The sequence below is a fragment of the Medicago truncatula genome, chromosome 5, assembly GCF_003473485.1.
Source record: "Medicago truncatula cultivar Jemalong A17 chromosome 5, MtrunA17r5.0-ANR, whole genome shotgun sequence".
Lineage (NCBI taxonomy): Eukaryota > Viridiplantae > Streptophyta > Magnoliopsida > Fabales > Fabaceae > Medicago > Medicago truncatula.
In genome coordinates this window covers 42,341,049-42,411,074 of record NC_053046.1, presented here as the reverse complement: position 1 = coordinate 42,411,074, position 70,026 = coordinate 42,341,049, and the positions used below count along the sequence as shown (strand labels likewise).

The window sequence follows — 70,026 nt, the reverse complement described above, 5'->3', positions numbered from 1 at the left end:
AGTTTAACTATCCTCTCTTCAACAATAGAAACAATTTATACATAAAAGGATTGTATGATAAGCACTTAATTAATTAAGATGACTTCCAAACATATACTCAATGGAACATAAGTGATTCAGAGTAATAAGGATATGTTTAGTCTAGTAATATATTTAGTTTAGATGGATCTAAATTAGGTATAAGATCAACGAGAAAAGTAATCTTTATCTATAACATCTAAATCATTTCATAATGTATATTGATTTTCTTCGGCTCAACTTATCAAGTAGGTTCCACCACATTCAATCAAATCAAAGAGCCATGGTCATGGCTTGCTGGGATCACTACTTCAACATAGAGAAATTAACAATACTTAACTTTTGCATGTTTCGGAGTTGCTGAAATCTAGCGACCTTATCTTTCGAAACTCACTGATATGTAATTCTTGAAGAGAAGTCATGGCACCCTACCAGTCCGGCAGCGGCGGGCATCAGCAGTTATGTGACTAACCATAACATCATGCATGCATTTTGACACATGGGTAACAGATATCCAAATTCATAGTGAGGGCAAGATTAAAGACCTGAAGTGTATCAGAATCCAGTACCTAACATTGTTTAATTTTGGAAAGCTTGCCATAAGTAACGAACAACTTTGATCATGATTTGGTTTCATAATAAGACTTTGTCTCAAATAGATTGGTTTCAACTTTCTATTCTATTCTAAGAATTTTTCCATAATGACATGGTGAATTCACACATCTGTTTTTCACAATTTTTCCACACATCAATGCAATTTTTTAAACAAATATGCAATACAAAACACAGTTAGGCACATATACATGTATGTTCAAGTTGCAGTTCTCTCTAATATTGCATTGAATGTATTACGGATAGTTCTTACTCTTATACACTTGTACACGACAGTAATACATGATTGCAATGAAATTTAATTTACCATTTTATACTCAAGCAATAACAAATAATATTTTTTTGCTCTTTCATATGTTGGATTTTTCTGCTCACGCCTCAGAACAACAAGTATCAAGCCCACATGTCATCCTTCAGATCTTATTTCCTTTCAGTGTTATATTGAATTTAAATATGCTATCGATTTTTTTGTTGCTAAATGTCTGATGTGAAGAAGCTTATGACGAAAGTTGATAAAGAAATTATTGATCTTTTAACATTGTCATTTGATATTTCTTATCTATTATTTACTGTTTGATGTTTTAATTAGATTAGATGTCAATGTAATAGAATCAGCTAGCTCTGTCATTGACTATGTGTGTCATTGACTTTGCATAAGTGTGTCATTTAATTAGTTTAATTGACAATTTAATTGAATTAATATTAGATAGTTGTCATAGTTTTAGAGCTTGTATAAAGATAGCATTTTGTAACTATTCTCTCGACTGTGAATAATATACAGAAAGTTCTCTAATACCTCATGTTCTATTTCAATAGTTTTTGGAATGTTAACATGGTATCAGTCGCAAATTTTCTTTGCTTCCGCCATTAATATATACTCTGCTATTTTTCCACCATTGTTATACTTGGCAGTCCTTGCTTTTCTTTACTCTATCAATTTGTCATAGTCATGGCATTTCCAAATTACAGAGATTATCTCACCAATGCTTCAAACCCTTTTTACCTACATCCTAATGAAAATCCTTCTGTGGTTCTTGTAACTCCATTATTGGACAACAAGAATTATCACAATTGGGCACGCTTAATGCACATTGCATTAATTTCCAAGAACAAAGAACAGTTTATTGACGGCACATTTCAGAAGCCGCCAAACAACGATCCAATGTTTGCACAATGGACACGATGCAACAATATGGTTCTCGCATGGTTCCATCGTTCTGTTTCTGAGTCTATTGCAAAATCGATTCTCTCGATTTCTACTGCCGCTGGAGTTTGGTCTGATCTGAAGAGTCGCTTCTCTCAAGGTGACATTTTCAGAATTTCTGACATTCAAGAGGAATTGTATCGATTTCGCCAAGGTAACCTTGATGTATCTGATTATTTCACTGGTTTGCGAGTTTATTGGGATGAATTAGAGGATTATCGCCCAATTCCTTATTGTAAGTGCTCTATTGCATGTTCATGTGGTGGGTATACATCCATGAAAGAATTTCGTGAGCAAGACTATGTCATTCGATTTCTCAAGGGTTTGAACGAGCGTTTTTCCCACGTCAAATCACATATAATGTCCATGGATCCTTTGCCTACTGTTAGCAAAGCTTTTTCATTAGTTTTGCAACAAGAAAGGGAATTACTTGGTAATGTATCCACTGCTTCTGAAACTTATGAGAATGTTATAGCTTTAGCCGTCAATGCTTCTAGAAATTCCTCCAACTTTGGATCTGGTTCCCCTTGGAATCGAGGGAATTCATCTAATTTTGCTAATCCTAGCAATTCAAGTGGAAACAATGCTGCCAATGGTCAAAATAAAGGCAAGAATTTCTATGCTAACAAGGGCCCAAATGGTCACAAACGTGTGTGCTCTCACTGCGATAGAACCAACCACACCGTTGATACATGTTTTATGCTTCATGGGTTTCCTCCTGGCTATAAACCTAAGGGTAAAAGCCAGGTCAATTCTGCTCAAACAGTATCACCTAGTAACCAACAAAACCATGCTTCTGATATACAACAGCAACCTCCTCATTTTAGTGGCTTCACACAAGAACAGTTCCAAGGCATTTTGACTTTAATTCAACAGTCTCAACAACCACATTCAGCTTCTAAATCAGAAGTACATCAGTCTAATTCAGTAATGACACATCCTTTTGCTTTCAATTGTGATTCCAACAAACCAAGTGGTAAGAATCCTTTTGTTTGGTTACTTGACACGGGTGCAACTGATCACATTTCCTTCGATTTCCAATCATTTACTAGTTTCAAACCAATTAAACCTATTCTTGTGTCACTGCCAAATGGCAATAGAATTTTTGCTTCTGTTTCAGGCACTGTGCAACTTACACCAACGCTCATTCTGCATAATGTTCTGTATATTCCTGATTTTAGAGTTAATCTTGTATCCGTTGCAAAATTAATTAGTACCAATAATTGTTACCTTCAATTTACTGATTGTGTGTGTCACATTGTGCAGAACAATTCCAAGAAGACGATTGGTACAGCTAGTCTTGTTGGAGGATTGTATTTGATTGCAGCTGGTCCTTCCTTAGCCAATAAGCTTTCTTGTAATTCTGTTTTTACTGATTGTTTTGATGTATGGCACATGAGATTAGGTCATGTTTCTAGTTCAGGATTGTCTGTCATTTCCAAGCAATTTCCTTTCATTCCTTGTATCAAAAATGCTCCACCATGTGATGCTTGTCATTATGCTAAACAAAAGAGATTGCCTTTTCCTCATAGTTCAATAAAATCTTCAGCTCCTTTTGATTTGTTACATGCTGACTTATGGGGACCTTATTCAACTCCATCTTTTCTAGGACACAAATATTTCCTTACTCTTGTGGATGACTATTCAAGATTTACTTGGGTAATATTTCTTAAAACAAAAGATGAAACTCAAAAACACTTGAAGCACTTCATTTCTTATGTTGAAAATCAATTTCATACCACTTTAAAATGTCTTAGATCTGATAATGGTAGTGAGTTTATTGCTATGACATCTTTTCTCTTATCCAAAGGTATTATTCATCATAAAACTTGTGTTGAAACCCCCCAACAAAATGGGGTGGTTGAAAGGAAGCATCAACACATTTTAAATGTTGCTAGATCCTTGGCTTTTCACTCTCATGTTCCCATTACTATGTGGAATTTTACTGTGCAACATGCTGTTCATATTATTAACCGGATTCCCTCACCTTTGCTAAAATTTAAGTCTCCTTTTGAGTTACTTCATAAAGAACCACCTTCTATAATTCACTTAAAGGTTTTTGGTTGTTTGGCTTATGCATCTACTTTGCAAGCTCATCGCACAAAATTCAATCCTAGAGCTAGAAAGACTATCTTTCTTGGCTTTAAAGAGGGGACCAAGGGATCAATCTTATATGATCTCAATTCTAATGAGTTGTTTGTCTCTAGAAATGTTATTTTTTATGAAAATCATTTTCCCTTCACACTTGCAACGAAACAAGCTAACATCCCAACTACCTCTTCCCATATTGATCTTGGTGATCCCATAACAGATTTGTCACCGCATCCTATTTCTGCACCTGAGTTTCAGCTTACTTCCACACCTCCTTCTCAATATGTTTCTGCACCTGCAGTTCAGCATGCTATTCCCGTTACAGATTCTATTTCTGAACCTACTGTTAGAAAATCTACTAGAATAAGCCAGCGTCCTAGTTACCTTGCTGATTATCATTGCAATCTTCCATCCAAGAGCTGCTCCAATGTGTCTTCAGGTATTTCTTCATATCCCCTTTCTTCTTTCCTTTCATATGATAATTGTTCACCCACTTACACACATTTTTGTTGCACCATTTCTTCTATAAATGAACCCAAAACATTTGCTCAAGCAAACAAATCTGAATGTTGGAGGGAAGCCATGACTACTGAATTAAATGCTCTTGCTAAGAATAATACTTGGAGTGTGGTTACTCTTCCACCCGGTAAAGTTCCCATTGGTTGCAAGTGGGTTTACAAGGTAAAGTATCATGCTAATGGATCAATTGAGAGGTATAAGGCTCGGTTAGTTGCTCAAGGCTACACTCAAACGGAAGGTGTAGACTATTTTGATACATTTTCCCCTGTTGCAAAGCTAACAACAATTCGAGTTCTTCTTTCCTTAGCTGCTATTAAGGGTTGGCATCTTGAGCAATTAGATGTCAACAATGCATTTTTGCATGGTGACCTTCATGAGGAGGTATACATGGCCTTACCTCCGGGTTATCCCACCATTAATTCTTCTCAAGTTTGCAAGTTAAACAAGTCCCTTTATGGCCTAAAACAAGCTAGTAGACAGTGGTACTCCAAGCTCTCTACATCCTTGATTTCTTTTGGTTATACTCAATCATTGGCAGATTATTCTCTATTTGTGAAAGTTTCTGGTGCTTCATTTACTGCTTTACTTGTCTATGTTGATGACATAGTCTTGGCAGGCAATTGCATTTCTGAAATAAAATCTGTTAAGACATTCTTGGATAACAAATTCTGCATAAAAGACCTTGGTCAGTTGAGATATTTTTTGGGTTTTGAAATAGCTAGATCAAAATCTGGAATTTTACTGAACCAAAGGAAATATACTTTGGAACTTTTAGAAGATGCAGGAACACTTGGTTCCAAGCCGGCTGCAACCCCATTTGATCCTTCTACAAAACTTGGAGCCACCACGGGGACCCCTTTCACTGACGCTTCTTCGTATAGGAGGTTAATTGGAAGACTCTTGTATTTAACTAATACTAGGCCGGACATCTCTTATTCAGTTCAAAATTTAAGCCAATTTGTCTCAAGACCTATGGTTCCTCACTATCAAGCAGCTCAACGGATTCTCAAATATCTCAAATCTTCTCCTGCAAAAGGCTTGTTCTTCTCTTCATCTAGTGAACTCAAGTTGCATGGTTTTGCGGATTCGGACTGGGCATGCTGCCCTGATACCAGAAGGTCAGTAACTGGTTATTGTGTGCTTTTAGGTTCTTCTCTTATTTCTTGGAAGTCCAAGAAACAAAGTACAGTGTCCCGATCTTCAACAGAGGCCGAATATCGAGCTCTAGCTCACTTAACATGTGAACTACAATGGTTGAATTACTTGTTTCATGACCTGCAAGTTAACTTTTCAAAACCGGCTTCTGTTTATTGTGATAATCGATCAGCTATATACTTAGCTCACAACCCAACTTTCCATGAAAGAAGTAAGCATATAGAGTTGGATTGCCATATTGTCAGAGAAAAGATCAATTCAAAGTTAATTCATTTGCTTCCTGTGCCATCAGCCTCTCAATTGGCAGACATATTCACCAAACCCCTACACTCTTCATCTTTCCAATCTATATTGTCCAAGTTGAAACTTTGTGATATTCACACTTCACCAAGTCCAACTTGAGGGGGGATCTTATCTATTATTTACTGTTTGATGTTTTAATTAGATTAGATGTCAATGTAATAGAATCAGCTAGCTCTGTCATTGACTATGTGTGTCATTGACTTTGCATAAGTGTGTCATTTAATTAGTTTAATTGACAATTTAATTGAATTAATATTAGATAGTTGTCATAGTTTTAGAGCTTGTATAAAGATAGCATTTTGTAACTATTCTCTCGACTGTGAATAATATACAGAAAGTTCTCTAATACCTCATGTTCTATTTCAATAGTTTTTGGAATGTTAACAATATTTGTTTACGTATTAAGTGTAAATCATAGATAGGATTGATTGGAATTTGAGTTGTATTTTGTTGATAGGTTATTTTTATAGTGAATATATATGTTAGTTACTCCAGGTTTGTCATCGTTCATATATAGGTATTGTGCACGGACTTTGCATTTTTATGCAAGTGTACATTTGATGTCATTTGTAATTAAGTTTATGATCAACACATTATTGCTCTTTAGTTCTATTAATGGATGACTAGTGTTTTTGATAAATATATATTTTTTGTTTGGTCAGTATCTTATTATGATGTTTTTGATAAATACAGACTTTTATTAGCGTTTTCCAAAAAACGTTAAGAAACATTTGTTTAAAAGAGCACAAAATTAAGGTTATATTAGCGCTTTTCAGGAAACGCCGTTGAAACACTGCTATTAAACACTAAAATTGATGCTATTAATGGTGGTATTTTGTGGTAGTGAATGAAAAAAATGTGGATCATTTAGTGTTGCAAGCAAGTCACGTAAACAAACGGAAGAGAAAACTGAATAGTCAAAGCAAAACTCAATTTATGTGAAATCTTAGGTTTTTTTTTTTTTTTTTTAGAATCTTGGGCAGGTAAAACCAATTCGCAAAACGTAATCAATGAGTTCATGACTATATCTCCATAGCTTCACACCACAACGGTTAGGTAAAAATAGTTTTAGAGATATTTTCTTTTACAATATTCTAACTATTAGAATGTAATGTATGAGGATGTTATAGACTTGAAATGAAATTTTACAAAAGCTTAGAAGATAAATTTAATGGATTTTTCAAAAGTTGTCATTAAGTTTTAAAAGGGACAAGGGTTTATTTGTTATGGATTAAAAAATGTTTTTTTATAAAATTTTACTTGAAAATATAGAAGAAACTATGTCGAACTTATTTATTATACATTAAGTGTAATAAATTTTTATATTTAGTAACTTAATATTCATCGTTAAAGATTTAACACGATGTCCCATAAGTCCTAGCTCAACAGGTAAAAATGCTGAAATTGTTAAATCGGACGTCATGATCGGGGTTTGAACCCCGATACCTCCACTTTATGTATATGAGTTTATGATAGTTTTGTCATCTCGTCAATCTACCAAAAAAAAGATTTAACATGATAAAAATCACACGTTTTTTTTCAAAAATATATCTCAAAAATTATTTTTATGAGAAGTTATTTTGTGCTTCTCATTTTAAGTTTTTTTTTTTTTAATTTTATCATCCAAAAAAAAAACCTCGGTACGTAAAAGGATAAAATACTTGAAATGGCAATCTAAGATATGCTTTTTCAAGCAATTTCTCATTTGAATCTTTCTTTAAAAAATTATCTGTTAAAAAGATAATAAAAAGTATATGAAACACTCAAAAATCATTTTTTTTTTTAAATAATGGGCCCTAAATTTGTGGTTTTTATTTTTATTTTGAGTAAAAATCATTTGAATAGTGATTTTTAAGTAGAGAGGTGATTTTAGGTCTTTTTTTTTTTTTACCTATAATCACCCTTTGCATCTTTTTTTCTCATTTCTTTCAATCTGAATAAGTGATTTCCACATACACCAAGTTTTTCTAGTGTTTTTCGTGATTTCATCGTCTGAGTGTGGTGTTGTGTTGCGATGTTGTTTGATTTCGCGTCTTATTTCCGTGTTTCTTTGATTTATATTGAAAGATCAGCTTTAATCAATCAAAGATTTGAACGTCAACGTTGCAGTTCTAGAAACATGAGTATAAGTTATTTTAATTTTAGGTTAATTTGGATATTTGGTCTTTAATTAATTTATGTATATCATTTTGGTCTCCTAAATCCAAAATCGTTTATATTTCGTTAGTTTTTTTGAAAAGAAAACTGTCAAGTTGTGTATAGGTGGAAAAGTGGCATTTTATATGATTTTCAGAAAATGTAGTGGGAGAGAAGACGAAAGGGAGAAAACGAGGACGAAGGTGCGTGAATACAAGCTAGATTCTTTGATCAATCCCAAATTTGAATTTTTCTACACCTTCTACTACCTTGAACGCTTCTGAATGAATCATATGCGACAAAACTTTTCTAAATCCATATGGAATATAAACGAATCTAAAAAATTAAACTAGAATTACTCAAACTAACTAGAGTCTAGAGAAAGTTAATTTGATTACAATCTAATTTATTGAATCAAAGTTTATAGAAAAATATTTTTATTGATTATATGCACGAGTATTCAATTTCCAATTCAGTACTAAAACAAAAAAGATTTGTCCGGGCAATTCAACAAACACCTTGCATGCAATTTGTACCAAGTTTTGATTCAATCTTTACGGCATATCAATTTTCTGCAAGTTAAGTTTGAAAAACTTTTTTATTTTTAGGAAACAAGTTTGAAATAATTGTAACTAAGATTATACAAATTAATAGCAAAAAATAAAATCACGTGAAGATTTAATCTTTCTTGTTCATATCACTCAAAAGATTGATTTTGTTGATTGATAAAACCCATATAAATTTTTTGTTGCAAAAACAGAAAAATTTATGCACAATTATAACAACACAAAGTAAAAGAGATAGACAGAAGAAACACACAAATTAGTTTAGGTAGTTCCCAAATCGTCCTCGCTATGGGTGCGTCTGCCCCCATTCTAATTGGGATTGAGATATATTGATTGTCATACAAAATCATTTATACAAAAGGAAAAGGTTACAACAAAATCAAACTCAATTGAAGTTCTTCAACCCTTGATGATGATGAGGAACTTTGTTCTTTTCAAACCCTTCTTCTTCAAATAACAAGATAAAGTCCCACAAGATGTCCAATTGATCCTCTGTTCACTACTCCTTTGCGAGAAACTATACCTCAAAAGTTTTTGCCTCTGCTAAATCCGAATCGCTACACATTGTGCTAAACCCCGAAATTTATCCCAAATTTAGAGGGAAAACCCTAGTGGTTTTACTAAAAAAAATCCCCAAGAATCTCCTATCCAAAACAAGGAATTACAACACCTATGGTTTTGAACGTTATCTCCCTAATCTATGCTATAATGCTAACACCCAATTGAACACCTCATTGTCTTTGAATATTAGGTGTTTTGTGAAAGAAGGAAGAAGATAAAGATAATGAACTTGTATATTTATTTATTAATTTTATATTCCATAACGAAAAGAGATGCATGAATGCTATTTGTATTTGTGAAAAATGAGATAGGAAAGAAAAACTTCATATCTAAAATTTTGCTATGTTTTTAGCAATTTTTGTTGAAAAATATCAGCATGTACGGATCTATAGAGCCTATGTATCGATACATGGAAGTGTTTTTTTTGAAAAAATTCAGAATTTGCTTGTTATGTATCGACACATAAAAGCTATGTATCAATTCATAAAAGCTGAGTTTTCAATATGTGACTATGCCACCTATAGAGCCTATGTGACTTTTGAACTCAACATGAGGATGTAAAACAAATTGGATATAAATTAATGAGGGTAAAATTGAAATATTGGTATTTAATAGAATGATTTAATTATATTATTATTTATCAATTTTATATTAATATTCTAATTTTTTTCAAACTATGAAACCATTTGCAGTTTTAAAAAATCTAATATTTAACTTGCAATATATACTATGGCTAATCAATACATCAAACATTAGTTACTTGTTTGTCATCCATCAAACAAATGTTCACTTGATGCTCAAAGGAGATATAAATTTCAAAACGCATTCAATCTATCTCGTAAAATTGATTATTTTAGATAGGATGTCATATATTTTAATATTAATTTTTTTCCATCAAAACAACATTTACAAGTATATTGTTAATATAATTTTATAAACAACACACACATTTGAAAAATGAATCAACTCTCTAGCAGAATTTGACATTTTAACCTCAAGAGATGAGTTCAAATCCTCTCGAAGACAATTGTAACATGACTATGGGTACCACTTTAATTAATATGAAAAAACAATCAAATATTTTGATACATATATACATACATATTACAAATTTAAAAGAAAATAAGACTTGTATATCGTCAAGATAAACTTACCTTTGCATTTGTACGAAGTATAACCATTATGGACATGGTTTGACTGCCAAAGACCATAAACAATAGAACGAGGTGGTGGGATTTTTGTGCACATTGTAAGGCCAGGAACAAATGATCAAATATATTAACACTCGTTATTGTGGCTAATGTTTTGTTTTGTACTTCACTAATGCTTCCTATTAATTAATAGCCACATGATTCCAATGCTAACACATTGTTAGGTAGAAGGTAGTTTATGCACACTTTTTCCTTTCAAAGTATTTCACAAGGATGTGAAGGAAAAATTCTATCTTAGAGGTTGTGTGCGCTTGAGCCCCCATCCGTTTGGATTTCTTTTTTCCAATACTATATGTATATATTATATACACATAAAGTTTGAAATTTGATTTGATTTTTTATTTATTTCGTATTATATATACATGCCATCCAGAATTGAATGCAACGTCGCATGAGAGATGAATAGTTAAATAATTATTTAATCACTTAAATAAATAAATATAATTTTATTGAATTTTAAAATTAAAAAATCATTATATGTTTCCAAAATATATTAAAAATTACATATAACAATTATAATGTATGTTGTAAAAAAAACAATTTATAATGTATGCTTATGTTTAAAATATAATTTTTTTTATTTTTTTAAGAATACAATGTTTTTTTTTTTTTTTGAACAAATCAAAATGGGATATATTACTCAAAAGAAAGGTGAATCACCCTGCACAAGGTGTGCAAAAGTGAAAGAACACCTAAAGTCTGTTACAAACAAAAGCACCTAAAAGTGATGCCAAAAAAGTTGAAAGCTACATGAGATTACAAAATACCCATACAAAACCGTGGATATCGCCACCAATCATGAAAACCAAACGAGAAACTAGCCACGTTGGACGAAAGCCAAAGAAAAGACAACAACTTCACTCTTTCAAAAATGGTAATAGGATTGGTAACCAACATATTGAAAACACAGTTATTTCTCTCCTTCCAGATTGCCCAAACACAAGTCAACCAAATAACCTTCAAAAAATCATGAGAAGGACGCGTCATCCCTGCCATCTGACTAAACTGAAGAAAGTGTCGTTTAACCGAGCCCTGAAAAACGCAAGGTATACCAAGCCACTGACACACAAGATACCAGACCTGCCCAAATGAAGTACACTGAATAAAAAGATGATCCGCCGTCTCAGGGTAGCCACATCCACCAACACACAAATTATCAACAGCTTGTAACACACAAGTTTTGACTATGGAAAGTTAAAAGGAAAAAAAACCATCTTTTTAATTGATTTAATTTGGATATACTATCAATTTTAATCGAAATTACTTCGTATATTTTACAAAGGTTTTACACATTTATCAAATAATATGTCATCACATCTATTGATGAGATATGATAAATCATATTGTATATTTTTAATTCAATTAATGTAATAACACATTATTTTATGTATATGTACAACTTTGTTACACTATCTCGTAAGTGTGGCTCAGTTGGTGGCTACCAAAAATAATTTATGTAAGGGTCGAGGTTCGAACCCATTTCTCACTGCTTCATGTGTGTGAATCTAACCACTAAACTACTTGATGAAAAAAAATAATTTTGTTGCACTAATCGTGATGTGAATTAAACTCATTGTAAAATAGATGTATTTACTCTTTCTCATTAATCTCAATTTTAAAAATCACGGTATCGACGTGATAGAATTTAATCATTGATTTCTTTTAAAAAAATAAAATAATCATGAGAAATGATATTTATACAACCATATTTTAACAACTTTCTCTCTCAGAGTCACATTATATTCTTACTCTCTCTCTTCCTTTTCTCTCTCTATTGTTTTTGACCAATAAGAAGAGAGAAAAAGGAGGTTGTCATAAAAGTTGTTAGCAAATGGTTGTTCAAATTACTCTTTAATCATTGATGGACGGTCGGTGCAAATTAATTTGACACCAAGATCCAATAAATATATTCCGAGTAAATAGTCAATTACCCCCCTGAAATTGTAAGTTTCGTCAATTATCCCCTTGAAATTAACAAAACGTCAATTAACCCCTTAAATTGCACAACGTTAATCAATTTACCCCCTCCGTCAAATTCTTCTGTCAGTGAACATGAAGTTTTGCAAATACCCCCCCTGAAGTTTTGCACTTATGTGCAAAATGCCCCCCAAACTTAAAAATTTATATGTTTTTTTTCTTATCTTGATTCAAAAGATATTAAAGACAAACAATTAACAGTTAACTTTAATATTTAAGCTTAAAATAAGAATATATCCTCTAAAAATAACGCATAATTAATAACTTCATATTACTTTAGCAAAATACATGTTTAGTTTAATTTTTAAGATAGAATAATTTTATTCAAACTTATCTTAAGAAACTGTTAGAATTAATTATTTATGATGAATGAGTGTCTCTAACTTACTTTGTTGTGAATTGGCGTGTCTTTATTTAAATAAGTCATAATTTATGGAGAATTGAACAACCAAATGGCATAACATAATCAAAATAAAATAACATACCCCTGTAAAAATGAAAGAGCCATTAAAGTATTAAAGTTAACTGTTAATTGCTTGTCTTTAATATCTTTGAGTTAAGGATAAGAAAATAATATATAAATTTTCAAGTTCGGGGGTATTTTGCACATAAGTGTAAAACTTCAGGGGGTATTTGCAAAACGTCATGTTTACTAACAGAAAAATTTGACGGAGGGGGTAAATTGATTAACGTTGTGCAATTTCAGGGGAGTAATTGACATTTCATTAATTTTAGGAGGTAGTTGATGAAACTTACTATTTCATGAGGTAATTTACTATTTACTCAATATATTCCACATAAGCTTACTTTAGGAAAAGGGGACTGTTTAGTCATTTCATTTATTACCCTTATTCTTTTGCAACGGTCATCTCCATTTGAATCCAAGCTTCCTCTCTTATCATCCATTCACAACTTCACTTTCTTCATTCTTAATTCTTAACTCAAAAACAACACCATTCTCTGTAATATTCTCTCTCTAAAATTTCAATTTGAAACTCTCTCTCTCTCTCTCTCTCTAAAATTCTACATTTCTCTCTCTCATCAAAACAATGTCTTCTACTTCATCTATCAGAAATCTTCTTCCTAGATCATTCTCTTCCAAGAGAAAATCAACTTCAAACCCTAAATTCCCAAATCCAGATACAGAAAATACTCCTCCCACAGATCCCAACATCATTCAGATCAACCCTCAAAAGTCATTGTCAATCACAACCAAACAATCACAGTCCAAACCCCCAATTTCAATTACCCCTCTTGACTCAGACCCATCAGTGAAAGTAAGTATCATTTTTCAAATTTTTCATTTTTCTGCTTAATTTTCGTACATTGAAGCTTTAATGTGTAAACCCAGAAATGACTATGTCTAAAAATCACTTTCTTTTTGGTACTCTTTCTAATTTTGCTCAAAATATGGGTATACAAATAAAATCATAAATCACTGTTTTTTGTTTCAATTTATGCTTATGATTTAGATTTGAATTTGAAACAGGTTGTGGTACGAATTAGACCTACTGTCAACATTGGAATAGGAGATGAAACTGTTAAGAAGGTTTCTTCTGATACATTGTGTGTTGGGGGTAGGCAATTTCAATTTGATTCAATTTTTGATACCAACACAAGTCAGGTAAACTACTTTACTTCACTGTTAGCTATTTATGGTGTTTTTTTTACTATCCATTGTTTAATATCATAGGATTGATGTACTTGTTTCCTAATCAGAAGCAACTTGTAACTTACCTTCTTTGATTCAATGAATTTATGATTGGTTTTTTCTTTCCATAATTTTCTATCATAGGATTAAAGTAATTGTTTCCTAATCAGAAACATTTTGTGGTTTTTACTTCGTTGATTCAATGTTGTTGCTTGATAGATACTCATAATTAAGTTGTAAGAGAAGGATGGTAAGTGTAATTTATGTTAAGTTTCTGTTGTTTGTTTTGTTCAGGAAGATATTTTTCAGTCAGTTGGTGTTCCTTTGGTTAGAAATGCTTTAGCTGGTTACAACACTTCAATTCTATCATATGGCCAGGTACTACTATTTGATGTTTGCTGTATTGTTTCAACCTTTTAGTAGGGAAAAAATGTTTGGTATATTTGATGGACTAATGAGATGGAGGTTTATTCTTTTTTGACTCTTTGCTAGTCTGGAAGTGGAAAGACATATACAATGTGGGGTCCCCCAAGTGCCATGTTTGAGGAGCCCTCACCTCAAAGTCACAAAGGAATTGTACCTCGGATCTTCCAAATGTTGTTTTCTGAGCTTGAAAAAGTATGTTTTATTTCCTACTTAAATTTCTAATGCTTGGAAGTTTGTCTTCTGTTTTTTTTAGTTTTGACTGTTTTTCGGATCAATATATTAGGAGCAGGGTATGTCTGAAGGGAAACAGTTCAATTATCAGTGTCGGTGTTGTTTTCTTGAGGTAATTCTTTATGTAATTTCTAAAAATGTGGCAAGCTTTGGGTGTTGTTCCCTTGTTCATATATATGATAATGCTCTTTTTTTTTTTTTTTTTGTTTGAAACAGATATACAACGGACAAATTGGGGATTTACTTGATCCAACCCAGCGGAACCTTGAGGTAAGCACATATGGCTACCTTTATGGTACGGTTTTGTCATTAAACCATTATTCACTTCCACTTTTGCTTTCATTGCTGCATGCTTATTATGGCTTGGTCCAAATTATCACAGATGAAGGTTGACTCAAAAAATGCATTGTCCTTAGAGAATCTGAGTGAGGAATATGTCACTAGCTATGATGAAGTCACACAAATTCTGATTAAGGTAGGGACAAGGGAAGCATGAAAACAAATATTGTTGAAAATTGAATATGCAAAATTTTCAGCTTAATTGATTTGATCTTTATATGCTGCAGGGTCTCTCTAGCAGAAAAGTTGGAGCAACAACCTTAAATTCTAAGAGCTCTAGATCGCATATTATTTTCACTTTTGTGATTGAGTCTTGGTGTAAGGTATTGGCAGTATAATTCTGTTTAACATGATTCTCTATGGATACAGTCATTTCTATTATTCAAGATTGAAGACAACTTTAATTGTTAATTTTCACTATTAGTTGTTTGCTATGTCTGATTTTTATTGATTCATGTTGCAGGGAACCTCAACAAATGGTTTCAGTAGTTCAAAAAGTAGCCGAATTAGCCTTATTGATGTTGCTGGGCAAGACAGGAACAAAGTTGATGGCGCAGGCAGACATTGTCTAAGGGAAACAAGAAATATAAAGAAATCCTTATCACAGCTTGGGTAAGGATACCATTAGTTGATGTTTGAAATTAATATCTTGGTCTTATTTTACTTCTTTCATTCTTTTTAACTGTTTAATTTCATTGACGTAGGCACTTAGTAGATGCTTTGACTAAAGAACCTCGCTTGGGAAAAGCAGAAGTTCCAAACAGAAGCTCTTGTTTAACCCGTTTACTACATGAATCACTCGGTGGAAATGCCAAACTCTCAGTAATCTGTTCCATCTACCCAGATAACAGGTATGTATCTAAATTGAACAATATTGATTATTTGTTTTTAAGCCTAATGACATAAATAATGTATATTTCATTTCTAGATGTAAAGATTGCACTTGTTGATTGTATTGTAGGAATAATAGTGAAACACTGCGCACACTCAGATTTGGACAGCGAGTAAGATTAATTCAAAATGAGCCTGTTATCAATGAAATAAAGGAGGATGATGTTAATGATTTGAGTGATCAAATCCGACAGCTGAAGGTATTGTTCATCTCCCTAACTTCAATTGAAATAATTTATAAAGGATACTTGCAAATCTGAAAATTGTAACTTGTGTTTTGTCTGGTACAGGAAGAACTTATTAGAGCAAAGGCTGATGTTCGAAGCTCAGATGGGAGTAGAAATGGATACTTCCATGTACAGAATGTACGCGAAAGCCTCAATAATTTGAGGGTCAGCTTAAACCGCTCTCTACTCATACCTAACATTGATGATAATGATACTGATGAAGAGGTGAATGTGAATGAGGAGGACGTAAAGGAATTACGCCAGCAAATTGATGAGTTTTATAGTTCATGCGAAGGAAATCCTATTGATATATCTGTCAGTGAAGATTGTGTCCAGTATTATTCTGTTGAGGAAGGTGATGAAAGTGAAAAAGAGGAAGTATGTTTGGGAGAAGAATTTATCAAGCTTTGTCATGAGGACAGTGATGATAACACCTTGTATGCATCAGTCAACAACACCTCAAGGGCCATTAGATCTTCATTTAGAGATAGCATTTCAGTCAGCTCATCTATTCGATCTCCAATGCTTCTTGAGGAACCACAACTTTCTGAGTCTCCAAAAATCAGGAATTTACAGAGGAAGAGTGTGGCCTTTTCATCTAGTTGTCTTGGAAGTTCAAACAAACTGGCGGAGGATAATTCAAGTTCCAATAAGGATTTGTTGGGGAAGTCATTTACAAAGGATGAACTTATGAGATCCTCACTAAGATCAAGCAATGTTTTTCCAGGTCCGACTGAGTCCTTGGCAGCAAGCCTTAAGAGGGGATTACAGATAATTGATTCTCATCAGCGGAACTCATTATTGAACAAATCCTCAACTTCATTCTCTTTTGGGCGCTTAAGCTGTGGTGATTCTTCTGATCAAACAATCCAACAGAAGAAATATTCCATTGATGAAAGAACTGCTACATTGCTTTGTGGTTATTGCCGCAAAATAATATGTGATCAGGATTCCAATGAGGTTCCAGGTAGCATTGACACAGCCGAATCAGGAAATCCGGATGGACTGACAGATAAGGCTCCAAAGGTATGTCTTGACTTAATTTCTGTAACATTCTTCAATAGTTTTGTGTTAAACTCATGTAACTATTCTTTTCTTCTTCAAGGGTTTGGAGAGTATTATGGAAAAAGAAATCACGAGAGAAAAGGAGCTTGAGAATGTTTGCAAGGAGCAAGCAGTTAGAATCGATGAACTAAATCAATTGGTATGAGGATTGTTGACTCATAAATTATGTCTGTAGTTTTTATTTCAGCCTGCTGACACTTTATTTGAATTTGTTCAGGTGGAGAAACTTAAAGGAGAAAAAGAACTAAACTCCATTGTTGTGTATGGTAAAGAAAGCAGCAAGCAGGCTGAAGATGCAGAAGAATACAAGGTCCTTGCTTGTTTGTAATCTACAATATAAAGTTATAGCCGTTTAAACTTTAAATCTTTGAAACTGACCCTTATCATTTACTTTTATTTTTTGCAGCTTCCGAGGGGCACTTCCTCAGACTGTGATTTAGAAGAAAAATATGAAATCAAAGAAGTCCGGGAAGAACTAACTCAAAGAAGCATCTCTTTCGATGCTACCGAGAAGGAAGAACTACTCAAGGAAATTCAGAATCTGAGAAGCAAGCTGCAATTATACAGTGATGCACCAGTTAAAATGTCCACTGACAAACTGAGATCTTCGTTAATGTCAAGATCCATTCAATTGAGAAAAAGTGGTGTATTTTCTCCTAATAATAATGGTGGGGAAGAGCTAGAGAAAGAAAGAGAGAGATGGACAGAAATGGAAAGCGAGTGGATTTGTCTTACTGATGAACTAAGAGTTGATCTTGAGGCCAACCGGCAGAGGGCAGAGAGGGTTGAGCAGGAATTGAGGTTAGAGAAGATGTGCACCGAGGAGTTAGATGATGCACTGAAAAGATCAGTTCTTGGACATGCTAGAATGGTAGAACACTATGTTGACCTCCAAGAAAAGTATAACGATTTGGTTGCAAAACACAATGCTATAATGCATGGCATAGCCGAGGTGAAGAAGGCGGCAGCAAAGGCTGGAAAAAGGGGTCATGCTCGCTTTGCCAAATCGCTCGCTGCTGAGCTTTCTGCATTAAGGGTGGAGAGGGAAAGAGAAGCAAAATTCTTGAAAAAGGAGAACACAAGTCTCAAGATTCAACTTAGGGACACTGCAGAAGCTGTTCATGCAGCTGGAGAACTACTTGTCAGACTCAGAGAAGCTGAACATGCAGCTTCTGTTGCAGAGGTAAAATCACATCTTATTTTTGAGTTACAAAAGTGCAGGATAACTTCTTAATTTCTTTAGTAACAAAATCTCTGGTTGCAACTTCAGTGGAGGAAACTTTCATGATTTTATATTTCTTGTGCAGGATAATTTTACAAAAGTGCAACAAGATAACGAAAAGCTAAAAAAGCAAATGGATAAACTCAAAAGAAAGCACAAGATGGAGCTGATTACCATGAAGCAGTACCTTGCAGAGAGCAAATTACCAGAGTCTGCATTGAAACAGCTATATAGAGAGGATTCTGATGTGGCACAGAACAATACAACTCGTCACAATCAGGATGATGATCAGGCATGGAGAGCTGAATTTGGAGCAATCTATCAAGAGCATTATTAATAATTTGACAGTTGTTGATTCGATTAGTAGCCGATGAGTTTGAATTTGATCCTACTTGGATCAAAATGTATTCATTCATAAATAGATCACTTTATATTCTTTGTATTCGTTACTTTATATTATTTGTATTCGTTTAAATCATTGTATTCTTTAGGCAGTGTGAACAATTGGTTTGTGCAACTTGGATTCTTTAGGTATAGTAATAGCATTGATGGAATGATTGTTTTTACTGCTTTAACTTTTCTGGTTGTGCAGAAGTTACATTGATGGAGTATATATTATCTAGAAGTACGAAAGAAACTAAAACTTACAAGCTTTTTGTTTTTTTTTTCTCCCGGTCGAACAAAAAGGCACCGAGGTAGAGAGATTAATTCAGGTGAAAAAACATGTTAAGATGAACCTGTCAAAAAAATATATCAGAGCTAGACCTCTCAAAACGGGCCGGTCCGTTTAGCCCGATTAATTATAGGGCTTGGGCCTTAAATATTGAGCATTTTAATAGGGCTTTTTAGCCCGGCCCTAAAGAGCCGGGTACCTGTTAGGGCTAGCCCGAACGGGCCGCGGGTAGCCTGTTAGTCCGCATAACAAAAAAATCATATAAATTATATATATTTTTCAAATAATTCTTTACTTAGTTGATTATCAAAGTAAAAAATAAAAGTGAAAATTCAATGAATTAACACATATGAATGTAATATAAAATTATATTTACTCGTTTCGTTGTTTATAATTTTAAAGATCAAATATATAAATATCTATAACATTTTTTTAGGGAAGTAAATATTTATCTATAAACATAACATATCTAATTTATTTAAAATTGTTTTTCTCGCCGTTTTAGTTTACGACTAGTGTATGAAAATGTTTACAATTTATTTTTGTGCTAGACATTATTTAAACATATTAAAAATTTATTTATAAAAAAAATCTATAGGAGTATTTTATAGTACTTTTTATATAAAAAAAAATGTAATTTTTAATACGGACCGGCCCGTTAGCCCGCGGCCCGTGTAGGGCCGGGCTCGGGTAGTATATTTTAAGTCCGTTTTCCAACCGGGTTTTTTGGCCCAGCCCGATAAAACCCGAAGCCCGTTTTGACAGCTCTACATGAAGCATCCTTGTACGTTAAATTGACTGATAAGCCTATTTTATTCCTAAACTGGTAATTAATCCCTAACATTAATGATATTTTGGCAATTAGTCCCTAATATTAATGATATTTTGCTAGCATCTTTGGTGGTAATTAGTCCCTATATATATATTGTTTTTTTAAGGAGGACTTCATGCATGTTCTTTGTATGCTTGAAATTGGTGGTATTATTTCAAAGCACTAACCAGAGATTTATACTATGGCAAAAAAAAATGTAAAGGTAAGATAATTGTTGTAGTTGGAATGCATATTCCAACTGCAACAATTGTTTTATTTTGGATAGGGTAATTCAAACTTGTTAATCGGCAGGACTCCAACATTCGATAAGTGTGTCCTCCCACTCCTCCTCAACCTCAAGTGATTGTACACCGGCACCTTCGAACCATTTTTTTTTTCGGAACCATCACAAACAATTATGTGCCATGTCATAGCCGATTTTTCTTTGTTCTTCTCATCACCCTGAACGTTACCCTAATTCTGATTCTGAGACATATCAACATTAAAAAAAATGGCGATCAAAATCTAACTAAACAACAATGTCATAAAATCGTAAAATCAAAAACTAAACCTAAACCTAAACTATCATCAAAACATACACCTAAACCTAAACAATTCTATCAATTCTACAACGATTCATCAAAACCTAAACCTAACAATTCAATAAAAGTTCTCTAAGAATTCTAATCATTCTAACCTAAACTATCCTAACATATCATAAAATCATAAAATCTATATAATCAAAATTTAACAAAAAAAAAACAAACAAACAATTCGACCACAAAACAACAATGCAATAGGATTTAAAAAACTTACTTATTTTTGTGATTGAAATTGGCTTAAAATGGCTTGAAATTGCTCAAAATCGTACGTAGGAGCTCAAAAAACGTAACAATAAAGTTTTGAAATCTTCTATGTCTGTTATGTTCTTATAATAAATTTTCGACAGTTAACTACCGAGGTTTTCCTCGGCAGTTAACTGCAGCCGGTTATTGAATTCCTCGACAATTAATTGTCGAGAGGACAAAATCGTATTTTACTCGTGTGCCTCAGCCTTATGTAATGTGTCGACGGCAATTCTCAAGTTGGACCAAGACTAAAGTGAGTAACAGTTATGGATAAAACTGTAAAAAAGTAGTTACTGTGAGGGAACAAAAACGACGTCGTAGAGAAACTTTGAAAATTGAAAGAGATAACGCATAGGTAACTACTCCACAACACATCAAAAACGAAAACCAAAACAGCAACAGTAGTAGAGCAATGGCGACGGCGGATTCCGACGGTGTGACACCACCTCATGACGAAGATTCTTCCGACTCTTCCGTTCCCAATTCTCCCAACTCCGCCATCGTTCCCGCCGCTCCATCCGTCTGTCTTGTCCGTTTCGCCATTGATTCCGCCGGTGGCGCTTTAATGGGCTCCGTTTTTGGATACGGTCTTTCTCTTCAATTCACTATCAGCTTTCACTAATTATAGTCTTAATTATTACTAATTCAGTTTTTGTTTTTAATTTTCATGTTTTAATTAAGGGTTTAGTGTTTATGTTCATTTTTCAGTGCTTGAAGTTGTGTTGTTTCACCGATTACTTCTTAATTATGCCTCTTTTAGTTTGAATTTTCAATTTTCCGTTTTAATCAAGGGTTTAGTGTTTACATCTTATAGTGTGTGTAGGTGTGATACATTCATTTTCAATGCTTGGAATATTGGTTTTGATTTGTTCTTATTATCTATTGAACACCGACACACCGGACACGAAACTGACATGTTCACGCCTACAAAATTTTGATAAAATGACATTATACAATGAAATCACACATGCTGTGTGTCCGTGTCGGACACCGTCACACACTTTTGATCAGAAGTGTCCGTGCTGCAAAGCTTATTGTTGTTAAAGAAGTGAAACTGCTTCTTATATGGTTTGGTTTTCGATAGTTGATTGGTTCATTTTGCACTGATATATATAATAATTGTTTTGTTTGGAATTGGGGTGAAAATCTATGTTGAGTTTTATTTTTATATCAATTTTGTTTTTAGAATTAAAAAAGACATCCAAACACAATTTCACTTCATTCAAACTCAATTTTACTTGAATCAGTTTAACAAAATAATGAAGCTCCTTTCAGACAATGTTTGTCATATGTCCAACCAAAAACATATACATAGTTTGTTTTAAAAGTAAAAAAAAGTGGCAAGATGGTATCTGTTTTGTTAAATGTGATTGAGAACAAGGCACTGAATTTGTCTAGTAAGTTAGTGATCTTAGCTTAAATTTAACAAGAAAAAGCATTTAGGATTAATTCTTCTTATTTTATAACTATGACATATGATAGAACGTTATGGCATCATTTGATCCATGTAGCCTACCCCACTTAGTGGGATAAGGCCTTGCTGTTGTTGTTGTTCCTCTTATTTTCGGACTAAGATGTTATGTTCAGTGTGTATCTGAGAAGTTTGACTTTTGATACCTCAATTAGCTGGTGTTTTCTGATTATTATGCCTAAGGATGCGTGTAATGGGTGTGTTTTAGGTACTGGATTGTTTAAGAAGAAAGGTTTTAAAGGATCCTTTGCAGATGCAGGGTCTTCTGCAAAGGTACATTGAAAATCTAGATAACTTTTTCCGTGATTGCTTGTTGTCTACTTTGTTAATCTTTGTATAGAATCAATATATCCTATGTTGTTACATGCTTCAATTTTGCGCTTAAATAATAGTTTTTCTTTGCTTTGTTAGACATTTGCAGTTTTCTCTGGAGTTCAAAGTTTGGTCGTTTGCATCTTGAAGAGACTTCGAGGAAAGGATGATGGTATGCAATATTGAACTATAAAAGCATTTTTGCTTTAAAAACGGTCGTTTGTCCCCTGATTATGTCTATACTTTCATATATGCAGTCATTAACGCTGGAGTAGCTGGATGTTGCACGGGACTTGCTCTAAGTTTTCCGGGTATTCTTTTAACTTTTAAATAAATTGATTATTTTTCCCTTTCTTTGAAACTTGTTCCACCTTATTGACGTATAAAGAAAGAGGGGTAAAGGGAATATGACTTCTCATGAACATATACATTTACGTATTTCATTCTTGATATCATACACACGCACATGCCTTAAATAGCTGTAATACAGTCCCTTATTGGTGGGCGAGGCTATTTTTTAGTTGTATTCCACTGTGGAACCCACCATCCAGTGGTGGTGGAATCTCTAGTTGAAGCCTAGGATCGCCTGATTCTAGGATTCAAGAAGTCCTTAACTTGCTGAAGTGCCTTTGGATCGCAATGGTGGGATCACAAAAATCCCAATTTTTCAAAATTGAAGTAGTCTGGGTCTGGTTTATAAAAAATTCAGGTTTTAAATTTAAAAAAGAGAAATAAAATAAATAAAAATGACACCTCTTCCCTGTGCGACAGTGATGCTACCTCTCCTCCACCAGCGGCTGCGACACCGCTTTGTTTTTCCACTAGCAATACCACCTCCTCCCACTTTCCCTTGTTTCTCTGTTTCTTGCTTGTGGTTCCTCTGTTTTTGTTACTTCATCCTCTGTTTCAGTTCAGTGACTTCAACCTCTGTTCTATAAATGACTTCAACTTGTGAATTATCCTCTGTTTCTTATAATTTAGAGGTTATTGTCTCTATCTACGATAATTTTTAGGGTATTGCCAATGTATGCCCTTGTTAAGGAATCCAAAAGTAGAAATTGTGCAGTGAAAAAATTAACTTTTTAACTTTAAAAAAAATGAAATGCATGAATCTTAAGACAATATTTCTATATTGAGTACCTTAACATGCACCCTTAGGGCACGCATTAGCATTTGTCTAATTTGTGTGCTTATGTGTGTGTTTATAGTATACCATTTCGTACTAGTGGGATCTTACGATCCTCAAGTTACGATCTTTTAACCCCCTCCCAATCTTGCATAGACTCTTAATTTTTAGAACTTTGTCATCACCGTCAAGCAAAGGGAAAAAAGGAAATGCAAACTTTGTTGAGTCAATTGCCTTCAAAGTTCTAATCATTGATGTTGTTAAAATTCATTTCATTGTTTACCTAAATATATTGTGAGTTTCATTTTTGTACTTGTTTGGTCATCATGACTTATCCTCTAGTATTCTTCAGGTGCACCACAAGATCTTCTGCGGAGTTGCCTCACTTTTGGGGCATTCTCTTTTATTATGGAAGGGCTAAACAAACAGCAGCCAGCACTTGCACTTCCCATGTCCTGGAAAACAGGGGTGCAGCACAATGCACGACCTCCCCTTGTACTCCCCCTTCAACTCCCTCTTCCAAATGAATTGAAAGAAGCTTTCTCTTTTTTCTCGGAGTCTTTGAAAAAGCGCAACAAGGGAGCTTATCCTACATCTTGATAAGACATCTGAGTATCATGATTTTCTTGCACCATGTAGATAAGATATGCACCCTCCTTCGCTTTTATTTAGGTTCCTTGCAGTTTTTATCAGCATTTTTTTTTTTGAAGAACTTGATGGTGACGAAACATTGTTATCCTAGGAGATGTGTTCTTTTCTCGGCGAATAGTTTGAACTTGAAAGGATATGTAATGATTGATTGAGCTTGATTAATTTGCTTATCATCCGAAATACACTTATTTGAAGTAGGAGCAGTCGGAATGCCAAACACTGAATAATTTAAGAATAAATATTTAATTTTACTAATTGAATCGGATATTCATATAGATTTTACTAATTCACTTTCTTTTTTCTTTAATAACGAATTGCACAGCTGTATGTAAAGTTTTTCTGTTCAAAATGACCTTTTCTTTCACAAGTGAACCTCTGCTGGCAAGTGTCCCTTTTCCTTGGCAAGTGAATCATGAAGTTGAACTTAAATCCTCGTTTCAATTGTTGGTCCTTACTATTGTTGAATTTGTGCTTCTTTTTTTTTTTTTTTTTAATAAGTGACTTGCATGGCTGTACGTGTGTGTGACTTCATCTGACGCTAGGTCATACATTTATATTGACGACAACCCTTTATAAAACTGTAGGCTAGTTTTGTAGAACTTTTGAAAACAAGCTACGTCAATTTTCATCAATTTTTTTCACTTATTTTCACTAAGTTTCTCAATATAGCTTATAAAAACAACTTATAACGTATAAAAAAAATAATTTAACATTCTTTTATCTTATGCTATAAAAATAATCTATGCAAACTTATACATACGTGGTTAATATGGTAAGTATTATTCTGTTGTTGAACATTTTAATTCAAACCTAGGTGATAGCAGTGAACTAGGTTGTATTATTTAGGCTTATAGACAGTTGTTCGATTGTAATTTTCAGAACTCTTATGTCGAGTTCAATAGGAGGCAAGCCAATGGGGTCGCTCATGAATTAGCTAGGGTAGCCCCATCTCATGCTAGCTCCCACGTTTATGATGATGTACCGTCATGTATTCGAGACTTGATAGCTAATGAAAAGCAATGAATTTTTTCCTTAAAAAAAAAAAGTTGTTTATTCAAACAAGTCTTAAGTACGAGTTCATCCGATAAACTAGGTTATATTGACTAAAACGGCTCAGGCTACGGTACATGACCTCAATGGGTCTCCTACCGTAGGTGACTTGACTTTTTTTTTTTTTTTTTTTTTTTACAAAATTGATGTCAACCATTGGATGTGTTTGAAAACTTTTGAAGACCATAGTATTATCATACTCTTTAAACATTAGATTATTTTCACACTATGTTCCATCATCTTTCTCTTTCCCTCTCCATATCTCTTACTCGCCCAACAACAACAACGCGATGCACTGCCGCCGGAAAATCACAACGACAATGCGCCGGAAAATCACAACAACCACGACGAATTTTTGGAAATCTTAATCCAATCCATTCAACCCAAAGTTGCAGAAAACAACATTCATTAAACTCAAATTTCATTTAATCTAATTCACCTGAAAACAAAATTGCAGAAAATATTGATTTCTCAATTATTCAATTCATTCAACCCAAAGTTCACATATTCATCACTAAACTCAGATGAAAGTGATTAAATCTGTCGCCAGACTAAATGTTACACAACAAAACAATCAAAATCGGAATGGAAAATCTCACAGAACTCAGATACGGAGAGGGATGGTGTTTAAGTTCAGATGTGAACACAAACTTGTCAATGGAAAATTACGAATGAAAATAGAATAAAAAGAACAAAAAAAGATGTGTTGGTGTTGGAAAAAAAACGACGATTTATGCTGGAGGTATATCAATCAACAGAAAGTGCAGCAACAGCAATGGAGTTGCTACAGTACACGTCTCTCTCTTAGATCTACCAAATGAAAAAAAAAATATATAGTGTAGAAAGATTATGGTAAGATCAATGTTCTTCGTCAATCTAACCGCAACACATGTCATTTTTGTTATAAAAAAAAAAAAACAGTCTTTTTTAATGTCTCCTTCCGTGGGAGACCTATTCAAGTCTCCTACCATAAACGGCGCCGAGATTATGTCTCTAAGTCTAACCATGATGATGTTATGGACGACGATGATAATGATGGAGACATGACTGTTTTTTTTTTTTTTTAGAATAAAAGAGAAGAGTAATTTAGAAGTAAAGAGAAGAGTAATTTAGAATAAAAGAAAGTAATTCGGTGTGGGAGGTATATAGTAAGCATTTTGATCCAAAGTTAATTTACTTTTATCCAATGGTTCATATTTATTTTGCCAAAAAAAAAAATAGCCATGTCTCCTACGGTAGGTGACCTATTCAGACCTCCTACCGGAAACGGAGCCGACTAAAACCCTTTAAAATTGTTTTCAATTCCAAACTTGAACAAAATCATCTTAATATATGGTCATTTATATTTTTTTTGGACAAAGCAAGAGTGACAAAAACATCAAAAAGAACTCAGACATGCCGACTAGATCAGCATCCCACCCAAGAAAGCTCTTCATATTCTGCCACTCTCCACAATATATAGATCATTTATATGTTAAGGGATATTTTATTTATGTGCATTTTTTTTAGGAATTTATATGTATCTATATATAACAATTTATAAAGGGGATGCATATAAATGTCATATTGAGAATTTGTTTTTTGACAAAAATGTTGACAATATTTTCTTTTAGGAAATAGTGACAACTTATTCTCATGATTTTCCCTCATTCTTATTCCCGTGTTTTTTTATCGAGAGGAATTTCTTTTTGTTAGATCTCACCTAAAAGCTTTCTTTCCTTCCCCACCATTGTTGGAGATGCCAAAGATCCAATCAATTATGTAATCAATTTTAGACTTAATAAATATTCATTATCTTATTTATTGTTTAGTGAAATGGTTAATTTGATAACGTCCTTGATTAAAACTATAGACTTGTTATCATGATAGAGATTATGATAATGAGAAACAAGTCTTTTATTATTTTTAATCTAAATTGTTTTTGATCGTATGATTATTGTGAGTAGGACATCAATAATTCGGATAGATCAATATATGTGATAATCTTTATTGGATAAAGATTAATAAGTCTCATTTATTAAATTACATATATAGATGATGCATATAGTGATGTGATCATTGAACTGACTCGACTGAGAATTTCTAATAGAAAAATTCTCAAGAAAGAATATAATGATTTTCTTTGACCTGAGATTGTCATGGTAATTAACATGTTATTTATTGTATTTTGATTCTGAACACCTAATACCTTAGGGTGCTAGTTGAAAGGATATTGGATACGATTAAATACTTATATAATTAATGACTAATCAAGATGAGATCCGTCAACTCTTGGTAATGAGTTTGAACTCTATGATAAAATTAAAAACCCTGATCAGGGAAATTGAATGAAAGAAGAAATGAGTTTCTTAAGTAATATATGTTAACTTATTAGAGTTTGACAATTGTACCATGCTCTAGAGTTAAGAAGAGTTGTAACGACGGAAGAAAAATATTATATTATTCTAATTGATTTTTGAAGGTAAAATAATACTTCATACTATCTGGACGTTAAGGAGTGTTAGTAGATGCCTACCTTGATTAATATATTAATTTGATTAATCTATTACCAGTTTAGTATTGAGCCTATAGGGTCACACACAAACAAGTGTTCTATTTCTTGCTAAAGAATTATTTTATTATTTGATCATTAAATTGAAGAATTTAATTAATCAAAATATAAATTTTCTAAGTGAAATATTATTGTATTTTTGCTAGTACAAAGAATACAAATAATATATATAAATAAATTAGGCATATTATTTATTTTTGAAATAAATAAATAATTAAACAAATAAGTAAATGTTAGTGTACGTCATATACTATCAAATGATTATGTATATTTATATATGGAAATTGATAAGGGTCAATGGTTGGTCATATATGTATATATATGGAATCAACCGTACGACTTTATACACACACACACACACACATATATATATATATATATAATTATCATGAGAAGAAACAGGTTTTCAAGTAAATTAACATTAAGATATGTTAATTGCTTTTTATCATGATTGATCATATGAAATTAAAAGGTCATTAAGATTAGTCAATACCTCCTATTTGATGAGAGTGTGTGTGACTTATAAATAAACCTTAAGTGATTTGATCACGACACACAACACAACAATACAAAACATAAATATGCTCTAGTTTTTCTTGTTCCACTACTCAAAGGTTGAGAGTAAGAATTGATCTCGGTGTAGATACACTTAGAGTCTTCACATCTTTAAAGAATTTTTCATGCTTTAAGAATTGATACAAATGCACACTTTTAATATCAAATTTATAATTTTATAATTTAAGTGCAAAATAGATCCAAACTTTATTCCGTTACATGTGTTTATGAACACTATTTTTACTTATGTATCATGGAAAATACCCTTGGCTGTCTTTCCATGTTAGGCTAAAGGTAGAATAACATAATAAAGCTGTTATCAACTTAAATTATTTTTCAAACTTCTTTAAAAAAAAAACTTGGATTATTTTTCAAACTTGTTTCAAAAGACATTTATTAAAAAGGTTGAATTGAATTTATCGAAAAGAAAAGTTGATTTTTTTTAAAGGAAAATAAAATTTGAATTGAACTTAGATAAAATTCATAATAAATAATAATATCATAATACTAAGCAACACAGATGGTTTGAACCAATTTAAACATAGCAGCATGAACACAGGTTGGACCAAAATCAAATTCTAAATCCCTACTCAACTTTCTTAGATTGAGTTCAGCAAACTAAAATTTGAAGAGGATTAAAATTCAATCTGGTATTTTTTTTTTTTAATGAAATCACTTGAATTATTAGTGTGGAGTTTCAAGAATACTTTTAATAATTTTTTTTTATCATAGAATCATTTTGATGAATTGTGAAGGTGAGAGAGTAAGTGTGGAGTTTAAAAAATAGGGTTAAATATGTTTTTGATCCCTATAAAATTGGGATATTTCAAGTTTATTCGTTATTTAATTTTAATAGTTCTTTTAGTCCCTAAAAAAAAAATTATGCACTCAATATTAGTCTCCCTCAATTCAAATTTGTTTAATTTATGCTTAAACTTTTGATTTTTTGAACAACTTTTTTACAGCCGTGTTAAGAATGTTGCTAAAAGTTCCTCTGCAAAAAATTATCGCAAAATTTGAATTCTACGTCCAGATTTAGTTAATTTTATCTTTAACTTTTACCGTTTTAAAAAATTCATATTCAATTCGTTTTATGTTAAAAAATTCTAAATTTTTGTAAATGAACCTTTGATAGTGTTCTAAACTTGTCTAACAAAAATAGTTCAAAAGTTTAAGAGCTTAAGGATAGTTAAAAAAAAATTGTTGTAACAGGGATTAAAATTAGAAGTAATTTTTTTTTGTAGGGACTAAAAAACCTATTAAAATTAAGTAAGAATTATATTCAGAAGTTCCCAATTTTATAGTATAGAAACCAAAAACATATTTAACCCTGAAAAATATCACTTTTTATTTACTAGAAACCCTTTGCATAAGAGTCCCTCAGCCCGACCCAATTTACTGAAATTAAGTAAAATAAAGAGCAATGATATTTGTACATCCATTTAATTACAACTTTGTTTTTCTCTCTTTTGATTGGTCAAAAACAATGGAGAGAGAAAAAGGAAGAGTGAGGATAACAACATCATGTGAGTATGAGAGAGAAAGTTGTCAAAAAATTGTAGCAAAATAGTTGTACAAATATCATTTCTCTAAAATAAAATAAAAACCCGTACCCGATTCAGAAACCGGTATGTAAAAATACCCGCGTACCCAAAGTTAAATCTAAAACCGCAGCTTCTGAAATAGAATCACTGCGCTCATTTCGTGATTTTCTTCTCTGTTCAAGTCACAGCAATTTCAACATTCCAGTTTTCCCCATCTCGTAAGTTTCAACATTCCCTTCCCATTTTTTGAAATCTGAATTTGAAATCAATAAATCAAACATGTTTATACTGTTTATTCAATTTTTCAAGTGTGTATACCAACTGTTTGTTCAAATGCCTGAAAAAATATATTTATACATGTGAGGCACCGACACTGGAAACAAGACTAACATTGACACAGTTAATTATTTGAAAAAATTACAATTGATTATAATCACTTGTGTCGGTGTCAGACACTAACATATGTCGAACATTGGACACGACTTCGATCAAATGTGTGATGTTACAGAGTTCATTTACATTAAAGTTTTACTTTGCTAATTTTCATATTTTGTTTCAAGTATTTTTGTTTTATAGTGAAATCTATGATTCTGATATGTTTGAAGTTTAGGGTTTCTATAAGACATTGATATTTGTTATTTTCCTCTATGCGTTACACATTCTTTCTCTCTCCAAAATATTGAAGAAGCAAAATCCCATAATAAAAAACACAATAAAGAAAGGAGCATATGGTGATTTGATTTTCGGTTCCATTTAACTCATGTAATTAGGGTTGTATTCCATTTTAATAAAAATCATTCACTTTTGTATTGGTGATTTTTGGGTGCTCCAAATGTTTGCAAAATATAAGTTGGAGATGGTGGTTACAGATATACTAAGACCTGAAAGGTGGGGGTGGACCGTAACAAATGGAGGGTAAGACGTGATAAGGGGGAGAGAGAAGAATAATGAAGTTGTTGGGTCCGATCTGGTGTGGATACCACATGATACCATCTTATAAGTTCCTTCATCTAATGGCTTTTAATCACGGTCAACTCATTCTTTGGGCGAGGGACATAGTTGAGCCCTCACCCTAGAAGCCACCATTTGAGATAGTTGAAATGTGTAGCAATATAAGCTGAAAAAAGATAGGTGAAAGTAGAGAATCAGGAGAGAAAGGTTTTTGATTTGTTTGATGAGTGGAGAGGATTTTCTATTTGGTAAAAAGTAGCTAAATTCATGATACTCTAGGGATTTACTTTGTTAATATCCCATTTTTATTCTGTTATGTTTCAATCTTGTTTGTTTTATAGTCAAATCTGTGATCCTGTTATATTTAGAGTTCAGGGTTTCTGTTTGTGTAGTTTAGCGTTTTGATATGTTTGGTGAGTAGAGAAGATTTTCTATATGCCAAAGTTGCTGAGTTTTGTGATTTGAAGAATGGAGTTGAAGTATAATTTTCCTACATTAATAAGCACTCTTGGTGTTTCATAAGTGGAGCATAGACTTATGTTGATTCTAGGGGAAATTGCACGTACCTACCTACCTTTAAATTGCACATACTCTTTGTGTTGTCAAATATTGGTTATGGCGCCGCCATGGTGGATTGCGGTGGCAGATTTTCTTATAACTGCCATGGCCAATTTGTGAAGGGTGGCGGTGCCAGGACGTCTTATGGCATATTTTTGGCTTTCCACCATTGATAACTCTGGAAATTACACCCCTCTATTTTGCAAAAGACATTTATCTCCCTTCAATCACACACCCTCTACAAGGGATGCATTCGTGATTTAAGCATATCGTAGGAGACTTGAGTGTATCACACATGATAATATGTTGCCTACAGGATTCACAATGGATCCATTCTTTTCCTGCATCTTATCACTGGTAGTTTTACAGTATCAGATTATCCTTCAGTGGTATTAGAAGTATAAAAGATAGTTAGACTTTGTTAGTAGGTGCTTTGTGTGTTAATCCTCCATAAGCTCTATACACATAAAACATCCTGTACTCATTTTCTGTATCTTTTAATCAATATGTTGCCTTTGGAGTATACTCTCTACCCTTGGATTCCTTACAAACGATCCTAAACTAACAATGGCAACTGACAACTGTTATCAGAAAATACTGTTTTTGTGCGTTCTTTCATTTTTTTGTACTGGAACTTAATGTGGGTGCTTAATTACTGTCACTGTGAATGCTTCATATATATGCTCTTTTGTGTCTGACATAAGATAGGAAGGGTTGCAAGGCAAAACTGCTGAATCTTGTTTTGCATAAAACTAGTAGTTTTTTTGTGGCTACATTCTTGTTCCTACTACTTAATACACCGGTCCACTTTTTGCATATGTCTCCTCAATCTCTTCTCTACTATGAATTGATGCTACACCAGAGTTTTATTCTGTTAATATTCCTCTTTTGTTTTGTTTCAAGTATTTTTGTTTTGATAGTGAAATCTATGTTCCTGTTAGGTTTAGAGTTTAGGTATTATGTTTTGTGAGTTTAGGGTAATTGAAACAGTTAAGAGTGTGTAACAATATAAGCTGAAAAATGATAGAACGAGGTGGAGAATTGATTAGTGCGGTGGGGGTGGGGGGGAATGGTTTTAGATATGTTTATGCGTACAAAAGATTTTCTATATGGTAAGGAAGTAGCTGAGTTTTTGGATTTGAAGAAAGGAGTTGAACTTGAAGTAGAACTCCCCTCCAATAGGAGCTCTTCCTCTTTTTTAAGCAGAGCTTAGGCTTATGTTGATTCTAGGGGATATTGCACACACCTACCTTAAGATATGCTTAAATGAAGTTTTGTCAAAAATTGGTCGTGGCGCCGCCATGGTGGATTTCGGTGGCAGAATTTTTGACAACTGCCATTACCAATTTGTGAAGGACGGCGGGACCAGGATGTCTTGTGGCGAATATGACAAGGCCATATGGTGGATTTTTGGCTTTTCGTCATGGTCCGCCATTGATAACTCTGGAAATGACACCCGTCTTTTTTTTGCCCAATTTATTACCCGGGAACCCAAGGTTAGATCTAACTGCAACTTGTGAAATAGAGTCGCTGCACTCATTTCATGATTTATTACTCGGGGCAGATTTTCTTCTCTGTCCTAGTCACGGCAATTTCAACGATCTAGTTTTCAGCATCTCGTAAGTTTCTGCTATTGAAATTAATAAATCAAAGCTGTGTAAACTGTTTGTTCAAATTTTCAAGTGTGTCTATCAAACTGCTTGAAAGAATGTACTTATATATGTGAGTTTTTGTCATGTGAAAACTTCATTTATTGTTTGTTTATATTCTAATGATCATGACTTTCGATATGTGAAAATTTCATGTTGTTTGTTTACATTGATGATTATGGGTCAAAATATTCTGCTCCATGCTCTATTATATGTGCTTAACATGATAACTTTTATATATATATATATATGTATTAGAATAATTTTCAGAATTGATAGGAATGTGAAAATAACTAGCTGGAAAATCAGTGTATGTTATTCACTGTTGATAGCTAGAATTAAAATTTATAATTTATACTGTGTTTGGTCGGGTGTTACTATACAAAATCTCGTGTCCCAAGGCTCATAAAACGTGAAAATAACGAAGCTCAAATTTGTAGAATTGGCCAAACGCAAGGTTGCTGGGTATCCCACCGTGTAAACAAAAACACATGCTTAATGGTAGAGTAGAGGACTCTGCCTGATCCTTATCTTAGAGAATAGATTGAAAACAAAGGTAACAATTTTTGTTAATCATTTTGAGTAAAATATGGATCGCTCTTGTGCGTTTATGATTTGTTTGCAATAATGAAACTACAATATTAGGAAATAGAGTGCCCCAGCATAAAAAATAGTGAATAAGATAAACCATAAACCTGGAAGTATAATATATATGCATGCGTATGTTTCATTATTTATGGCAAAAAGTTAAAATTTAATGGTAAAGTAGAGGACCCTGTCTTATCCTTATAAAGAGAATAGATCAAAAACAAAGATAACATATTTTCTTAATTATTTTGAGTGAAATACAAAACATTGTTCATGCTAGTTTATGGTTCATTAGCAATAATGAAGGTATGAAACTAAAATTATGGGAAATGGAAGATTTTCGGGGAAAAGTTTATTGGGTTGTTCTGAATTCTGATTGGTTTCTTTTGGTTACCTTGTTTGTTGAATTTTCTATAAAAATGACGGGTTGTTTTTTTCTTCTTGCATCAGAGCATGGGAAAGATTGAGATATCACATGTTGTGCATTGTGATTTAGAAAAACAAATTTTACATTGAAGTTTGTTTCTTTGTTTATATTTTTTATTTAAATGTTTTTGTTTTGGTATAGGAATTCAATGGATACTGTAAGAAGCCTGAAAATCAAGACGAGTACCTGCAAACGACTTGTGAAGGAGCTGCATTCTTATGAAAAGGAAGTTGAGAGAGAAGCTGCCAAAACAGCTGATATGAAGAACAAAGGAGCTGACCCTTATGATCTCAAGCAGCAGGCATGCCTAAACATTGTGCTTCATGCATTGATTTAACTTCTTAATGTTTTCGAATTGATTACTGTTTTAGAAAAGCTTATAAGTTATAATAAAAAAATCTTAATTTTTGTACAGACGGATTTTCATTATTTTAAATAAGACATTTTGTGGTGTTTGCCATTAGTTTGTCATTTTCTTTCCTGTGTAAAAAAGATAATTATGTATTATGCTGACCTGATTGGACAGGAAAATGTGCTGGGTGAGTCAAGGATGATGATTCCTGACTGCCGCAAGCGTTTGGAGGCCGCTTTGGAAGACTTGAAAGGAATATTGGTACATATATTTCTTGTTTCTATGGTCACTGTATATTTTAGTTTTCTACTTTTCTGTCTTGTCATGGACATTGGTAACCATGCTGACATGTTCAGTATTTGGTGCCTTGCCTTTATAATTAAATAACTCAGCTTACTTCATTAACTCTTCCAATGGAGGACGATACTTGCCAATGATTATATGAATTATATGAAATAGATATTGCAACAGGAGTAATGTTAAGTCACTGATCCATAACATGTTGGTTTGAGACAAAATTAGTGTTTAAGTATTTATTTCCTGGGACCAAGTGGCTGGCTTCTCTCATATTATGCTACATTTTTCTCAATTTGATTTCTACAACTTTCTATTTTCAACTGTGGCATTTTGAGAGTCTAATAGTCGCTGTAATAGAAACCTTTGCTTTGAGTTAAGATTTGGGTTATCGGGCGATACTCACCTGCTGTCATGGTGTTTGGAACCCAATTCAAGCGAAATAGAAAGTTGTATTGTTGATTGAAAACATACTATTGCAATGAGTAAACCACCCTAATCTCATAGCAAAAGCTCCTAAGAGAAGCTATTTCTCTGCCAATAACAAACAAGCTACTAATATCCTACCCTTTACTCTTCCTCTTACTACATGAGTTGTATGGTCTAACAAACTTGCCAACTCTTCACTTGTAACTAATTCTCTCCCCTAAGCATTTCTTTTTCCTTACACATATAATCCTGATCCTGGGCTCCTTACACATATAATTCTGATCCTGGGCTTCCAATGATTTAAGCCCATAAGCTTTTTCACCCATGTTCCATGCTCTATCACACGTGGCATTGCTTTGTATCAAGACTTAGGCTTGAATGTATGATTGCAGAAGTTCATTTCCAGCAATTCTGACATGATCCTCTAATGAAATTGCTGGAAATGAACTTCTGCAATCAACCATGCTCCAAATAGAAGAGCTCAAACACTGCCATATAGTCATATTAACAATAGCCATCTGCTTCCATTTCTTCAGCTCTTTATAGGTTGTCTAGCCCTCCCCCTCCTATGACAAAACACTATATTTGCCAATGTGGATTAGTAGAAGCTCGATGCTGATAGTATAACCATAGAAATTACAACTTCTCTTACTACATTAAATGCTTCTCTAAGCAACAGTCTCAGCTACACCCTGGCTAAACTAATCATTTTGCTCTCTCTAGTCTCACCTAGCCCCCCAATAACACTGTTTAGCCACTAAGGTGGCCATGTTAACAAAGCCCTATGACACATGCTTTATCTTACTACCTAAACAAAGTTGTTTATTCTTTTGTAGCATGTTAAACTTTTTGTAGTATTTGGTATAATTGTTTTTTGGGACATTTTGTTCGCATGTTTATGAACCAATTCTTTTTATGTGAGTATATATTTGTCTGCTTTCAGGCCGAGTTGTTGAATGAGACTGATAAAAAGGAAAGCCCTGAAATTGATGAAGCTCGAAACACCATTGTGGAAGTTGAAAAGGTATTTGAAACAATTGAAGCTTAGGAAGGCAGTTACACCAGTGTATGCGGTGGACGATATTGTGCCTGTATTATATAGTTTCTCCTTGATCTTCAAAATTTGATCGATGCTGAAAAAGTTTATGAAACTTGTGACATTTAACCTTATATATACTTAAGTATGACATCGATTTACTTTTCTAAGCTGGATAGCATCATATTATTTGAGAAAGTTTTTTTATGCGTATTGAGTAGACATCAATCATTCCACTTGAGAGATGGTGGCGAAGAATTCCCTCTTTCTTTTTAAATGAAAACTAATCAAAAGCTTAATCAACATTGATATTAATTACTATATAACATAGACGTGTAAAAAAAAAAAACTATAGTTTCCTTTTCATTGTTTTGATTTTGATATTATGTCTATAGATACGGTTCTGCAAAAATACTCCTCACTCATTTCGTACCCAAAACAACAACACAGATGCAGGAATATAATACAATTTTTTTCTTGTATATACTTTTATAATGTTTTATTTTTTATTAATAAGGTAGAATAAAGATATACTTGATGAATTAGTAGTTAATATTATTTTGAAATTTTATAATGACATAATTAAAAATAGTTTTTAACGGAAGTGTTCAAATGGAGAAATGATCAACTTTATATGTTAGTGTTCAAATGGAGAAACGATCAACTACTAAACACACCCTAAGTGATTTGTTGACTTCGTTGCATCTAAAAGTAGATTATGGGAAGTTGTTATCTCATAATGAGAATTTTGGAAATTACTTTCATGTGTTTTATCATTCTCATTTGACCTCGTGTATTTTCAAGTCCATTGCAACAAGTCAATTTTGCTAAAAGTAGATTATGGGAAGTTGTTATTTTATTGGCGTTGATTAAATTTAACTTTAATATAATTTTAAAAATCATTCGTTTTGCTAACTTTTTATGCTTGTCCCTCTCTTAAACTTTTTACAGAAAAACTGAAATGTACATATATTATAGTATTAGTCTAAGCATTATTTATCCCAAAAGCATATAGAGAAAAGGGTTAATACTAATGGTGTTTTACCCTTATGTAATATAATTTATTTTCGGTTTTACTCTTTGTAAAATATTTTTTTTGAATTTCGTCCTTGTAATTTGTAGATTTTTTGTTTTGAACCTTCATGATTACAGGGGGTAAACCAAAATCGAAGATATGACAGGGGGTAAACCAAAATTTGCTCAAATTACAGGGGGGGTTAAACCTAAATTTGCTCAAATTACATGAGCAAAATTTTCCATGAAGGTCCAAAATCAAAAAATCTCAAATTACAAGGATGAAATTCAAGCTCTCAAAAAAAAAAAAAAGGGATGAAATTCAAATAAAATATTTTACAGGGGGAAAATCGAAAATGACCTATATTACATGGGGTAAAACACTATTATCCCTAAAGAAAATGACCAATGTATTAAATTTAGTAAAAAAAAAAAACGCATTCAATTCAAATTATTGACATAAGATATTGGACTTCAATTAAAATACTCCCTCCGTCCCAGATTAACTGAGCCAAAAGCTCATTTCACACGTATTAAGAAAAATGTATAAATGAAGGAGAAAGAAAAATAGTTTTAAGTGCACTTGTTAAGTATTGGTGCATTCTAACAATTGTCGTAAGATCTCTCCAACAAGCCGGCCCTAATTTTCTTTCTCTAGGTTTTCTCTTACAGTTTCTCCATTGAGGGATGATTTTGGGTCAATTTTTGACATGAAATCACCATTCTTCATCTTTTCTCTCTATTTCAATCTAAATAATTTTCACATAGATCTAGGTTTTTTTTTGTTTTTTCTTTGTGATTTCATCATCTAAGTGTGGTGGTTTGTTGTTCGTCGTCTTGTGCGGCGTTGTTTGATTTCCCGTCTTCGTGTGGTGTTCGTTTGATTCATATTGAAAGATCGATTATTCAATCAAAGATTTGGGCGTCAACGTTGCAGATCCGGAGGCCATGGATATTCCAGTCACTTTAATTTTATCATATATTTTTGCCGGCATTATGCCGTTATATGCTATTAACTTGGATGCTGTGAGTTTGTTCGCAGATTCATCCTTTACGTTTTTAGCGGTGTTAATGATGTAATCTCTCGATTTGAATGAATGCATATCATTTTGTTTTTGTAAAAAAAAAAAAAAGTATTGGGGCATTCTCCATTATCATAGATTTAAAGTGGAATAAATTAAATTGAGAATGATGAAAGTAATATTAATTAGAGTTATAAATGAAAAAATGTAATTAATATTGTATTGAAAAGTAAAATCACTCAGTTATTTTGGAACACTTTTTTTTTTTTTTTTTTTTTTCAAATGACTCAGTTATTATGGGAGGGAGGGAGTATTGTATTAGTATTTCATATGTCCTGAAAGTCAATGTATATATATGCATTATTGTATAAAAATTATATTATTAATCTTTAATATTTTACCTCAATTAAAAAATGCATTGAACTTGACCAAAAAAAAAATGCATTGAACTTGATTAAAAAAAATGCATTCAATTCATTTTATTGACTAAAACCCAAAAAATATTATTGATTTATGATATTTTACCTAAATTACATTGTTGTATTATTTAAATTTTCCTGAAGCATTGATGTATAAATAGGAAAAATACCATTCCTCAACCAAAAAAAAAAGATAGACAATATACTGAACTATTATGATCCATCGTCAAATTATTACTTTTAACAAGAGAATGGTGAAAATAACTCATGCATTGTTCTTTGTTCTGTGTTTGATGACTAGCAGTATTGGCCACATGGTTGATGGTAGGCATAGTTCGTTGAATGAAGATTTCGAGAGACAACTTAACCTTATTAACAGGTCTCATGTCAAGAGTATCCAGGTATAAATTTACACATACAGTTGTTTTATTCGTGTTTTAATTAATTTCATCACCCTTTTTAATAATTTTTGTGGTTTCTATAGACAAAGTCAGGGTATATAGTTGATTGTGTTGATATTCACAAACAACCAGCTTTTGATCATCTTTTACTAAAAAATCATAAGTTACAGGTCATTTTTTTTAATGTAGTTGATTTTCAATTTTTACTTTTATTACGTATAAAATCTCTTTTGATGTTAAAAATTTTTCTTTCTTTTGTTGTAGAGAAAACCAACTTTTGAAAGAAAAATTAATGAAACAAGTGCAGCGACTTCACCAACTAAACATGCATACGGGTTTGAGAAGGTTAGATGTCCAAAAGGAACTGTCCCTATTCGGAGGATAATCAAAGATGATCTCATTCGAGGAAAATCTTTATTCAATGAACATAGCCTAAATGAAAATGACGGCGCTATCAGTCATGTAATGTTTCTCACATGATTAACTAAATTTTCAATTTATTTAGTATATTCCTATTAAAAATATATAACTTTGTTTAGTAATACGTGAAACTAATGAATTTACAGTATGCTAATGTGTTTCTTAATAGTAAGGGTGGTCCTTACTATGGAGTCGGAGGAACTACTAGTGTTTATAATCCAGAAGTTGTTAAGGGTCAATCAAGTGCAGGTCATGTGTTTGTTCAAAATGGAGAAGGAGATGGTACTAATAAAATCGTTGTTGGATGGCATGTGAGTTTTAATTTATCCTACTGTTCCATTCTTATTTTATCCTAAAACCAGAACCATGCTTATGTATATAATTTAAAAAAAATAAAAAATTAACGGTATGAAAAATAATAGTTAATTCATCACATACATAATGGCAGGTATCTCCACTATTATACAATGACGGGGGAACTTATATCTACTCAGTATGGACGGTAAGTAAATGTTAGTTTTTGTTTTAGTCTTCACTTACTTAAAATATAGAAAATACTTCATATGTTCATAAAATTTGTTCTCATTAAATGAACTCATGTTTATATATATTTTTTAAATATAGTTAAATTGAAAATGATAGTTTTGTTTCTTTAAAATATAACATGATGTAAAAAACAAAAATATACAGCCAGATAATTTCAAGACCGGATGCTACAACATGTTGTGCCCCGGCTTCATTCAGACAGACCAATCATATTACCCCGGTATGGATGTAGGTGAAACATCTACCTATGGTGGAGTGATGATCGAGCTGCCAATTTCTCTTCATCAGGTCATCTCTTTATACGAACTTTACATTTAAAGTATTTATATCATTTAATGTGTAAAGAAATAATTTTCATGCTATACTTATATCAAGGTATACAACTCATAGAAATGATATAAGGAATATTAGACTATATACAACTTACTCTTTACATAACATTGGTATTCATCCTTGAAAGAAAAAAAATACATAACATTAGTATTCATCTATCTTTAGTTTACGCCTAAAAATATTATATGTTGTTAGTAGAGAATGACATATAGCCAAATTATGTATAAGTTGATGTCTAGTTAGTCGAATGAGTGACCATTCAAAATAAGAATCATCGAAGATGAGTTACCCTCTTTATCTATGAAGTATGGATACTCATTGGTTTATGCCTTTTATTCACGTTGAAAAAAGACGAATTCTAACCACTAGACTACTTGAAGAAAAAAAAAACTAATTAACTCAATTGATTGACAAAGTTGTTTTGTTGGCGTATTCACTTGAAGAAAGAGTGGAATTACGATTTCTAATTATTAGTAGAATCATCTTGTTAACCATATTTTTTTATTCATTGTTTATTAAACATTAGTTATAAAATTTATATTGACAAAAAAGTAATATGGTGTCTGTCCAGGATGAAAAGGGAAATTGGTGGTTACATGTGGTAGACAAGGATATTGGATATTTTCCAGCGGCTTTATTTTCTAAAGTGGGATGGGGTGGGTTCACAGTAACACCTACAAATGCTCTCAGTCCTCCAATGGGATCAGGACACTTTCCTAATTAATGATGATTTCATTTATGGATGCTATTTTATTCATGTTACATTTCAGAATGAATCTAGAAAAGATTATGGACCTGTTGAAGACTACGTAGAAGAATACAACGATGCTGGCACTGTTTGCTATGGTGTTGAATATTATGGTGATCAAAGTGGAAATGTTGGGTATTCTCTTCAATTTGGAGGACCTGGTGGTTATTGTGAGAATTATTAATTTTAGTGAACATCATTTGTTTATTACATAATAATAATAATAAATAAAGATGATTTCTATCCTTACCCTGTTAACGAGAATAACTTCTCCTTCTAATGATCTATCCACAAATATGATTTCCTCTTTTTATGATTTTGATAATGCTTTTCTAACTAATATAATGAAACAAACGTTGTTTAAGTATTCATGAAATATTATGTAACCAAAAAACAAGTATTCATGAATTTAATAATGGATGAATTGGATGGATGTAATATTTTTTTCAACAAAAAATAATAGTGAATTTTAATGGATTAATGAATTTTTTTTTATCCAACCATTATGATCAAAATCCATATTAATACCATGCATCAATTCTTGTTCAAAAAAATACCATCCATCAATTTTACCTCCCCTAATTGGAACTCATAGTCATGCCCCTGATGTAATCTAAGCCTCACTTTGTTGGCCCAGTTAATTGCTAAAACTGGGAGACTACTACACATAATTTTATTATGGAGAATGTTAAACGGTGCCTTTATAGCATTGGTTAAACAACCAAAATAAATAATAACTTTTTATTAAAAGTAGTGTAATTATTAATTAATCAAAAATTAAAGCTTATATTTTCAATGCTGTTGAACTTGCTACCATTGTCCTGTCCACAATTTAATTTTACAATATTAGATGTATTGTGGAATGTCAAGCATAACAACGTACTGCCAAATATATACAGATCTGATAGTTTGTTTTATTTAATAACAATGCATAAGATTATTGTATTCATAAATGCTTGAATGTCATAGGAAAAGTTTCAACTAATCATTTAATCAAAAGTTTTCTTTTTAAAAGTATTGAAATTCAAATAATAACCCACAAATATTTTTGCCTAATAGTTTCAAACAAGGGAAGGAAGATGCTATATACACCCTCCGGTCACTAATATAAGCAAAAAACTACATTTTAGGTTCATTTATTTAATGATGCACATAGTCTTTATTATAGACCATATTCATCATTAAATGAATGAACCTAAAATGTAGTTTTTTGCTTATATTAATGACCGGAGGGTGTAGATCTTATTAATCATGTTGAGTAAGATATAATAAGTGGAAAGAGAAGGCTTAAAATCATACGTGGATACATATATTTTTTTGTTCTGCATGGTTTGATTATTTGGGTGACTAAATAAATGATCAAATGCCAGCCAAGCAATCATACAATAAAAAATTCAAATAGTTCTCAAAACAATAGTAAGGACAAAAACCAAAAGCAAAAAGGAAATGAGCCAAAAGAAAGAATGGTTACAAATGAAGTAATATATAGTCGATATTTGGTTAATAAATTTGCATTATATTTTCTGGACAGTTCAGTAAATGTTAGGTACAATTAATAAGTGATTTTCCATCCCCGTGAGCTTAGCTCAGTTGGTAGGGATATTGCATATTATATGCAGGAGCCGGGGTTCGAATCCCGGACACTCCACTTCTCCACATTTAAATTGTGTGAGCTCTAGCCACTAAACTACTTGACCAAAAAAAAAAGTGATTTTCCAACCATGCCAAACACTTCAAAAAAGATTATCACAAAGGAATGATGACAAGAAACAAAACAAAAAATAGCATGTTGGAAAAGGATCCGAAACATCACAATGAACCAGATCAAAAGATGACTCAATTATTACCATGAGGTATGAAAGGAAGTCTACGAAATTTTGACATAGGGCAAATTTGACATGAACTAGAATTGAAATTCGTCGCCAACTAAAATCAATTTTTTTTTGCTTAAAATTTTCAATACATCATCACTCAAATGGCGACAACATTATAAATAAGAGGGAGTTGTTTAAAAGTTATCATAAAATGGTTGTACAAATAACATTTATCATTCAATCATGATGTAAACAACCGGCCTTAAAAATATACTCAATCTTTCTTCTTCTTTTTTCCCCTTCTATTTGCTACTCCCTTGGCATGTCCTAATTTTTTATGGTTATTTTTTTTCATCAAATTTTTAATGGTATGTTATGTAAAAAAAAAGAAAATGATTTATTTAATATTTTCAAATCTTATAAAAATGATTAGGACAAGGTTATAAAAATTTAGAATGTTTGTTAGAATAATTAATTGTTTGATTAATGGAAGATGCATCTTCCATTATGGTTGCATTTGACTCTCAATGTGATTTATTTATATAATTGAAAGTAAACCTAGGCTAGGGTCCTCATTATTGTTAAGCACATCAAGAGTAAGTTTGGAGGGTGTTGGTCTTGTATAGAACATGATCTTTGAGATTTGACTGTTATTTTATAGCGAATGAGTTGAAGCTTAGTTACAACATATTAAATGTGTAGTGTTTGTTAAAAGTATCAATTTAGCTAGCTTATACTATATATGAAATTAAGTAAAAGATATGTTTAATTAATAATATTTTTTTTTTTTTTTCAATCTAGATAACAAAGGTAAAATTGAGAGAAGAAATGACAATTTACAAACTTTAGTCCTCGTTTGGTTTTTGCAATGGAAGACACTAGGCGCACGTCCTGCTACTTGCCTCGCATTCGACATGTTTAGGTCCGCGATAGTTGATGTGTTTATGTTAAACTCATATTTACCTGAAACAAGTATTTATATATATTTTAATTGTCAAGTAGTCTAACAAATAAAATTTCACTTTTAAAATAAATAACCGAGGAATTCGATGTTCAAACATGGTCCCAGCATGCATGCTTGCATGCTTACTCACATGGACAGTAGCTTTTTGATATGGGCAAAATCAATTTTCTTCGCATAACATTTGTTGACCGCTTTGCCCTTCATTATTACTCTAAAAGGTTATTGGATTTCCTTTCACGTCATTTACAGCTGTTGTTACCCTCTGCTTCTCATTTGTTCCTACCACAATAACTTCTCTTTTCATCTAATCAGTTTTGCCTCAATTACTCTTCTTTTCTATTTCAGTATTCAATATGTTATTGATCAACAAAAAAAAATCATCACAAAAGGTTAGAATGATATTTTGATCCATCAATGCATCAGATGATATTTTAAACAAATCATCACCGCTTATTTAAATCTGCTCCATGATGATGCCTTAGACATCAAGAGGGGAAATTTGATATACACTATTGATTCCATTATTTATATATTGGTTATGAGATACTTGTTGTCTGGGTCTTAGACTCTTGACATTTAATCAAAATGCATGCCTTTGGATCGAACACAATTTTTATAAGTCATATGAGAAGTTTTTACTATTAAACCTAATATATATGTGTTTGTGCTATGGAGCCTGAAGGGGGAAAGATGCAACTTCTAGTGCCCTGGGAAGGACAACTTCGTTTTAGATATTGAATTATAATCCAACTTTTTTGTTTTTTATGAACTTAGGACATGATTCAATTTGTTTTGATTTTAGAGACGATTTATTTAACAAGTTGATGTAAATTCTAAAAAATATATATTCCTCTAATGAATTTTTTGTTTTGGGGGTTTAGGCAAATTTTTAATAATACTCCTCTTCTATGTAAGTTGAGGGTTTCTAGTTACATAGATATTTGAAAAATGTAATACCTTAGCGTGCGCGCGCACCTATTATTAGAAGTCTTAGTGAATTGAATTCTAAAGATTTAGTGCATGGTTTACCAAAGTTGAATGTCAAGAAATCCACATGTGAAATATGTGTGAAGAGCAAGCAAAGTAGGATGTCATTTGTATCTGAGGCTACTAAAATAGCAAGTGAAGCATTACATGTTGTTCATTGTGATATTTGTGGCCCTTTTGAGGTACCTTCTCTTGGTGGTAGCAAGTAGTTCATTATCTTTATTGATGAATTCACGAGAATGATTTGGTTGTATACTATTAAGCTTAAGAGTGAAGCTTTAGAAATATTCAAAAGATTCAAAATCTCAGTAGAACATAATAATTTTAACTTTGAAATGCTAAAATTTAAAAAACAACAACTCAATAATTTTTTTAACTTTGAAATGTAAAACCAATTTCCAAACACTGATTCAATCCTCGTCGCAGGTTTCTTACTATTATGAAGAGCTCAAGACCGAATATCCTTCCCCATAGAGACTTTGGAGACCACCACGACTACAGTGACCTCCATCGAGTGCCGCTATGGACGCAGATTCTTCTTATTGTTTTAGGTGTGATTTTCAGAGTGGTGGCCATCCAACTCTTTGTTTATTATGTGATATACCCACCCTTCATTTAGTGGTGGCACCTGAGCCCACCACCGAGATGCAGCCCGTGCCACCACCAGCTTGATGATTAGGTAATGGAATTGTTTTCATTATTCGTAGCTTATTTCTTTTCCTCCTTAATCAAGAAATATTGTTTCTCATTCTAACTTTTTTTTAATCTACAGGATGGTCGACTGCTCATGATGTATTTTATTTATTTTTATATATGTATCTTTTATATTTGAATTCTCTCATGATGGATTATATTTTATTTTTTGATAAATGTTTGTATGAATATATAGATTTATTGTTATTATATTTGGACAGTTTAGATTATCTTTTGGCTACCTTTTAACAACTATTTGGCCTCTTTTATTTTCAACTTTTCTATTATGTAAAAGGAGAAGTTCGGCTAAACATAATTTTTAAGAAGCTTTTAATACAAAAAGTTGTTTATTTTTCTTGTGTAAAATATACAAATTAAGCACTTTTGACAAAGTAGTTGAGATCAACTTTTAGAAAAACTCGACTCCTTTTTTCAGATTTTAGTCCTTCGATTCTTAGCTCCAACATTTAAATTGATTCAATCAATTTTTTTATTAAGAATTTTACTTCATGTCTATCGGTGATCATTGTTTTATATTTTATTTTATACTTTATAAAAGTGTCAATTCTCATCAAAATTGTCTCAATGCAGTTTAATGAAAAAAGTACGAGGCAATTTTTCATTTTTTTTTTTGTCAAGAAAATGTTTCATATTTTTGTTTTGTTTTGAAGATACAAATGTTTCATATTGATGAGTAATTTTTTTTAATATAATATAGACCTTTTTTAACTAAGCCATAGTATAAAACTTCAAAGCATTGATCATATAATTATAACAAGTATCGTAGAAACTCCAGTAAAATAAAATTCATTTTTTTTTATAAAATATTAAAATAAACTTAGAAAAAATAAATACACTATGTCAAAGAAAGTACATTGTCATTGTTGTTACATCCTAGTAGTTTGGTTGTGATCATATTTTATGAAAAGAATCTCATGGTAGAATCTAAGTCTCCATATTTTCCATGTATATCTATTTGAGTATATGTTGGTCACTACATGGGTACCAAAATAAAAAATGATCAAAATATTTCTAAAAAAAATGATTAAAATATATTCTGTTATATAATGTATTGGAATTTTTATTGTACAGTTAAAAACTTTGAAATGTACCAAACAACTTATACTTTATTTTTAAAGTTTTTTTTTTTTTTTTTCTACTTTGATTCAAAAGAAACATTTAGGCCTAAAATAAGCTGGGTCAAAATTAATGAGAAATGATATTTGAACATCTATTTTGGGATAACTTTTGTGACAACTTTCTCTCTCATACTCACATTATTTTTTACTTTATCTCTCTATTGCTTTGATCTTCGTGCAAATACCCACTTTTTCTTTGTAAATTATGGTTGTCACATAAGTTGTCAACCAAATGGTTGTTCAAATAACACTCCTCTTAATTAATTATTGCTGTCACTTTTTAATTAATTATTCAGAGTTTTACATTTGTTACTTTTTAAAAGTTTCAAATTAAGGAATTATTGTTTACAAAAGTCAAATGCTTCAACTTTTAATTGTTGGAGAATGCTAACCAGTGTCCCAAGAATATTGGTTAAACATCCAAATTAAGTAAGTTTTCATGAAAAAATTGTGTAATACTAATAATTTGGTCAAAAATAATATTTTATGTTTCCAAGACACATTTTCTATTTGTGGAATCCTAGTTTTCCTTCTCAAGTAGTGTGTTGTTGTACTCCCTCCATCCTTTGATTTTGAGTCTAAGATTAGGCTCTTGCAATTCCAACACTCAAGCTGTATAAGTCAGTACAAATAACCAAAAATGGTATTCATGTTTAAAAGTTTACAAACTTTAAAGCTGCATTTCTTTCTAACCAAGAAGTGATTTCCGATGAAACTTTCTCTCACAGTTTTGTATGTTTAAAATGTGTTCGCAGGTATGGTTCAAAATTTGGATTCTTTTGTATGTTTAAAATGTGTAAGATATTAGAATACAAAAAAAAATTAGGATCATAGCAGCTATGGTTCAAAATTTGGATTCCAGTAAACATTTTTCTATTTTATTCTTGCGTACCTTTTCACAAGTTTATTTTTTTACAAATTCCCATGTTTTTCTTATTAAGGTGTTTGTAATAAAGAATTTGTATTAATTAATTTTATAACTCGGAGATTATCAAGTTCTCCCTCCGGTCCTTTTTAATAGAAACAAAAGTGAGAATTTTTTTGGTCCTTTTTATAAGAAGATTGACCAAGTTTCAAGTATATTTTAAGCTAAATTTCATTTGTGCCCTTATTTATTATGAGAGAGAAAGTTAAAAGTAAATAAGTTAGTGAAATAAAGAGGAATTAATTGAGGGGTATTCATGAATTTTTTTTAAAATATAGAAGTATATTAAATGAAGATGACTATTTTCAATGTATTTCCTTGATCTTGATGTTTTATGTCTTTTGTTTCTTGCATAAAGGACCGGAGGAAGTAGTAGTATCACACAAGACATATGCATGGAGATAATCACAAGTTTGCATTGATGTTAGGGAAATGGTAACTTATGCCCTTAGGGTATAAGATAAAGATTATAGGGAAATGTTAACAAGTGCTCTAAGAGCACTTGATAAGAAGCTTAAAGTGGAAGTTTTATCTTGGAAGTTGTGCATTTAACACATTGAAATATTAAAAAGTAACTTTGTCAACATAAAATTTAACAATTATTTCTCTTTTTGAATCCTTAACAAGTGTCCTTAGAAGGACACTTGCTAACAAGAGTCCTTAGGACACTTGTTAACAAGACCCAAGATTTTAAAATAGAATTAAATAATAAATATTGTATTGAAAAAATAAGTTTTTAAGATTTTAAGTTTATGAATGTACAATTTTCAAGGTTAAATTTTTATATTTAGTTTCTTATCTTATGCCCCTAGGGCACGGGCACAAATTAGCAAGACTCTTAGTGTTATTTCATAATCTCAAATTATCATCAAGTAAAAAATATGTACTCCATGATTTTATTTATTGAAGTTGAAACAATAGTACAATGTTTCCAGTGTGTATGAGCGGTCATACACGCGATAACTCGACGCCCCTTTGTTTTCATTTTCAAGGGTTGAGTTTGTTAATGTGATTTCCTGACAACTGACAAGAAATTAGTATGGTCTTCAATATATATTGACACTTCTCCACTAGATCCAACGTCACTTGTTTTATATGAAGTAATAGTTGTTGTGATTTTTTTTTTTTGCTTATTGTTAAAATTTATTATTAATTTTATAAAAAAATATTTTATTTTGTTTTATATGTTACCACCTCATAAAAAATTTGCTAGGTTTGCCGTTGGTGATATTACCCTTATACTTATCCTCATATAAAGGTCAATGCTACGGTACGTTTGCTTAAGGTTTAGTTATATTCAATTGTCTATGATTTAAATCAAATGTTAACTTCTCTTTTGTAAAAGTTATACTTAAAGAAAATTTTAAACTTCTCTTTTGTAAAAGTTATTTGATTCCTTAAAAGAGATATGTTATATGGTGCGACATATTTGACACATGAACACTTGAATAAAATACAATTTTCCCGTAAGTATTGGATTGTTGATATGATGAGTGTTATTTGAACAATCATTTTGTAGGATAATTTGTGGGACAATCAAAATATAAAAAGAAATGTGAGTCTTAGCACAAAAACCAAAGCAATAGAGAGAGAAAATGAGAATATGATGTGAGTATGAGAGAGAAAGTTGTTACAAAAGTTGTCACAAAATGGATGTTTAAATATCATTTCTATGTTGACATTTATCGTAGAACCACATGCTAAAGCAAAACAATTAAGTATTGGAGGAGTAGTTAATAAAACAAATATGAAACAAGACAAAACACCGGAGAAGTGGCAAGAAATCTTACGTACTAGTAATTTATAACTTAAAATTTTATTTTATTTTTGAGGAAATAACTTGCAATTTCTTGTAAAAGAATAAATCAGGAATTGAATGCATAATTGAGTCCTATAAATTAAAGGAGAAGAAAATAGGTTTTTTTTTTTTTTTTTTTGAAGAAAGAGAAGCAAATAGGTTGTTTCTTCGCCAACGTGTACACAATGGTTTATTATGGTTTAAGTAGTATATATACGGCCATAGCCATGGTATTCTTCTCATTCTTTTGATCAAGAAATATCAACCTTTAGAAACCCTAATAATGCAAAAATATCAACCACGTCAAGAAGTCTTCTCTTGATCAAGAAAACCACAAGAATTGTCTTCTTTTTCTCAGGTCTACAGAAAAGGTGCTACCTTCTTGTTAATTTCAGCTTTTATTTCTCAGTTTATTTCTTTGTTTCACGTTTTTTAATCTGTTTTTACCTTTTGTTTCATTATAGGTTTCAACGTAACAATGGTTCTCAACTATCCACCAGAAGACTACATTTATGCTTTAGACAGGATGCAGAAGATAAGCACGCTTATGGCCATGGGTCCAACGACTTACCTATTCACCCTTCTTCTAAACACACATGCTTTCTCTCCCATTGTCATCTTCTCAATATTATCCTCCATTTGTTTGTTTTTCGCCGCCATACTTGCCTTCACCCTTAAGAAGAATGTCCTGCTTTTCCAAAACCAGGTCGACTCCACCACCCGCTTCGGCATGCTCATTTGTGCTCTTGCACTTGTCTATGGCATCTTCTTCTTCTTCTTTGCGAATTATCATTTCATTCCCTTCTTCTTGCTTCACCATCTCAAGACGTATCAGCTCATTCTCATTGATATTTTCTTTCTTATTATCGTTCTGTTTCTGACTCATAGTGTTGCCACGTTTCTCCATTCCTATCTTTGGATTGTGTATGGCAGCCCAGATACCTAGTTTTCTTGATTTAGGCTATATTAGGTTCTTTAAATTCATACTGTCGCTAGATTTCAAGTGTAATCAGATTAATTTCTATTTGAGTTCTGTATCTGAGATGATTTTAATTTCTGTTTCAGCTAATTATATTTAATTTTGTTGTTTCTTTTCATTAACGTCTAGGGAGTGACCTATATATACTTGAAGCATATAATCTGGTGAGGCCTACATACCATACCCTTTGATGAATCTAGGTTAGAAATAAGTTGATGCTTTGGGGCTTAGGCTCCAAAAGCCCATTCTATTTAATAAATTAATGGAGTAATTAGTAATAATAAGATCAACGTGGTTTGGCCTCCAAAAAAATGAACTTGGTTTATGAAGCTGGTATGTATAAGCGGTATGGATAAGTAAAATTAGTCTATACCTAATAAGTAATATGATTATTGTTATCATTTGTAAATTAAATATTCAGTATTGATTTGAGAGGAAATTTGTTGTCCTACATATCCAATCAAGAAAATGAATGTTGCAATGAAAACTCAAGATAGTGCATGGTGATCCACATTATAACCACACTTTCGAAATATCTGCATAACCTAAAATTAGATACAATTGCACCTTGCTGAATAGTCAAAGTAGCAATATAGTGGTGGTCCCAGCAATAAGGTCTGATTTCAAGAACTAAGGGTGTATTGAGGGGCCCACTCCAAAATGAGCAAAAACTACCGAAGAATAGTAGTCAAAATTACCCATCTCTTTTTACAATATTGGCCTAAGAACCTTGGAATAAAAGTTTCATTTTTGTGACCTGATAACAGATTCAAAAGTAAGCCTCCTAACATAATTTTTAGATAGCTGAACTTTAATCTTAATCTAAGCATATGATTGGTTTAGTTTCTAAATAGCTGAACTTGCATTGCCATGGGTCAAACCTGGTGTGAGTGTGACCATGTTGCAAAGTCGTTTGGATAATTTTAAGTGAATGAATATTGCTCTGTTTACTTGAAGCATAATCATAGTTTTTATGATGATCAAAATCAAAATTTTCTATGAAGAACATTAATACAGTCAGAAATTTTCCTTCCTTGGAACGAAACCTTAGGAGCAAATAGCAGCCAACCTAAAGGGACGAAAATCTTGCAAAGCATCATATCCTGGCTTTTCAGGGATTAACACCAACATGTTGGAATTGATGTTATTCAGCAGCTTAACATACGTAGAAATAATATCCCAAAAAGTTACCACTAAAACCATCGGACCTGGAGCACTATCAAAAAGTTATGCACAAAGCATAGTATTATCCTCCGTAGAGACTAAAGAAGATATAGTAAATGAATAATATGACATTTCAAACACAATATTTATTCCATGCCTCTAGACCATCCCAAAATTGTTGGGTCAGGAGGGGGACCGTCTACACCGAGGCTAGAACAACCACACAAGCAAGAAAAACACCACACTCTTACCCAAAACCTTAAGGCAATGGGTTTATGGGTCCTCTTACTTATAAGATGTTCAACCTTTACTATTTTATCCGATGTGGGACATATAACTCACAATTACAAACCAACGAAAATGTCATCTTCTTCCAAGATGTAAACAAAAGCATTCCAAGATTTAGGTACAAGTTGTTGCAATTGTGCTCCATGTTTAAGAGTAAAGTCCAAATACATTAATCGGTGACTTTATTCCAGGAGCTTCCCCAGCCATAACTCTAACCATGAAACCATCTTTCGTAGCTTCTACTATGTCCTTGCTTAAAATTTCTTGGTATCTTGGATCAATCCTAACATAAAACATCATTACAATTTCGCTTCATAATTAAGAAAATAATTTACCAATTTAACTTAAACTTCTAGGTAGATAATTGTTACTAATTTCCTAAAGAGTAACAAGTATTTTATGCATACTGCAACAAAAAAAGTGGACAACAAGTACTTCCAACAAGTCACTTTTCAAAAGGTTTAATCCATTTATAATGTATCAGACTCTAAATAGGATAAAATTTTCATCATCACCACAGGCACATTCTTTATGCTGCCCATTTCAGACCCTGTTGAACTTTTGGTGCTCTATTTAAAAAGCACTTGTAGGATATGGTAAATCATGAAATAAAGTTACATGTGATTGTGAAAGCGTGGGAGGAATATATATGAACTCAAAATATTCTAAAATTTATTTGTCTTTTTCTTTGTAAAGAGTATAATTTCCTTTTTGTCTCGATGATATTATATGGTGAGCATTATCCCAAAAGACCCTACAAACAAATAATAATATGATCTTTAGTGACGTAGAAAGCATGTCATCATCTAATCATGCGGCCAATTTTCATTAACATTCTGTTTGACTTTTGTGTAATTTTCTCCAAAAAAGAGTTAAACCTTAGTTACTTTTATTTGAATATTTTCATACTAAGAAAAAAGATTTAAAACATGATTACATTAGAAATGATGACCTTTGAATCATATACACACCACACCGGATGTCACAATTACACCTAAACATCGATAGTAATTTAAAAACTCAATTAAATGAATGTAATCACACATGTCAATGTTATATCGGTGTTATAACATTAAATACGCATTTGTATTTGATCATATCATATGATTAAAAAAGTGAGAAATTCTAACTTGCACACAAGAGAAATGCTAGTAACACATATTTTAACACACATTTTTCAACACACTCTCTTTGATCCGTTAAAATTCACATGTGATCCACCAAATTTATATGGGACTCGCATGATTTGGTGGAATCCATGTGAATTTCAACCAATCAAATAGAGTGTGTGTTACTAGCATTCATGACACAATCTTAAATTAATTTTATTTGAGCATACACTCACAAATGAAAAAAATTAAAGAAGAATATACTTAAAGGATGTGATTAAATTTCTTTTTTAATTTTTTACCATTGTGTGTGCGCGTCCAAATAAATTTGATTTGAGTTTGTGACAAATATAAATTTACCATTTTGTTAGAATATCCTGTAAAAAAGGGAGAGTGTGGTTTTGATTTTGATGTGTACTATGTCTCTAACAAAGAGTGGCTCAAAATGGGGATATTTATTTTTAACAATAAGTTAGCTATCCACCTGTTATAAAATAGTAAAATACTAATCATAGATTGCGTTTTACATAAAAAAAAATTACAAGGAGTGGGAATATTTATTTCTCCCTTGCCCTTTTTATCTGCAAATCCACCATACAAATGTGACAATAAATGATATCAAAGATCTAAACCAACTTCACTAGACCTCCAATGTTTTGCTTTCTCAAAACCATTGGTATAATTTTCAAAATCATCAATAGTTTGGTCAATCTCTTCTTGAGTATTCATCACAAAGGGTCCAAATTGTACCACTGGTTCACCTAATGGTTCACCTCCAACCAAAATGAATCTAAGTACCTTAGAAGAATTATTCCATGCCTCTAGACCATCCCCAAACCCTAGAAGGAGAATATGGTGAGAGGTTGTAGGATGAGAATTTTTGTTTCCGAAAATACCCTCTCCTTCCAATATGTACACAAAAGCATTCCAAGATTTAGGTACAAGTTGTTGCAAGTGTGCTCCAGGTTTAAGAGTAAAGTCCAAATACATTGTTGGTGTCCTTGTGTAAATTGGTGACTTTATTCCAAGAGCTTCCCCTGCAATAACTCTAACCTTGATACCATCTTTTGTAGCTTCTACTATGTCCTTGCTTAAAATTTCTTGATACTTTGGTTCAATCCTAACATAACACAACATTATAATTTAGCTTAAACTTCATGGTAGATAATTGTTATTAATTTCCTCAAGAGGGTGACAAATATTTCCAATATGGACCCTTTTTGAATATCATCACCACAGGCACGTTCTTTATGCTGGCCATTTTAGACCCTTTTTGAATATTTTAGTGCTCTATTCAAAAGCACTTCTAGGATATGTACATGATGTAGAATCATGAAATAAAGTCACGTGTGAAATTGGGAGAAGAATATATCAGTTATAATGTTTTAAAATGTATTTGACTTTTCCTTTGTAAAGAGTGGAATTTCCTTTGTCTCATTGACATTAGATGGATAGCAATATCCAAAAAGATCCAAATAAAAAAAAAAAAAGATGATGTTTATTCTTTAGTGACGCAAAAAACACGTCATCATCTAATCATGGGACCAGTACCCAGTGAAGTTCTGATTTGAGTTTGTGTATTTTTCACCAAAAAAGAATTTCTCTTTGTTTAACATTATTTGAATATTTTTATACTAAGAAATAAGATTTAAAATATTATGATATTTAGAAAAGTTCAACTATAAGTTGTGCATCACTTACACATGAACACGAGATATGACGCTCACACTAACGTGTCGAATTCGATAATAATTGTTCAAATGAATTAATTTAATGTAATCAGTAATCGCACATATTAGTGTTGTATTGACGTCGAACATGCATTCAATCAGAACTGTCATTGATATCGAGATTTTAAGTTATCTATTGTTGACTTACATTTTATGCTGGGAAGCAAGGTTGATCCATAGCTGTAGACCCTTTTGGATTCCTTGAGAAGCAGGCATTTCTGAGTGCACTATCCCTCTACCAGCAGTCATCCACTGCAAGTCACCAGCTTCAATTGTTCCCTTGTGTCCTTCAAAATCTTCATGTGTTACTGCACCCTTAATTTCACAAACAAATACATTAAGATGAAGTTAGCACAAGCATGCGTAACCAATATTGCATGCAAAAAACTTAAGTTCACTCAAGCTAGTAGTTGGCCTTCTAGAAAAATAAACAAGACATGATATATGTGACATACCACTAGCACACAGATTAATACCATATTGAGTTGAATATTTAGCTCAACTAACAAACTTTGAGCTAACATAGAATAAAAAAATTAAATCAAAAACTAAATGTTTAGTTTACTATAGTTTTCTTTTTTGTAATAATACTATTAATTTATTCCCCCTATAATGGCCATTATATTATATTCTATACCTTTGACTTTGTAATAACAAAAAAGAAATGACCCAAAAGTTACCTGTAACATATATGTAACAGTCTCAAAACCTATGATCAAAAAAGTGAAAAAAACATAACAATGAATTAGAAACTCATAATTAAGAGGAGATTATGGTGAACAAGTATAAATAACACAAAAACATCCAACAAGGCAAACCTCTATGTGGATGATCAGGAAATCCAGAAGGAGCAGCAACTGCAATATTTCACATTTTTAGAAAACAAAACAAGATTATGACTCTAATTTTCTACTAAAAAAAATAATCATGACTCTCATTTTGAACATACAAAACAGAGCAAAAAACAGAGTTTCTCACCTGAGAATTCATCCAAGACAAGGAAAGGATCAAAGTACTTGAGCTCAAATCTAAACAAACCCAGATGATGAAGAAAACCAATCAATTCAAAAGGATCAAATCCAAAACATTTAATGCAGTTTATATGTAAATTTAACACCTTTGCCTCAATGTTCATGATTGAAAGAAAAAAAAAACTATACAAGATTTTTAAAATTTATTTATTTTCATTTACGTGACACACTCCTATAGTATATATAAAAAGTATGAACGTATTAAGTCACGTTTTGTAAAATAAAAACAAAAATAACACATTTTGTAAAACATAATAAGGACAAAATAAAAAGTTATAACTTATAAATATATTTAATAATAATAATAAGACATATTTTGTTGGACTGAACTTTGAATTAATTACCTTCCTATGCTTCTTCTAACAACAGCACCAACACCTTCTCGTTGAGGTTTGGCTAAGAACTTTCTTGTTACAAGACGAGGTTCTTTGAGATTTTCTGGCATTTTATTATGAAAGTGATGGTAACTAAATATTTGTATATTGATGAAAATGTAAGGGATAAAGTGCGTGTATATATATAGGAAGGAAGGTGGGGTATATGGTTGGGAGATAGGAATGTCAAACCCAAAGAAAAACGTAAGTGTGGATGGGCAGCTAGCCAAGAGTTTGCTTGAGATCAAGGTTTTCTTTATTTATTCCCTTTTTATCAAGATACGTCATCATAACGCACTCATGAATCATGATGTGATTATGCATATTTTTATTTTTATTCTATATACATTTTTCTTTGTCAAATTCTTATTTGACAAAATCATGATTTGTCTTTTTACTTAATTTTAATTTGACGAGGCACTTTCGTTTTTTGTTTTTTATTTTTAATTTAATCATTTATATTATTATCGGCTTTACATTTTTGTTTCTTTTTTTATTCAATCATTTATGTTATAAAATGTCAATATTGTATTATTATGTATAGGATTCTTTCAATGAAATCTAGGTTTCCAAGTCTGTATGCTCAATATTTTGGTTTGCTAATGAGTTAGATGAATTTTTTTATAAGTTTTTTTTATGAGTTTACGTTTTAAAAAATAAGATAACAATGTTGACATTTTATAACATAAATGATTAAATCCAAAAACAAAAAAAAATCAAGATAAAAGTGTTATCTAAAATTAAGTTAACGGACGAATTTGCTTGGTGATATTAGCTTGGGATCTGGGAGTGTGCTCCTTCTCGAAGTCTTAGATTCGATTCTCCTCAATGTCAATTTATGTTGATTAATTTAGCTTCTTCAAAAAAAAAAAAAAATTAACGGACGAATTGTGTAATTTTTCCTTCTTATTTTATATACATATCTTTAGTTTATTTTGGATAATAATAAATCGTTTTGAGTAATAAATGTTTTTTTTAAAAGGTAAATAGTTATTTTGGTTTTCGACTCAAGATAGAACATCAAAAAGATTCTGACTTCAAATTCTATTAGTCATTGTAGTCTCTGACGTTAGTTTTGGGTGTTAAGTATCAGGGTCGTTCTTAGAGTTTTAGGGGTCTTAAGCATAATATAAGAAAATAGTTCGTTACATAATAAATCGTAAATTGACACAATATTAGAGAAAGAAAAACCATACAAGTGCGAATGATACCATATCTTCGATGAAAATTTTAAAGTTTAAGTATATAAGATTTTTCATTTATTTGTTGTCAACCTCAACTCTTTTATCCCATATTAAGATTTACTAGACACTAAATACACCACAAGATTATATTTCTCAAAGTATAAGGAAATTATAGCCGTACACAGCACGAGTGTCCTTACTAGTTAGGATAATACCAAGACAACAAAACAAAACACTAACTTCCCTTCACTTGCATAAGTAGCTTCTACATTGTCGTATGAGTATGATCATTTGAGCAATAAAGAAGTTGGAATAATATGGAAGCTACGAATTTTGATGAAAACCACAATTCAACGAGATGCCTGACCTGGCAAATCCCCATCACCTTCAATGATGCTTCCATCCAAGGTAACTAATTAACTAACTAGGTATAAAAAAAAAAATGTTAGAAATAAAAAGTTTGTCTCACTCCATCGTGTGACATGCGTGTATCTTTCGTCATATATATAAGTCCATAATCTACACATTATTTTAGCTAATCAACATATAGTCTACACGCTTTGACACACACAACTCTTGGTTACATCAAATAGTACATCTTATTACTATACAGTATGTATTATGCAAAATCTGTGAATATATTGTTGACAAAAACTACACTTTAGAGCTCCAATAAAGTATATAGTTAGATGAGCTTGGTAATAATTTATTGAAATTCCAAAATTCAGCTTTGACCAAATTACAATATATGTGATTTTGTTAATCTCAACATCAGTTCAAAATATACATAGTCATAGTGTCATCGTAATTATGTGAAATATACCGCTCATCCAAACACATACTCATGATACATAGCCAGTATTAGTGTTTGGGTCTTGGGAGATATGTACACAATTGTGACACTTGAATTGCGTTTTATTGTTTATTTATTAACCGAATCTTCTTTTTCTTTCTAGCTTCTTGGTTTAAATTTAGATTTTATTTAGACACAAAAAGTTGACACATTGTATAAAGTTACATTCAATTTAAATGAGACACAAAGTCAGGAAAAAAAAATCAAAATCGTATAGCATACAGTATCAGGTGTCAACATAACACTTTTGTTAATTTAACGATTGTTAATTACCAGTAACTATTAATCTTAGAAGTTAAAATAGAGGAATAATAGAATATATTTAGCTAAAAGGAAAGTCACTATTCATCATCTTTAAACAAAAAGTTTTAAGTTACTTTTTTTATTGGTGGCTGATGACAAAATATTTTAATTTAGTTTTCAGTTATCATGGTTGATGATTTATGCCTATCGTTGTTTGAACATTGGCTAACAACACTTCCTTTGTATCTCTTTTAGGTCGTTTGTGTTCTATTTGTAAAACTCTGGTGTTTTTTTTTGTACATCTTGTGTTATGAAGAACACTTTTTATTGTTAAAAAAACTATATGTATCCTTTTTATCTCTTTTAGGTCGTTTGCGTTCTATTCGAACTCTGGTGTTTCTTTTTTGTACATCTTGTGTTATGAAGGACACTTTTTATTGTTAAAAAAACTATATTGAGTCTTATCATTTAATAATATAATCGCGCGTAATTAAAGGATTGGGTACAATTTACTTTGTAATTCGTTTTTTAAAATATGCGTTTATTCAAACCAAGTTGTTTGGGCTCCAGTGGCAAGGAGCTCCTTCCAAGAACGTACCCGGGGAATACCGGGTTCGATTCCCAGGGGAACAACGTTTGGCCAGTGCACATGTCTCTACGCATGAGCTGGATTAGTCGTCCACCTTTTGTGGGTCGGAAACTGGTGCGAAAGCCAAAAAAAAAATATGCGTTTATTTTAAGTTATTGAATACAAAGATAGAAGAGTGAGACTACTAAAGTAGAGAAAAAATGAAATTCAGGTTAAAGATGATGCATTTTTAAAAATAAAAATAACAATCATTTTGAGGGGTTTTTCATTGTTTAAAAAAATGCACAAGTTGTTCATTTAAGAGTTTTTTTTGGTGAATTCTTCAAGAGATAATAATATCTTTGTTAACAAGTAAAATTAAAATAAATTTTAAAACCAAAAAAATAGAAAAATAGAAAAATTTGTAACTAATCTCTAAACTTGAACGGGATAGCATATTTTTTCTTCATGATACAATTTTTATTTTATTTTTAAATGGAAGAACTAAAAAACCGGAATGGGAGGGTTTAGATGAACTCTTCAAATTCAATCTATGTTATTATAATTTCTATCGATTTTCACGTGGACTCGATCAAAACAAAATCTACATGCTCTACATGTTCTCAAAAAAGATTCATCCGAACCTCAACTTGTTTATCTAATGCCAAATGCACACCAACAAATACAATTATAAATATATGATACAAGATAAACATCTAAGATGATGAATTCGTAGTCCGTAGATATACACCACCAAGGATTTTGTACTAATAGTACAAACCCAAGAAGCAATTGGAGAACTTAGAATGAACATGCATAGCTACAATGAAAAGAATTTGCTCCTAAGTTAAAAATAAATAAAAATTGTGGATTATTCATGCAGTGTGAAGCCAAAAGTGTCATGCCACTATCCTAGCAGAGATCATGAGGAAATAGATGGTTGAAACCAGCAAAGAGGCCTTCTCCTTTTTCTTTCTTTTTTCTTCTTTTTGGTTTAGCTTTTTTGACAGAAAGTGACGAGATGATTTCACTCAAAGCAGAAGAATAGAAGCTACAAACACAGCAAGACTTGACAAGAAGAAGCAAGCAGAAACCTTAGGCTGTGCGTTTCCGGGTGGGGACTTGGTTCCGGCAGCAGGGCTAGCCGCTGGAGCAATTTTAGCAACAGGAGGCAGAGGTGGCTCTACCACTTCATCTTTAGTCAAGGGAGGGAGTGGAGCCATAGCTGGAGGCAATGACGTATTGCTAATGACTCCAAAAAGACTACCTGCTTCAACAGGTTGCATGTAGGGAGGTGTACTATTACCCAAGTTTAGGCATTTGTTTCCTGCAAAAGAATAGAGAACAATTATTATGTCGATAATTGAGAGATAACAGACTTGATGGTTGATAGAGCAGAGATAACAATTGTAAAGTAAACAAAGTTAATTAAGGAAATTGATGAATTTATATTATTAAATGATGAAGAAATGGATGAACAATCTGCCAAGACAAAAGCTCGACAGTGAAAAAACTTACTGCCTAACCATATCAAGTTTAACAAACTCAATCCTACCTACTCCTTCCTCTCACACACCTTTTAATTAGGAGAATCTACTACTATCTGCCAGCTCACCACTCACACGTTTCCCACACTATTTTTCTTCTTTTTCCTAGTGTAAACCCTCCACACTTTGGGCTTCTTATTTTTAAAGCCTACCAGCACATCACCCTCAATAGTATCCGGCCCAATTAAACTCCTATCAATGGTACAGTATAATTTTCTAGCACTTACTTGAGTATCTATGAGCAGTTTTAGGGAAGTCTGTAATGACCCCGTTAATTCCTGCACCCTGAATAAACGAGTTGATCTCCACAGTTGAATCTGAGAAGAAATCAAACGCCTGAGATACAAACTCATTGCTGAATGTTTCTACAAAAACTGAGAGCTTAGAAGCTTGTAGCTTTTCCACAATGTTTGTTTTGGTGGTTACATAGCCGGCATTCTGAGGATATACTGAATTTTTATTGATAACCACAGAACTGGCAAATGTTTTTATATCCTCAGCAGCTGCATTGGTAGCATCACCGACACTCTCGTCAATCTGGTAGACAAGCTCGTATTTGGTTTTCTCCTTGAACTTCAGTAGTACAGAGCTATTAGTGGATTGGATATAAACTTTTTGGCTCCCTGGTTTATCATAACCTGCATTACTTAAAGCCTTAATGACAACATCGGTCACACTTAATCCCTGCTTTTCTGCAAGATAGGCTGCATTCTGATAACAGAAAAACACAACATAATGATATTCAGTAAAAAAAATAAAGAAAATAAATTTGAAACAAAAAGTTTATAGGGTTAGAATATGCAATCGTTATAAATCTCTCAAATGCCCAAATAGAAACCAATTTGTTTTTCTTTGGTTGAAGTAACTCAGCAGGCAGAGTTCGTGAAGAAATACAAGAACGGAAATTCACAGGAATGTCACTTTTGGCAAGTCAGTCTGTCATTTGCCTTTTTTATTATATCCTACTCACAAGTGTCGTAACAATGCAAAAACAATACACGATAGACTTAATATCTCCTATTTTTATTTTCTGGATCATGCAGGGTGCAGGCCTTTCAAAGTAACAAGGTGAACCAAATAATCAGGCATACCAACTATGGAGTAAGTGGCCCTAAACCATTAAATTTGCACTAATCTTATAAACTTGGTGAGTTTGAATAACAGCTGAAAGAATGAATTATATACAGGAATAATAGGCATGATAGAACACACCTCAACAATGATCAAGACGCCTGATAGAGAAGTCTGATTTTTAGTTAACGACAAGAAATCTGATAATGTTAAAAATGTCCCAGCGTTCTTGGCTTTTGGATTCCTGAACAATGTGTATTTTGAGAAAGGGGCCAATATTGAGGCTGCAGGGAAAATAGGGAACAGAAAAATATGTCAATTGTTCTTTTATAAAAATTAAAACATTATTTCTTCAAAACAATGCAAATCAATATAAGTGCAAAACACCAAAAGCGAAATTTTTTCAATGGAAAACAACCCGTGAATCTTTGATTATCCTATAAAGTGAAGTTCTAAGCTAAATTTTTCCTAAAACACAACTTTTTAATGCATGTATCTCTATCTGATTCTGAGATTATGGCTTATTGAAGTATCGGTTAATTAGACTTAGAAGAGTCTGGGTTACCACCATGCAAATATGGAAAGTCTGAAAAATATTTAACTGCTGGAAAGAAAAGAAAAAAAAACTATAGAACTTTCTTTGACTTACGGGTCAGTCCTTTTATATCGGACCACGTCAAGTTGAATGAAAATATGCCACGGCCAGATTTAATCTCAGGGACACTCATTGCTAAATCGCTGAAGCTAGTTTGAGCAACTGTGGTACTCTCTAGAAGATCAATTGATTTTAAGCAAAATGGTGTTCCGTCCTTTGACAATTGAACAGGACAGTCGAGAACATCCACACCATCTTGTATGGCCTTGTTATATGCTAAGTTGGTACAAGCTGGAAAATCTCCACTTGCTCCATACTTTGAGATAATCAAGGTTTTATCTGAAAATATAAGAAGTGAGAGCAACAGGTCAACAACAATGAACACTATGCGGCTACAAAATGATGGAAATCGTGCAAAGAAACGACTATAAATTATTGATCAACAAGGTGAGAATACATATTCAAGATCAAGACAAAATGTACCTCTTCTTGTAGCATTGTTGCCTATGTGAGCAAAGCAATCTGCAAAATGAGAAGACAAACTCAACACCTTCTTAAATAGAGACTAAAGAATAGTACACACAAGCATACATATATATTATGAGGTTACAATTTTTAAGTATGTAAAATAACAAGAAATTAATATCAATTGCACACCTTTGTCGTATGTTTAGAGGATGTAAAAGGACTTTAAAATTGATGAAGAAAATGACAGTATGGGTAGTTAATAGGCATGAAAAACCAAGAGGACGGAAATCTTTATTTTCTTCGATATAGTAAGGAAATTGAAAATTGAAATGACATTTTTATGATAATTTCTTATATGAAAGGGTATATAACTAGATTCCCTACCTGTCTAGAGAAGGAGCCTAATCTAAGATGGAAGCAAGAATGCAGAAGGTCGTGGATGTTTGGAAAAGATATTCTATTTTTAGTAAATTTTGTGCGTGCACCATCAGCATTAGGACCAGAAATCAGATAAGGTCAACATGATTCCATCAGTGTCCTATTATTGAACAATGATTGTATAGTTTGTAGGAGCACCCGCATGGCAAGAACAAGTACCTCTTACCAAGATTGTAAAGTAGTTATACCAACTTGAAGCACAGGATTATGTATCATTTAGCAGACCAATTCAATTGATAAATTCTTACTATGAAGAGATTATTCAATGAATATTTATTGTATGGAGAAATTTGTAGGGGATGGGATCATGGGAAAATTTTCCATTTAAAATATATAACAGCATAAAAAAATTTAAAAAAGTAAATAAGCAATGATTGGAACTAGAAGTCTATATGTGATAATATCTTATCTTATTATACTCCTTACTCAAATAATTAAAATGTTGGCATATAAACGTATATTTTTCCTTCCCATTGAAACTTTTCCATCCAATCATGTTCTTAGTGAATAAGATTTTGATCAAATCAAATGCATTCTATTTGCGGCAAGTCATTAGCAAAATGGAGGAAGATAAGTAAATAACTTACCTATTGCTGCGGATGGAGTTAAAGGAAAATCAGTCAGCACACCATCAACGGTGAACTCGCCGTTATCAATGAATTGGAGGGATTCAGCAAGAGGATCGAAACTGTAATTATAGCTAATAACAATATCATTTGAAAAATCTGCTGCAAATACTTCCAGCCCCGCTTTATGCGCGTCTGAGACCAAAGAGGTATGTGGTTGTAGATAAAGACTAGCATCTACAGGCCATATGTATCCCTTGGGAACAAGAATTCCAGAAGCAAACGTCTTGATAAACGTAAGATTTTTTAAGAATGAACCATAAGTCTGATTGGTTGATGGATCAGTGTCTTCCTGATTGAGAAACCTAAAGACAAGTTTCGTTGTTTTTGGGTTGAAGCGTTTTGTAATACTTCTCAGAAAACCAGCCTCAGGTGATGAAATATAACTGACATGCAGTCTTCTAGAAACTGCAAGTACAAAGCTTCTCATGCTCAAATTGTGTTGCGAGTAGAACGCATCATGCTGTAAAATATCAGAAAAAGTAAGAGTTAGTTTTAGAACAAACAAGGAGACTAAATTATGAAAGTGTATTATGCAATCCATTTACCTGAATGTTCAACCACAAACCTGGTGTTTGTGGGGCAACTAATTTGAGTACTTCATCGACGGTATTAATTATAAAATTATTGCCATCGAGAAGAGGTGACCTACTGAATACTCCCTGAGTTACTGTCCCGTAACAAAAAGATGTCAGAAACCATGGCAATAAATTTGAAAACTCACCAGTAAGCTAAACATAGAAAAGATCTTAAATCGTAAAACAAAATGTGTTACAAAAGAATCAATCAGTCCACAAAATACTGAATCTATAACAACAAAACTAAATATCCGACACGAGTTAAACTTACCAGTGACAGTGGATAGGTCCTCGAAGCTGTAATCCACAGAAAAATAGCCAGCTGTGGATTCACCATTAACCAAATAACTCGTAGTTTTATTTGGGAATACACCGAAAATGTTAGTAGAGTTTAAAAGATTGAGATTTGGAAGGCAAATCCCAACTGCATCTTTCGTCAATTGCACATCACACCATAGAGCGGCATTGGGTGTGCTGGTTGCTGCGGCCAAAATATAAGCAGAGTCACTAGAATCAGGAAATATGCCCGAAAAACCACCATGTGAGATGACCAGTGGTGGACTTCCTGCAAATAAAGAAAAAGGAAATATAAATAAAGAATATATGAAAGAAACCGCATGAGTCATTCAATGAAAGTACATCTTCTAAAATGGAAAAGTGTGTCATATTTTGAGATTATATTAACAATTATATCAGGTCCAGTTAAGTAAAACTTTGGTAGTGAAGTTTTGGGACTACGAGTGTACTCTTCTCTAGGTCTTTTGGTTCGAATCTCTTAGGTGCTAACAATTTTTGTGTTGGACTCCTCCATACAGTTTAGTCGGTCCATAGCCGGATACCAAATTTCCAAAACAAACAAAAATTAAGTTTTTAGCTCCATCCCATAAGCTTTTTAATTAAAAACAAGTTTATGATTCTTCCCAAAAGACAAAATTAAACTAGAAAGCTCCTTAAAAACCATAAGACACAGAAACTAATTTCAACTTATATGAGAAATTATTGTTTATTACAAGATTCTTTCAATTTAAGAAACATTCTCAAATTGACTTCACTAAGTAAATTATCTAAAGAAGATGCAGAATTAACATGCATCAAAAGAATCTATTAGACCAAAACTGTATCTAACTGAAATAACAACTACTCTAACTATCAATGGTTTCATTTTTCTGGTAAGATTTTCCATGATTCAGCTCAATAAACATTATCAACCTCTTCTTAGCTAGCTCAATTAACTAACATTTATGAGAATTCAAATCTCTAATAAGCTCAAATTAAACAATCAAAGTTCATAAACAGAGATCCTTCAACACATACCTGTGAGTGTGTTCCATACAGATCTCTTAGTTTGAGCTGAAACAAGTGCTAGAAGAAGAAACAGAGAGAGTGAAACGGAGAGAGCGCGTGGGGAACACATTCCGATAACTATGATAGTTTACAATGAAGTGATGAACACAGCCACCTTAATTTCGGAGAGAGAGGTAGTTTCTGTTCTTTTCTTACTTATGTTAAACTCAGAAACACAACCTTTTTGTTTCTCGTCCTTTTCTTTCTTTCTTGCATTAATTTTACGATATATATAAAAAAATGTTTATATACTAGATATAGATATTGTAGATATTATTATAAGTATTATTTTATGACTGTAAACAACCGAAGACTATTCAAAATCTCTTTTAGCTCTATCTATCAAGCGGAAATTTAGATACGTCGAATACCGATAATAATTTGAAAGAAATGATATATTTCAACATAATTATATATGGGTGTTGTGTTTGTATTAAACATCTAATTTTGTCGAATATTTATGCTACACCAATTCTTTTTTTTGGTCAAGTAGCCTAGTGACTAGAGCTCACACGATTTAATTGTGGAGAAGTGGAGTGTCCGGAGTTCGAACCCCGGCTCCTGCATATAATATGCAATATCCCTATCAACCGAGCTAAGCTCATTCTAATAATGTAGCAACTTAAAATCGATACAATTATACTCGATTCTATGAATTAATAACTTTAATTGCGTTTATAAGATATTATATTAAAAAAGATTATTCATTCAATGAAATAAATAATGAAGTGGACAAGCTGGCATTGAGCTAAAAGCCGCGGTATTATTGACTGTTGTTGAGAGATACTGCATTTTGTGGTGGGGTCCAAACCATGGTTGTTACTATCTGGCATGTCTCCACGTGGCAGATGATCATTGGTGGTATGGTTTGGGTATGAAAATGATCGAAACGCCTGCGTTCTTAGTGGGATTCCAATTTCCACAGCCCCACGTAGAGAGAACGTGCTCAGGTCATTGTGATGTATGTTATGTGGTTCTCTTTTCTTATTTTTTCGATATGTTTATCTATGTTATGTTATGTTATGTGGTTCTCTATCAAAATTAATACATTATATTATTATGATATACGACTGAGTCTGTCTAAATGAACAGGGTGTGTTTGATTCCATATGAAAAGTGGAATAATTCTTGTGTGTGGTTAAATTTGGATTAACATCATAATCAATCGTGGATAGAACCAAGCTTCGATGACTATAATTGTCAACTCTCTTCACATATTTGTACTTCCTCCTATTTCAATCATAAGAAATAAAAGTATTGTATGTATGTAACATCATCGAAGGGACCTCTAATGTCCCAACCTGCATATCCGTCCGTGGACTAGTTCATAAGTCATGCAAAAACAAATCAAATGGTAGGACAATGGATTTAAAATGTATGGTTTACATTTGTCATCAATTGTATGACACTAATTGGGGATTTAAATGTAAGTAATAGTCTTACATTCACGAGAAAATGAGCTAAATAAATAATAATATACAAGAGAAAGAGAAGTAACAGCAGTGCTAGTGCTATATACTACGAAGCACGCACTCACGAAATGATCGGGATAAAAAATGACCAATAAGAAGTTGTTATTGAGCGGAATACATGGGAGGCTGTGGAAATCATGGGAATGAAATTGTGATTATCCAATCAAAACACAGCAGTTTTGCTCTCGGGATAAATTCGGGAGCAATTGTTCGCGTAAAGTAGCATTTTCCATATTTAAATTGGTAAATAAAGTTTCTTACTTGTATATTTGGTTCATTGGCTTAAATTTAACTTGATGTCAAGTCATCCAGTATAATGCTTTTGCCTACAAACATAAATTCAATTTTTATTTTTACTTTCATGCACAATTTGCACATCTCTTCCCAATAAAGCATTGCTAAATACACTAAAAAGAACGTATCACGAAAAGATTGCAAATAAAAATCACCAATGAAAAATTAGAATGTTGAATGGTTGGCTGAGATGCATGTTGCAATGGGATTCATGATGTCATTCTCATTTGCTATAAATAACAGTTTTCTTTTCAATATTTCACCACGTTTAGCCTATCAATTTTGGCAAAAAATTTATTCATTTGAGCTAAAAATTGTGGACAATTTATAATTGAGTTGGTGATCCCATATGAAATCTTATATAGATAACAGATAGCTAGGTAGATAATTGATGACATTTTATGGTTGCTTCAAGTAGATACACACCATGCAAGTTTATTGTAACTTTTTACCTCAAATGCAAATAAAAAATATATACTTGATTGGTTTCACTAACTTTATAAAATGATTATTTTGGTTTCAAACTCGCACATAATTCCACCCAAAAAAAAAGTCACACATAACTCTTCCCGAAAACGTGTTTGTGGTCATTTTTCAAATTAAATTGAAGATCCAATTGCATTAATTTATATGTTGGTTTTATTGAAGAGATGACCGCGTACCGTGACATCTTAGATGTTGAAAAAACTCACCCTGAGGACAAGACAATTTCAAAGACGAGTACATAAAAAACGCAAATAACAAACACAATTGTGTTTTATAATGTCAAACATCACGAAGGAGCCAAAATGAAACAGCTGGAAGTGCAAACTAAAATATATGATTTGCAATTTTTAATTGGAATTTAAATGTGAGTGATAGTCTTACATGGACGAGAAATGAGGTAAATAAATAAGTGACTCGTATATGAAAAAAGTGACTCCTATATTTGAAATCGTAAATGGATTTTTTTTTACTTGTTTACTTGGTCTATTGACTTAAATTTATCTTGATGTCAAATATGAAAAAAAGTGACTCTTATAGTTATACTTGAATTCGTAAATGAACTTTTTTTACTTGTTTACTTGGTCCATTAGCTTAAATTTATCTTCATCTCAAATTAAGTTATCTAGTATATTGTTCCGGGTACTTTTTAATTTTAACTTTTTATAATAATTTTTTTATACCTTGGAATTCACCTTCCACCAAAAGATCACAATAATATTACCAATGAAAAATTAGAGTTTTACGATATTCATGTATGTATAGTTGGTGTAAAAGATGGAAGTCAATAATGAATAGTTAGGCGAGATACATGTCGTAATATATGATTTCAATACGATATTCTCATTTGAATAGTTTTACGATATTCTCATTTATTATAATGATTGCAATCTCACACACACATGCAACTGAACGACCCAAATTCAATTCTCGGTCACGACGTTTAGTATAGCAATTTCGACATTTTTTTTATTTGAGCTAGAATTTATGGGCAGTTTATAATTGAGTTTGAGATCTTATAAGAAGTCTTATAAGCTCTACGTTGTTTTTTATAAGCTCCACGTTGAAGTTAATCGAAATACATCTAGTTCGATATTGAAGTGCAAAACTTAAATTTATTTACTTATTTTTATAAGCTCCAAGTTGTTTTTTATTTTAAAATTTAAAATGTCTCAATACAAAAACCTTCTTTAAGAATCTAAATACTATATTGGATCAGCCCTGTCATCATTAAATATATTAAAGTAGTTAAAATATTGGTGTTGAAGCCTATAAGTAAAATTTTATGTTGGATCATTCAATAAAAACACAATTATCCACTTCTTATATTTAGTGTGTGTTCTTGTCATTAGATCCTTTGAAGAATAAGTATGCCACTCCCTTTGGTTGTTTGGACACTGTTATCCAATCCATTCGAACAAAGTGATTCGTATGTTTGCAAAACAGGCTCATTCAATTAGGTCGAGATCATTTCATTTAATGGACATCTTCATTTGATTAGAGGACTATCTATAGACTCTTTTGTTCCTGAAGTCTCTCCTCCTTTGATTTTTTTCCTCTCTCATTCTTAGACCATCCCCAATTCTTAAACACATTCAACAATATTCAACATCCATTTTTTCAATTCTCAACACTCCACATCATTTTCTCTCTCTTATTCAACACTCATTCAACTTTTACCTTCTTCAATGATTTTTCATTCAACACTCTACCCCACCACTTTTTATTTCTTATTCTTATTTAATTTTTGTTTTTATAATTACATAAAATTATCGATTATAATTAAACACATAATTTCTTATTCTCATCATAGATCCACATCATTTCTTATTTTCATCATAGATCCATAATATGCATGAAAGTTTGGAAGAGAGGATGATTGGTTGAAATTTGGTGTAAAACCAAAATTAGATATGTTTTGAGAACGTTGGTTGAAAAATTGATTTGGATTTGGATAATTGTTGGAATTTCCGTAGTTAAATGGGTAATTAGAATAATTTTAGGTGTTGAAATGGTTATTATTGAGATCCATTTCACTAAAAATAATATTAAAATTTCACTTAGTTTGCTAATAGAAGGATAA

General features: G+C 32.2%; 6 protein-coding genes across 7 annotated transcripts; 4 read left to right on the top strand and 2 right to left on the bottom strand.

Moving 5' to 3' along the window:
- The first annotated feature begins 13,268 nt into the window (after positions 1–13,268).
- LOC11433240 (kinesin-like protein KIN-12F) lies at positions 13,269–18,980 on the top strand. The gene is made up of 16 exons (XM_003617637.4): positions 13,269–13,630; positions 13,843–13,977; positions 14,299–14,382; positions 14,497–14,622; positions 14,714–14,773; positions 14,878–14,931; positions 15,044–15,136; positions 15,228–15,323; positions 15,464–15,612; positions 15,705–15,851; positions 15,962–16,091; positions 16,182–17,144; positions 17,224–17,322; positions 17,401–17,493; positions 17,590–18,366; positions 18,491–18,980. The coding sequence occupies exons 1-16, from the start codon at positions 13,403–13,405 to the stop codon at positions 18,740–18,742; spliced, it is 3,486 nt and encodes a 1,161-aa protein (XP_003617685.1). The 5' UTR covers positions 13,269–13,402; the 3' UTR covers positions 18,743–18,980.
- Positions 18,981–21,083: 2,103 nt separating this feature from the next.
- Positions 21,084–24,557, top strand: LOC11425994 (chloroplastic import inner membrane translocase subunit TIM22-2). The gene is made up of 5 exons (XM_003617635.4): positions 21,084–21,324; positions 22,417–22,481; positions 22,620–22,692; positions 22,778–22,831; positions 23,999–24,557. The coding sequence occupies exons 1-5, from the start codon at positions 21,150–21,152 to the stop codon at positions 24,244–24,246; spliced, it is 615 nt and encodes a 204-aa protein (XP_003617683.1). The 5' UTR covers positions 21,084–21,149; the 3' UTR covers positions 24,247–24,557.
- A 5,502-nt stretch (positions 24,558–30,059) lies between these two features.
- Positions 30,060–36,488, top strand: LOC11431550 (tubulin-folding cofactor A). Of its 2 annotated transcripts, XM_024783412.2 has the most exons (5): positions 30,066–30,215; positions 33,596–33,711; positions 34,312–34,471; positions 34,697–34,783; positions 36,189–36,488. In XM_024783412.2, exons 3-5 carry the CDS (start codon positions 34,319–34,321, stop codon positions 36,291–36,293), a joined length of 345 nt encoding a protein of 114 aa, XP_024639180.1. In that variant the 5' UTR covers positions 30,066–30,215; positions 33,596–33,711; positions 34,312–34,318; the 3' UTR covers positions 36,294–36,488. The 2 variants fall into 2 exon arrangements, with proteins under 2 accessions (XP_024639179.1, XP_024639180.1); XM_024783411.2 differs by lacking the exon at positions 33,596–33,711 and having other exon boundaries at positions 30,060–30,215.
- A 2,449-nt stretch (positions 36,489–38,937) lies between these two features.
- Positions 38,938–41,413, top strand: LOC11431549 (uncharacterized). The gene is made up of 7 exons (XM_024785257.2): positions 38,938–39,137; positions 39,221–39,307; positions 39,402–39,599; positions 39,704–39,868; positions 40,006–40,059; positions 40,248–40,391; positions 41,008–41,413. The coding sequence occupies exons 1-7, from the start codon at positions 38,952–38,954 to the stop codon at positions 41,158–41,160; spliced, it is 987 nt and encodes a 328-aa protein (XP_024641025.1). The 5' UTR covers positions 38,938–38,951; the 3' UTR covers positions 41,161–41,413.
- Positions 41,414–53,489: 12,076 nt separating this feature from the next.
- Positions 53,490–56,302, bottom strand: LOC11425880 (pirin-like protein). Its single transcript, XM_003617630.4, has 6 exons — positions 56,150–56,302; positions 55,753–55,802; positions 55,593–55,631; positions 55,455–55,483; positions 54,923–55,089; positions 53,490–54,164 (listed from the first exon to the last, which is right to left on the bottom strand). Exons 1-6 carry the CDS (start codon positions 56,248–56,250, stop codon positions 53,663–53,665), a joined length of 888 nt encoding a protein of 295 aa, XP_003617678.1. The 5' UTR covers positions 56,251–56,302; the 3' UTR covers positions 53,490–53,662.
- Positions 56,303–59,645: 3,343 nt separating this feature from the next.
- Positions 59,646–65,909, bottom strand: LOC11436650 (glycerophosphodiester phosphodiesterase GDPDL3). Its single transcript, XM_003617628.4, has 9 exons — positions 65,665–65,909; positions 64,622–64,915; positions 64,321–64,442; positions 63,734–64,235; positions 62,724–62,762; positions 62,295–62,579; positions 61,787–61,929; positions 60,802–61,285; positions 59,646–60,354 (listed from the first exon to the last, which is right to left on the bottom strand). Exons 1-9 carry the CDS (start codon positions 65,762–65,764, stop codon positions 60,059–60,061), a joined length of 2,265 nt encoding a protein of 754 aa, XP_003617676.1. The 5' UTR covers positions 65,765–65,909; the 3' UTR covers positions 59,646–60,058.
- Positions 65,910–70,026: the final 4,117 nt, after the last annotated feature.

Excerpts from the sequence above, each read along its gene's own strand:
- LOC11433240 (XM_003617637.4), top strand. The coding sequence starts at position 13,403 with ATGTCTTCTACTTCATCTATCAGAAATCTTCTTCCTAGATCATTCTCT. Across the intron at positions 14,932-15,043 it reads CAACCCAGCGGAACCTTGAG|ATGAAGGTTGACTCAAAAAA; the intron begins GTAAGCACATAT and ends AAATTATCACAG. Across the intron at positions 15,137-15,227 it reads TCACACAAATTCTGATTAAG|GGTCTCTCTAGCAGAAAAGT; the intron begins GTAGGGACAAGG and ends TATATGCTGCAG.
- LOC11425994 (XM_003617635.4), top strand. The coding sequence starts at position 21,150 with ATGGCGACGGCGGATTCCGACGGTGTGACACCACCTCATGACGAAGAT. Across the intron at positions 21,325-22,416 it reads GGGCTCCGTTTTTGGATACG|GTACTGGATTGTTTAAGAAG; the intron begins GTCTTTCTCTTC and ends GGTGTGTTTTAG. Across the intron at positions 22,832-23,998 it reads ACTTGCTCTAAGTTTTCCGG|GTGCACCACAAGATCTTCTG; the intron begins GTATTCTTTTAA and ends AGTATTCTTCAG.
- LOC11431550 (XM_024783411.2), top strand. The coding sequence starts at position 34,319 with ATGGATACTGTAAGAAGCCTGAAAATCAAGACGAGTACCTGCAAACGA. Across the intron at positions 34,472-34,696 it reads CTTATGATCTCAAGCAGCAG|GAAAATGTGCTGGGTGAGTC; the intron begins GCATGCCTAAAC and ends CTGATTGGACAG. Across the intron at positions 34,784-36,188 it reads AAGACTTGAAAGGAATATTG|GCCGAGTTGTTGAATGAGAC; the intron begins GTACATATATTT and ends GTCTGCTTTCAG.
- LOC11431549 (XM_024785257.2), top strand. The coding sequence starts at position 38,952 with ATGATCCATCGTCAAATTATTACTTTTAACAAGAGAATGGTGAAAATA. Across the intron at positions 39,308-39,401 it reads TAAAAAATCATAAGTTACAG|AGAAAACCAACTTTTGAAAG; the intron begins GTCATTTTTTTT and ends CTTTTGTTGTAG. Across the intron at positions 39,600-39,703 it reads ATGACGGCGCTATCAGTCAT|TATGCTAATGTGTTTCTTAA; the intron begins GTAATGTTTCTC and ends ATGAATTTACAG.
- LOC11425880 (XM_003617630.4), bottom strand. The coding sequence starts at position 56,250 with ATGCCAGAAAATCTCAAAGAACCTCGTCTTGTAACAAGAAAGTTCTTA. Across the intron at positions 55,803-56,149 it reads GTTAGAAGAAGCATAGGAAG|ATTTGAGCTCAAGTACTTTG; the intron begins GTAATTAATTCA and ends GGGTTTGTTTAG. Across the intron at positions 55,090-55,454 it reads CTGTTACATATATGTTACAG|GGTGCAGTAACACATGAAGA; the intron begins GTAACTTTTGGG and ends TGTGAAATTAAG.
- LOC11436650 (XM_003617628.4), bottom strand. The coding sequence starts at position 65,764 with ATGTGTTCCCCACGCGCTCTCTCCGTTTCACTCTCTCTGTTTCTTCTT. Across the intron at positions 64,443-64,621 it reads GGACCTATCCACTGTCACTG|TAACTCAGGGAGTATTCAGT; the intron begins GTAAGTTTAACT and ends GTTACGGGACAG. Across the intron at positions 61,930-62,294 it reads CGATATAAAAGGACTGACCC|CCTCAATATTGGCCCCTTTC; the intron begins GTAAGTCAAAGA and ends TTTTCCCTGCAG.